Source organism: Hylobates moloch, unplaced genomic scaffold, assembly GCF_009828535.3.
Source record: "Hylobates moloch isolate HMO894 unplaced genomic scaffold, HMol_V3 SCAFFOLD_13, whole genome shotgun sequence".
Classification (NCBI taxonomy): domain Eukaryota; kingdom Metazoa; phylum Chordata; class Mammalia; order Primates; family Hylobatidae; genus Hylobates; species Hylobates moloch.
The window spans coordinates 88,658,087-88,730,175 of record NW_026652288.1 but is presented as its reverse complement, the minus strand read 5'-3'; the positions used below and the strand labels follow the sequence as shown (position 1 = coordinate 88,730,175).

At 39.8% G+C, this 72,089-nt stretch overlaps 1 protein-coding gene across 2 annotated transcripts; it reads left to right on the top strand.

The window, feature by feature from the left end:
• Positions 1–13,162: 13,162 nt before the first annotated feature.
• ZMAT3 (zinc finger matrin-type 3) lies at positions 13,163–60,800 on the top strand. Of its 2 annotated transcripts, none has more exons than XM_032174031.2 (6): positions 13,163–13,431; positions 17,223–17,549; positions 51,285–51,404; positions 54,457–54,623; positions 54,746–54,846; positions 57,032–60,800. In XM_032174031.2, exons 2-6 carry the CDS (start codon positions 17,280–17,282, stop codon positions 57,241–57,243), a joined length of 870 nt encoding a protein of 289 aa, XP_032029922.1. In that variant the 5' UTR covers positions 13,163–13,431; positions 17,223–17,279; the 3' UTR covers positions 57,244–60,800. The 2 variants fall into 2 exon arrangements, with proteins under 2 accessions (XP_032029922.1, XP_032029924.1); XM_032174033.2 differs by having other exon boundaries at positions 13,164–13,431; positions 57,035–60,800.
• The last annotated feature ends 11,289 nt before the right edge of the window (positions 60,801–72,089 follow it).

Below are 72,089 nucleotides of genomic sequence, written 5' to 3'. Positions count from 1 at the left end.
TAATGTGATTCCTCCAGCTTTTATCTTTTTGCTTAGGATTGCTTTGATTGTTTGGGCTCTTTTTTGATTCCACATGAATTTTAGAATAGCTTTTTTCTAATTCTGTAAAAAATGATGTTTGTAGTTTGATAGGAATAGTGTTGAATCTATAGCTTGCTTTGGACAGTATGGCCATTTTAACAATACTGATTCTTTCAATCCATGAATATGGAATGTTTTTCAATTAGTTTGTGTCATCTATGATTTATTTCAGCAGTGTTTCATAGTTCTCCTTGTAGAGATCTTTCACTTCCTTGGTTAGATGTATTCCTATTCCTTTTTTGGTTGCTATTGTAAGTGAAATTGTATTCTTCTTGATTTGACTCTCAGTTTGAACATTACTGTTGTATATAAATGCTATTAATTTTGTATCCTGAAACTTTACTGAAGTTGTTTATCAGTTCCAGGAGCCTTTTGATGAAAGTCTTTAGGGTTTTCTAGGTATAGAATCATATCATCAAAGAAGAGAGCTAATTTGACCACTTTTTTTTTTTATTTGGATGCTTTTTCTTTGTTTCTCTTGCCTATCTGCTCTGGCTAGGACTTCCTGTTTATCTTCTTAATTAGCATGCCAGAACAAAGAGCTTAGGGATTTCTTTGTTTTGTTCTCTGCTGTCTCCCCAGCATCTAGAATAGTACCTGACACATAGCAGGCTTTGACTGAATTTGTTAAATGAATGAATACATGAATGAGGTGATGGATTCCCCTAAAGTAATGGCAACTTTTTTGGACACCAATGAACCTTTCTCTACTCATATGTTTCTAGATGAAACTTCAACTGTAGACATGCCTCTATTACCTGTGGTTGTTGTTTCAAGCCCTTATTTTGTTAAGCAGAGGGAGGGTGGGATTGCCTTGCTTGAAAAGAAAAACTAATTTGACAGTAAAGGCCAGAGTTATAACAAATCATAAATAGTTCTATCAACTTTAAGTGCACTCTTTTTTCAAATGCATCTTGTAAGTCACCTTGACATTAAAGAACATCAGCACTGGTATGGACCTCTAGGACTTTGTCAGGCATGACTGTCATTCTTCAATAGCTTGGAAAATACTAAAGGCCAATGGTGCCATTTTGTAGATTTTTTTTAAGCAGCTTACATTTAAATTTGAAGAAATCCTACATTTCTATCATCTATATATATAGAGAGATAGAGATTCATAAAATGTTATATTTGTCTATGACTGAGATATAATCTAATCCAAATAATTTATTATGCAAATAAAGATGATGCCCAGTGATATTGATTTATCAAAAATCATTTCAGAAATGAGTGGCATAATCAGTACATCTATCTAGGTTCCTGACACCTAGTTCAGGTTTTCCTTCCAGCACTTAAATATCATTCAGTATAATAGTCACCAACTTACCAATTGAAGTAGCTGGTACTTCACAGCAAGACCTGCTTCTCTGAGCTTCTCCTTCTGACCAGAGATGATGGATCCAGGCATGGACATCTGACCTACTCTTATTCAAGCAAATTCTGTTTCAAGGTTGTTAAGTTTGGAATAGAATGATAGACACTGAGATTCGGTCTTCCCTGATGGTGGGAGTCATGAGCTGAAAGCCTTGGGAACTCTGGGCACCCATGTTTCCTTCCTTGTGGGAGAACCAAGGCTGCAGTGAAGCAGAGTGAGCTCCGTTTGCCCTAAGAAAGATACAACTCCTAAAGAGCAAGAGAGACTCCAGACAGCATCTGAGTCCTCACTTCCAGGTTCCCAGCTGCCTTCCCTATAGTAGGGCTACTAGAGAATCTCAACGGTCTTTTCATTCCTTTGGACCAAATCAATTTGAGTGTGTTTCTGTCATTGTCACAAAAAATATACATATTGAATACCTAGATTTATAGCAACATTCTAATCTCCCAAGGAAAGACAAATCAATACTGAGCTTCTACTACATGTCAGGTACTGGAAATACGTTGTTTTTTCAACCTAACAATCCTATGAAGCTGGTCTTGTTTTCTGCATTTTAGATTAGGGAAGTGAAGTTCCATGCTAAGTCAGAAGGCATTAAGTACCTGCATTCGAATTTGAATTCAGATGCTCAAATTCCAAAGTTTGTAATCCTTCCAATGAGTCACATTGCCTTAAATTCATTGTGATCTATGCTTTGCTACTCAAAGTGTGACATCACCTGGAAGCTTGTTAGAAATGCAGAATCACAATCCCAACCTCAGACTACTGAGACATTATCTGCACTTTAAAAAGATTGCCAGGTGATTCGCATGCACGTTCAAGTCTGAGAAGCTCTGATCTAGCAGAAACCAACGTACAGGGAGATGTAAGGTGAATAACTTTGAACTGTAACCTAACATTTCAGAATCATCTCTAAAATGAGTAAAATAATATCTACGTCTCTGGAATTATTGTGACTGAGAAAAGAAAAATATCTCGGAGCAGTCTGAGCTATGCAAGGTGTACAAAATTTATTAGGCCAAGAATAACGTGAATATGGGACTTCAGTCATTCATGCACTAACCCCCTCGTGCCTAGGGCAGTTATTTAAAGGCATTTGTTCCTGACTAGCTGCCTCACTCACTATCTCAATGTTCTGGAATTTGTGTTACAAAGAACAATGTATAGTCAAACAACAGCTTAAAATTTTTTTTTAGAGATGGTGTCTTGCTATGTTGCCCAGGCTGGTTTCAAACTCCTGGCCTCAAGGGATTCTGCCACTTCAGCCTCCCGAGTAGCTGAGATTATAGATGTGAGCCACTTCACTGGGTCTCATGTTTTGTAATGTAAATTCTTGGTAAACAACTTAGGAACTGCCTCTTCTTCTGCTTTATAAACCTACTTGTAACTGCTGCTAACTGGAACGTATATTCAGGGCAATCTCTGCTCCCAGGTTGCAATCCTCAAACTTGCCCCAATTAAACTCTCTACTTATATTAAATTTGCCTCATTTTTTTCTTTAGGTCAACATGAGGATGATATGAGCTAGGGTATAAAAGCCCTAGCTAGGGTACCGAGCTAGGGTACAGTGCCTGGCATAGTAGGCTCTTACTGTAGTATCCTTACATTCCAACATTAAATAAATGTATCATCCTTCTCGTTGTTGGACAGCATTGATAAACACATACACAAAATGATGCAGATAAGAATGTATGGATGCATAATGAACAAACATTTCCTCAAAATAGTATTGTGACTGCAAGCATAAAAGGTCAAAGGGAAATATGGTTTGATTTTCTTTGTCATAATGGGTATGCAAAATTAAGTTCACACTAGTGATGTCAATAGCAAAGCAACAATGAAAGCTAACCAATTTGAATAAGAGACACAGTATTAAAACAAAAGTTAACTCCAGTAATTTTAGAAGTAGCAGAGAAGTTGTGTAGGTTGAGAGAGGGAAAAGAATATTGGATCAGAAAAGGAATACAGTTTTTAGGAAAGTTGCTAATTATTTCTACTGCTTTCAGATCATAAGACCTAAATTGGATAATCATATAACTCACAAGATACAGAAAAGAAATGTGATTGCTATTGTATTAAAAATATTCATTTTCTCTCTTGTATATTGATAGACCTGTCCATAAGGAAGAGTGTAGAATTTTCACAATAGTACCAGTAGACAATAAAGTATTTTAACACTTGAATATAATTCAAGACTTTGGTAATTTTTCTCTATGCCAGAAATATTACATAAAAGAAAATAGATTCCATTCACTAAAGAAAAAAAGCATACTTTCCCCATTTTCATTAAATATTGTACATACAACGAAGAAAATCACAAAATGTTAGTGAAGAGCATGAAAGTCTTCAAATCATTCTACAGTGGTAGGAAAGAGAATAGTGTAAAATTTTAACTTATCCATGAATGTATGTATACATTTGATGAAATTCAATTGAAATCCCAATGGAAGTTGAGGAATTTGACAATGTAATTCTAAAGTTAATCAAGAAGTATAAACAACAAATACTAAGCAAGGAAATTAAAAATAAAACAAAAAACTAGGAATGAGAGATACACATTTTTAACAAAGTAATCTATATACGTAGTTTAAAGAGTCACAAAAAGGTAGGGGGACTTATATTAATCTCTGCATAAAAAATTAACCCAGGCTGGCCGGGCACGGTGACTCACGCCTGTAATCCCAACACTTTGGGAGGCCGAGGTGGGTGGATTGCCTGAGGTCAGGAGTTCAAGACCAGTCTGGCCAACATGGTGAAACCCTGTCTCTAATAAAAATACAAAAAAATTAGCTGGGCGTGGTGGCGGGTGCCTGTAATCCTAGCTACTGGGGAGGCTGAGGCAGAGGTGGAGGTTGCAGTGAGCCAAGATCGCTCCACTGCACTCCAGTCTGGGTGACAGAGCGAGACACCATCTCAAAAAACAAACAACCCCCCACCAAAAAAAACCAAAAAGCCCCCAAATTACCCCAAGCTTAGCAGTTTATAACAACATTCATTACCTCACATGGTCTCTGTGTTTCGGTCTCTGGGACTGGTTTAATTGGATGGTTCTGATTCAGGGTCTCTCATGAGGTTGCAGTCAAGTCAGGAGGCGGCCATCTAGAGGCTTGACTGGAACTTGGACGATCTACTTCTAAGGTCACATGCCATGTGGGCCCCTCCAGAGGGCAGTTTCAGTGAGGCAAGGGTCTCAAAAAGAGCAAGCAGTTCGTCTTCACAAGTAGCTCTTTTAATAGGTTCACATTCTGATCTTTTAGGAAGAAAAATTTCCAGAAGCAAGTAACTAAGTTTTGTTCTGCTTGTTCTAGTTTTGTTAAACATAGGTACAGGAAAGTATGGCTGGTCTCAGAATCATTTAACATAAGACAGGAAGCTATGTTTGGTTTTAACATTGTTTAGCACAGGAGCAGGGTATTATGTTGGCTTATTTCTCAGATCTATGAAGGGAGGTATGGGATACTTGGCATATATGCACCCAGGAGGGACTGGTAAGTGCAACTTTAGGGTTAGAATAGACTTCACAGAAGAGGTGTCATAGAAGCTGCAACCCATAGGATGAGTAAAACTTCCTTTCCTTACCTGTCTCTCTCTTTCTTGTCTTGTCTTGTCTTGCTTTGTCACCCAGGCTAGAGTGCAGTCACCCAATCTCGGTTTACTGCAGCCTCAACCTCCTGGGTGCAAGCAATCCTCCCTCCATAGCCTCCTGAGTATCTAGGTCTACAGGTGCATCCCACCACGCCTGCCTAATTTTGTTCATTTTTTGTAGAGATGAGGTGTCACTATATTGCCCAGGCTGGTTTCAAACTCCTGGGCTCAAGGCCTTCTCCTGCCTCGGCCTCCAAAGTGCTGGGACTACAGGCATAAGCCACCATGCCTGGCCTAAAATTTCTGTAAGTAAAAAAATATTGGCCGGGTGTGGTAGCTCATGCCTGTAATCCCAGCACTTTGGGGGCTGGGACAGGCGGATCATCTGAGGTCAGGAGTTTGAGACCAGCCTGGCCAACATGGTGAAACCCCATCTCTACTAAACATACAAAAAATTAGCTGAGTGTGGTGGTGGGTGCCTGTAATTTCAGCTACTTAGGAGGCTGAGGCAGGAGAATCATTTGAGGGGAGGTGGAGGTTGCAGTGAGCCGAGATAGCACCACTGCACTCCAGCCTGGGTGACAGAGCAAGACTCCATCTCAAAAAAAAAAAAAAAAATATATATATAGAGAGAGAGAGAGAGAGAGAGAGAGCGAGCGAGAGAGAGCAAGTAAACAAAAAACTAAAGAACTACTTTTAACATAAAGAGACAATGGGTTGATATTCTCAAAAGTGTATACTACATAATTAATGAGATTAGTCTCCAAAAGAAAAATAAAGGACAAAATCAAACAATTCTCAACAAATAACTGCAAAGTTTAAATATGTAAAGACATGAAAATGATAACATACCATTTTGTTGCTTAGCAAATTGTAAAGAAGAAAAATTTTGTAATAAGCAACATTGTGTGTGAACAGTGAGAGGATCACACTCAGAAAAGGCCTAGTGGGAATGTTGAGTGGGCCACTGTTTTGGAAAGCCAATTTGGCAAAATGTATTATAAGCCTTAAGTTCATTCCCTTTGATCTAGTAACTTCATATTATAATAATTTAATCTAATAAAAGTAATTATAAATTCAAATCAAGATATATGAACAATGATGAGGTGCTGTTTATTTTAGTGAGAAAGAAACTCAATGCCCTACAATAAGTTAATGTTTAAATTTTTTTTTTTTTTTTGAGATGGAGTTTTGCACTGTTGCCAGGCTGGAGTGCAGTGGGGTGATATCATCTCACTGCAACCTCCGCCTCCCGGGTTCAAGTGATTCTCTTACCTCAGCCTCCCGAGTAGCTGGGACTACAGGTGCGTGTCACCACGCCCAGCTAATTTTTGTATTTTTAGTAGAGACTGGGTTTCACCATGTTGGCCAGGATGGTCTGGATATCTTGACCTCGTGATCCACCCGCCTCGGCCTCCCAAAGTGCTGGGATTACAGGCATGAGCCACCGTGCCTGGCTGAATGTTTAAATTTTACTATGTCTATTGGATGGAATATTATGGAGCCATTAAAAATGCCATGTTCTAGGATTATTTATTGAAAGCACTTATGATATAAGTAATCAAAAAAGGTACATATATAGCATAATCCGATTTCACTAAAAATATGTCTTTATGTGGGTAGAAAAACGCCTGAAAGGAAATGGTGCAAACTTAATAAGAAAAAGCATGGTGTGACTATGAGAAGTCTATTTCTGCTTTATATCTTTCTGCATTTTATACAATGACGAAGTATTATTAGTTTTCTTCTGTTTTTAAAAGTTTCTGGGCCGGGCGCGGTGGCTCACGCTTGTAATCCCAGCACTTTGGGAGGCCGAGGTGGGCGGATCACAAGGTCAGGAGATCGAGACCATGGTGAAACCCCGTCTCCACTAAAAATACAAAAAAATCAGCCGGGCGTGGTGGCGGGCGCCTGTAGTCCCAGCTACTGGGAGAGGCTGAGGCAGGAGAATGGCGTGAACCCGGGAGGCGGAGCTTGCAGTGAGCCGACATCGCGCCACTGCACTCCAGCCTGGGTGACAGAGCGAGACTCCGTCTCAAAAAAAAAAAGTTTCTGTATGGTAAAATATGACAGATATTGAAAAATGCATTAAAAAGTACAGTTTAATGCATTATTAGAAGTTCTATTCCTTGACCACCACCTGTGTGAATGGTGAGGACTACTGTTCCAGTAATAGTAAGGTTTAGTAAGTAGTAAGGATAGTGGTTATTATTTAGTAAGTTAGTAATTTAGTAAGTAGCTTAGTATTTAATAAGTAGTAAACTAGCAAACAGTACGGACACTGGAGTAGCTGGTAAATGGTGAAGGTTCCTCACCATTCGCCAGCTTCTCCAGAAACCTTCCATGTTTCTTCTTCCAATCACACCCCATCTGCCTACCCCCTGGGAAAAAGAACAACTCTTCCGATTTTTATTGTAATCAATTCTTTGCTTTTTGTTATGGCTTAACACCCAAGCATTCATTCTTAAACATTGTAATTTGATTTTGCCTGTATCTTAAAATCTTTTAAGACTTTAAAAAATCTCCACATTCTGCTTTCATTCCCTGCCCCTCCTTTTCTGTGTAATGTACTTGTTGTACAAATCAGGTCATTGTCCTATAGTCTGGATTTTGCTGAGCTCAGGCCCATAGTGTAGTTTAAGGTATTTCTTTGCCTTCTGTATTTCTTGCAAGCTGGCAGTTGAATGAATCACAGATGTGATCAGAAGCTGACGGATGGGTGGTTTAGGACACATTTCTAAATTCAGACTCTAGAGCTCCCTCTGCTCTTGTCCTCCTGTCATTTTCCAAAGGCGGTGACTTACTTTCTGAGATCTCCTGGTTCCTTCCTGTTTTTTGTTTTTTTTTCCCCATATTTCTCTAACCTATACTCTTTGGATTCAAATCCCAGCATTTTCTCTTCCGTTTGGGAAAGGAGTTTGGGATAGTTAGTTCCAAGAGTTTATGGGTACCAAACTGCTTCCATCTATGGGAAAAATAAAAATCAGAATATAAATTTTAAAAGTGGTCCAAGATAGCTACAGGTTGGAGATATGGGTAATAAAAACTAGGTTTATGAACTAAGCTGTATTCACACCCGCAGGGCTGGAGTCTGTCAAATATTTCACTGACTTGTAGTGATTACAACCTTGCCTATCAGATAAGACACAAAGGCAGGATAAAATCAATCATTCCTTTCCAGACCCTGAGGCCTACGTGTTTGTTAACCACATATTTGCTTTATCTTACATATAATGTCACTGAGCACCAATCAAAACTGTAAAACATCCCTTTTGCTTCACTACTCCCCTTCTCTCATTTTCTAGTAGCAGAACCTATAAATACTGTGTCTTGTGTAGTCTACTCAGGAACACACTCTCAGCTAGCTCTGAGGTCTGTGTTTCCAGGGTTATTAGTCCTCAAACTTGGCCCAGAAACTAACTTTAAATTTCTTTAAGCTACAGTGCCTGTTATATAACCATTCCGTCCACATGTCCTGTCAAAACTCACCTCTTACCCATTGCACAAATCCACTCTTAGAAGTGCAAAGCTCCTCTCAGTTTCAGTTACTGTTCTCAAATTGGCTCTCTGAGCTTTCCAGTGAGTCCCATCAGCTACAGCTGTCCCTCAGTATGTGGGGGATTGGTTTCAGGACCCTCCAGACCCAGCATACCCAAATCTGCCGCTGCCTTGATATAAAATGTCATAGTATTTGTATATAACATATGTATATCCTCCAGTAAACTTTAAATCATCTCTAGATTGCTATAATACCTAATACAATGTAAATGCTCTGTATATCATGTTTATATTATTTTTAAATTAAAAAATATTTTTGATCCATAGTTGTGGATGCAGAACCCAGTGGATATGGAGGGCTGAGAGCACCTTGGTTTTCTTCTGTCAGTTGCCCTGTTGTTTCTCTCTACTTTCTCCTGTTGATGCCACACAGGTCTTGTAGCTATTGGTGGTTTGTCCCCACTCCCTCCTATATTTTGTTATAGCTGGCTATAGGCCTTTGGTTTTGCTATCTATTTTGCGCGTCCCCCCCCCTTTTTTTCAGAATACACATTCTTCTCAAGGTCCATTTTTAAAATTAAGGGAATTCAGGGAAAAAAAATTTGTGACTGCTGTTGCCATGTTTCCACTATTTCTTCATATTTTATTTTTAGGTTAAAAAATGTTACAATATTATTAAAATGCACAAGAGGCTATTTTGCTGGATTTGAGATTTTTGTATTGCTTTACTCATTGTAAGGAAGGATTGTGTTGAAAAGCAGAGGTTATTATGAGAGACGATGAATGTTGGAGGCATTCTCTGATGATTTAAAGAAAGATGTCGGTCTGGAAGACATTATGTGATATGAAAGAAAAGGTAGGTGGAGTCTCAAAGGATGACACAAATTCCCATACAAGAGCGGATCTGACCTGACAAATTGTATCAGTCCATGGAGAGGGATGAGTGTTTCTCTCCTTCTGATTGTGAGTACATCATGTAGCTTTCTGGATAGATTCCCAAAAACTCAAGCCATGCCACCAAAAGTTAAGTGTGTTAGGACAATCTGCTTGATAAATAAATACAAATGTAGATTTTCTCAATATAGGATCTAGCATAATGAAAAATAATTATCCTTATTTTAATGTGAGAGTTCCTTTGTGATAAATTCATAGAGTTTCCCACATAATAGTTACATTAAAAAAGGAAACATTGCAGTGAAGTACATTGTCAGGCACTATAATGCCTATTACAGAATGGAGAAAATAAATTCCTCATTCATTCATACATTTATGCAATCAACTATGGTCATCCAAATGTACTGGTTGTACTATATCAGGTCATGAAAGTCAGCATATAAAAACATTTCTTTGAAAAAAATAATTAAAATTAGTCTCGATGTTGAGATCCTGTTCTTTTTAAAGAGAGAAAAAAATTAGTCAATTCTACATGTACTTCTATTACCCACAAATCTCTCCTGTCTCCAAGTCATTTCTGGCTAATACGTAATCACTTCAAAATGATCTGCTTCCCCTTATTTTTCTGAGGATAACCCTAAAATTTGGGGTGGGGTTGGGTGGAGTGGGGAGGCAGGTGGCAAGAGGAAGTAGACATCAGTGCGAACACCCCTTGGCTTTGGCCTCAATAGGCGATGTCTATTTTTTCTCTGCTATCAGATCAGTGATCTGTTCATTCAGTTCTGTCCTTCCTCTTTCCGACCTGTAGGCTCATCAGCCCCCTACAGCTCTCTGTCAGCTCCTCTGAATAGTCTCTAATGCCATAAATGCTAAAAAAAAAAAAAAAAAACGTTTAGGGGCATTCCTCTGGCTCAAACAGTTCAGGCTAACATCCTACTCTCTTTTGACTTATTGAGGGGAAACCCTAGACCTTGATTGCTTTTCTGATCCCCACTGGAAATAGAGCTCAGATGCCCCCAATCTCTAGATCTTCAAACACATGTGGGAACTGTATTATTTCTAGCTCCACAGTTTCTTTCAAAGGAATCCCAAGGACTGGGTGTGTGTGGCTGGTGGGTGGGTGGGGATTTATAGGCCTTTCTTTGGGACATACACCAATATCTCTGGGGAGAGAAAAGTGGTTCCCCCATCTTTGTGGCAGATTGCATTATTGTTTACAATTAACCACACAACCCCCACTCCAAAAAAATTACAATCCATGCCCATTGCCATGTGATTTGCCTATGAAAGAAGTAGACTTCTCCACTTACTTGGGGTTTGGCCATATGAAAGGCTTTGGCCAATGGGATTTGAGTAGACATGTCATGAGACATTGGAGAAGCAGCTTTAAGAGGCTTCACAAGTTTCTGACAGCTTTCTGGCTCTTCCCATCTACCTTGAGAATTGCCAAGTCCCACATAGGGGCAGCTTCTTCAGCTTGGGCACTGGATTGAGGAGACCTATGGAGCAGAACCTTAGCTGACCCAGCATGTAATACAAATAAGAAATAAACCTGTGTGGCCATCAGCCATTGTGATTTTTTTTTTTTTCAACAGCAAAAGTGATGAATATATTGTTTGTGGCTTGTTTTCCTTTCACCTCATGTGCTGAAACTCATGAAGTCCAGCTAATTCTAAACTACAAACTCTGACTTATGAGACTACTGTCACTGCCATGAGCTTCAAATGTCTATTACACAAGCATCAGATTTGCCTTTTCTTTCTCCCCGAGGCAGGGAAGGAAATGCCCTAGCTGTCTGAGAAGAGTATGTGAGCAGAGAACATGGAATTGTTCAGATTTTTATCCTGATGGACAAGAATACATCAAACTATCAACCATAAAACTTGAAAACTCCAAGACATTTATCCTTCCTGGACTCAAGGTATTTATAGGGCAGAGGAAATATCTCTTAAGTAATTATAATGTGGGACAACAAATAGTGTGTCGTCAAGGTGTGCAGAGAAAAGTGCTGTGGGAGCTCATGAAAGAAGAGGCCTGGAAGGATAGGTAGGATTTGACAATTCAAGGGGAGGGGAGAGAAAGCATTTTGCATTCAAGATGCAGACAGAGCTAAATTACAGAGGCAGGAAATTAAGGGGCATGGATGGGGGTGTGAGTGAAATGAGGAGAGGAGACTGGTGGAAGGTCAGATCGGAAAGGCTCCCCAAGGCCTAGCTGTGGTCCTAGATAAGGAGTGTGGACTGTGAAGTTCTAAGACTGGCTAAAGACCGTATAGAAAAGGGGCTGGAGAGTGGATTTTAGCAGCATTTATTATTTTAGAAACAATATAGCCCTTTAAAATAGTGACACATAAAGTAAATGTAAATATACAGCTGGAAAAACAATTCAGGTGATGGATTACTCTCCCCAAATGGCTGGTGTACACTGTGTGTATATGTTTGTTAAACAATCATTTTACTTACGAAGTCTTTTATGGTTTGCTGTTGTTGGTATTGTATTGGTGCATTTTTCAGCCAAAGAAACAGCCTTAATTTCCTGCAGTTGTTTCCCTATTACTAGGGCACATCTTACTATACTTAGATCTCCTTGGCATTTTAATTCGTGTTTTAAAAAATAACCACACAATAATGCGAATGTAGTTAATGCCACTGAACTGTACTCCTTTTTTTTTTTTTTTGAGACGGGGTCTTGCTCTGTCACCCAGGCTGGAGTGCAGTGGCGCGATCTCGGCTCACTGCAAGCTCTACCTCCCGGGTTCACGCCATTCTCCTGCCTCAGCCTCCCGAGTAGCTGGGACTACAGGGGCCCGCCACCACGCCCGGCTAATATTTTTGTATTTTTAGTAGGGACGGGGGTTTCACCGTGTTAGCCAGGATGATCTCGATCTCCTGGCCCCGTGATCCACCTGCCTCGGCCTCCCAAAGTGCTGGGATTACAGGCGTGAGCCACCGCGCCCGGCCTGTACTCTTAAAGTAGTAAATTTGTTATCGTTTGCCACACACAAAAATAATACCCCAGCAGATCTTCATACGGGTTAATTTACGCTAAAAGTCTAGAGCCGGAATTTCCTCAGCTCATCACTCAATGTTAACCCTGAGGATGTCCAGGTTGGTTATGAAGGATGTGACATCCTAGCGTTGGCCACTCTTTTCCTGGTCCTTCCTGTCTTGCAGGTGAGCCTCTGGGGGTCAGGAGAAAGTCTCCTCTATCTCCTGCTCACTTTCGTGTAGGGGAGGGGAAGTGTGTGTGTGGGTGGGTGGGGGCGTTTTGTGTGAGGGAGGCTACTACTGGGCAGGCAGCCACGCTCTTCTTCCTCCATCCTGGGGCGGAAGTGGGGAGAGCAGCAGTTTAAAGGTTCTGTCGCAGCAGTTTAAAGGATCCACTCAGCCGCCTTAACCGCCAACCAGCAGGCTAAGGGAGGAATAGAATGAACAATGTTTGGATCCCAATGACTGGAGATGAAAGTTGCAAAAGCTCTGCCCAGGCTTCTACTAAGGATTAACTTTCCAGCTCATCTGCTGAACAGCTCTTCGGGGCTGTCTGCTGAGATTGGCGGTGGGAGCCTTCCACCTCTCACTCGTGCCTTTGTTCCCCAAGCCGGCCTAACCCCGCGCCTCTGCGCTCGCGGCCACGGCACCTGACCCACGCGCCGCCCGCCGGGGATGCGGGAGCCGCCACTGCTGCCACTGCCACCGCTGCCGGGCCTGCTCCGCCAGGCACATGCGCAGTGGCGACGCCGAGCCGGCGCCCTCAGTCTCCTCCTCCACCGCCTCCCGGTTCCGCAGTCACTTCCTGCAGCTGTTTCCTTGTGGGTCGGGTTGGACTGACTTTTGACAGTCAGCCTTCGGCTGCGGAGGGGGCTCGGCGGCGGCCAGCGAAGAAAGTTGCTCCGAGAAGAGGCTGGGTCGAGCTGGGACTAGCCGGGCGCGCAGGGCTGGCGTCGCGGGCGTCCCGGGCGGACGCGGCGCCGAGACTGCCGGCGCGTCCCGGGTGTTCCGGTAAGTGCGGGCGATTGGGAGCCGCGGGGCTTTCAGGACGAGCCCCCGGAGCGCCGGGGACTAGCGGTTCCTTTCCGATGCTCTTTCCAACTGCCCTCCACGTGATAGGGCTTGCGCTGCTTCTATTTATCAGTTTGCTCGTTTCAGGCATTTCACGTGGACCAGGTGGATCATCTGTGCGTGCAGCTGCCTTGGCCCTCTCAATTGCCCCCGCCCCGTGGGAGTCGGGGGATTCCATCCTTCGTGATGGCATCCTTACCGGGTTGAGGTGCGTGTGTGGGTTCGTGTGTATGCATGCACATCTTAGGAATGTAAGGTGGATGTGGGCGACGCTGAACTGTCTGTAGCTTTGATTCAAATCTGTAAACAGTTCTCTAGGATTAGGAACCGTCACAGCGGACACTGAAAAACATTCGCCAATTCACCAAGGCCTCTTCCCCAGTTTTCTGCGTTCTTTTGAGCCTTCTTTATAGGATATACCTTGCCTCAAGTGATTATTATTATTATTTTTTTTACTTTTCTCCCTCTCATTCCTTCTTGCTGCGTTCTGATGACCTTTGAGTAATGCTTGCTGCCTTTCCCTCATTTCCAGAATTCCCAACTACAGACTTACCTAGTTTGCTGAGGTGCTGCTAACCTGTTCCTTTATTCTATTCTCTTTCCTCTGTAGATTTCTCCAAATGAGACAAGAGATTGTCTTTAACACAGTATGTGAAGAGTAGGCCCCAGTCCAGTCATTAAAACTAAGTATGCTATGATAATTAATTTTCTTTAAACAGGGTACCTTGTGAAGCTTTGATTTTCTTTAATGTCGTCTTAGCTCCTTTCCAAACCAGGACATTAACCAGCATAAATCCTTCATTTATGCCATTGCAAGCATCAAAGTGACTGGTTTTTAAGATTTGAAGAATATTTATGCCAGTCTTCAAATTAGTCCCTTTTAAACCACTGCAACAGTTGAACAGATCTGAGTTGCATATTTTGGGTCTCTGTATTCCATCATTCATGCATTCACTGAAGACTTGGTTTTATTCATTTTAAGATTTATATTTTATGCTAATTTTTGTTTGCAAATATACTAATATTTGATGCAATTGTCATATATAGATTTTTTTGAGGAGTCGACATTGTGTTGTTAAATGTAACAAGAAATAAATTTGGGATATCAAGCTACTTTTTAAAAATTGTAAAGATCAAATGCGATAATGGGTAAATCTGTGTTTGGCAAGAATTTTTTCTTTAAATCAGGTAACTTTATCACCTCTGGTAGGAGGCCTTTTGTACCTCTGTGCTTTGAGAAGGATCTTTATTTTGAGGAAAACCTGTAGATAACACTGGGGGAGACACATGCTAGAATTTCCTCAAGTGAAAGTGAGCTTTCATAAAACAAGTCCAGACATGCCTAGGCAATTGGTAGCATTTTATTTTCTGTTTATATTGCTGATTTCCTTTATCCAGAGGTTTTGACAACCCCCCCCCCCCCCACCTTTTCACTAATGAACTAGCAGAATGTTTGTGGCAATTTGACATCAGTAGCTTTTTAACATTATGAAGTATTATTATTAGGTAGTTAAACTTTTTAAAAAGCTGTTCTTTGTCTACTTAGTTCCGTTTTCTAAAATGACCATATCTGTCTTTGCTTTCTGGATTATCTTTGCTTGATTCAATTAAGAGAAATAATACCATTACAGAGAACCTGACTTTTTAAATGTTAAAACTCTATATTGCTTTTCTTTATGTTCCCAGAGATATGGGCAGTACACTTCTGCTTAAAAATTAAATAATACTATCATTTTTCTGAATTTTGTGATTAATGAGAAGTATTGTTAAATTCTGTGACTAATACTTATGCACTTTGCCCTTAACTACATTATTTTCCCATCACGCTGATTTCCTTTGTTGCCTCGCCACCCCAAATTTCGTATGAAAGTTGTTACTTGATTTTCAGGTGCTGTGTAGTTATCAAATGTGGTAAAATAGACTTTAACTTTTCAAAATTTACTTGATTCATTTTAGTAATTCTATTATTGCCTTAATGTACACATTTCCATTGCAGATGGAAAATTTCAGCAGCTTAAAATAGCCATGTTCTATTGACCAAGAGAAGAGGTTTTAATAATACTGTATTGAGAGAGTGGAGGGAATTGTGGATTTTGAAATAAGCATTCTAATTTGGGTTAATTAGAATCTTGGGAACTCAAAGGGTGTACTGTGGTTCATTTTGAGACACTCAGGGTTAGACGACGCCATCTGGGGGGGGAGGCAGGAGACATTATGGATAAAGATTGAAGAGGGAGAGGAACATTTTGGGTCTTTTCTGAGGGAATTATAATAGAGACTATCAGTTATTTGTTAAGAAGGAGGAGGGAAATAGCCTCAAGACTGAGGAACTGGAATTATACTGTGGCTTATGGTGGTGTGATCCATTACTCCATTGGACATTTCCTTGATACCTTATTTTGTGTAGGTAATTTACCTAGAGAAGGAGGAAAAATTTGCATTTTACAGGGACTGATGAATATAATCTAAGGCTGTATGAGGCAGGGCCGTAAACTCAAGAGCTCACAGAGAACAGGCAAGTAACAAGTACAGGCAGCAGCTGAGTGGGGACTGAGGTGTCCCAGAGAAGGCAGGCCTGGCTAGAGGGCACAGTGCCTCTGAGCACTAACTAGCTAATTGCGTCCCATATAGGAATGTGGGCCAAGTGATGCCAGATCATCCTTTTTCGAGAGAAGCCACGAATCTCTTGAATTTTAAATGCTAACAACTAATTCGACTTAAAAAAATGAAAACGAAACTGTATATTCCAAACAGCACATCTGTGGCTGTATGCGGCCCACAGGCTGTTTGCCACCTCTGCTATAAATTTGCTCAACTACTTAAATATTGCTAGTTGATTAGAAGGAACATATTTTATTTATTTCTGTCATACTTTAGGCTATTCCTAGAGTTCCTTGAAATTTTAGCTATTTCTGTAAGTGCTTTAAGGATTCTGCAAGGTGATATTCTTTTATTCACTCTTTTTGATATTGGTTGGTTGGAAGATATGTTTGCTAAGATTTTTAGCTGGTGGTCTTTTTTTTTTTTTGAGTCACAGTCTTGCTCTGTCACCCAGGCTGGAGTGCAATGGCGCCATCTCAGCTCACTACCACCTCTGCCTCCCCGGTTCAAGCGATTCTCCTGCCTCAGCCTCCTGAGTAGCTGGGATTACAGGCGCTCGCCACCACACCTGGCTAATTTTTGTATTTTTAGTAAAGACAGGGTTTCACTATGTTGCCTTAAACTGGCTGGTCTCAAACTCCTGACCTCAGGTGATCCACCCACCTTGGCCTCCCAAAATGCTGGGATTACAGGCGTAAGCCACCACACCTGGACAGCTCATGGTGTTTTTGTCTGTGCGTGATTATCATTAAGAGTGTTTAAGTGTAAGTGTGCCTGAGGGAAGGGGTCTGGACTAGGTGACCTTTGATGTCCATTTCAGCCATGTGACTTTTAGATTTAGCCATGGATGCAATGCTATTAATGTTCATGGGCCAGAGGGATAGCAGTTGGAACTGTGCCAAGCAAAATGAAGCCAAATCTATAAAGCTATTCTCAGTGGAAGAGCACTGTGTTAACATGAATTAACAGGCAAGGGAAGTCTGCTAAATGAGGCCAAAGGAAAGAAGTCCCAAAGATGGGTTTGGAGAAGTAGAAGAAAGGGTCAGATTATGTTGTCATTTACATGTTATCTTGCTGAAGTCTCATTTTCAAGTGAGTTTTTTGTTTCTGTTTTTTTGCTGTTGATTCAGATTTGAAGACCTTGCTTCTCATCACCCACTGGATTATGCCCAAGGCTTTCCTACCCAATGATCCTCTTGCAACACGCCGTGCTTCCTCCACCTAAGCAGCCCTCACCCTCGCCTCCTATGTCAGTGGCCACCAGGTCTACAGGAACCTTGCAGCTTCCACCACAGAAGCCTTTTGGGCAAGAGGCTTCCTTGCCTCTTGCAAGGGAAGAAGAGTTATCGAAGGGAGGGGAGCAAGACTGTGCCCTGGAGGAGCTATGTAAGCCCCTGTACTGCAAACTCTGCAATGTCACCTTGAACTCTGCACAGCAAGCCCAGGCTCATTATCAGGTAAAGGGAGAAAAGAAAACCAGGCATTTAGTGGGGTGAACATTTCAGGGCTCTGGCTATTTAGCAGTTGTCTCTCCAGATATGACTGTGCCTGGAATATCAAGATGGCTTAGAGAACAACTAAGTATGAATTTGTTTGATTAAAAGCCTTATATTTTTACTTTAAAAATAAGTATCACTTTTTGTAGAATGGATCTCAACCTGTTACACTAAGCTGTGTGGCATGCGATAGCTTACCAGTCTTTGTAGGCAAATGTAAATTATCTATGCTGGCATTTGAACCTGTAGTCTTAAGAAGAACAAGTATTTAAACCACGATTTACCAGCCTGGGTGACAGATCGAGACTTTGTCTCAGACAAACAAAAAAACCCATGATGTACCGAACTCAATTCAGTGTAAAATTGTTTAAAAGCTAATATAATTTGCATCATTTCGAGGTGACCTCTGTGCATGACTCTTATGCTTTCTATTTTTGACTTCTAACTCTTATATATCCTATCACTGGTAAGGAAAACACAGGTATCTTTTTGTGGTGAGAATCAAATGACATTGCAATATTGAGCCCTATCCTTCATTCATAATAAACATACTCTGATTTATTTTAGCCCATTAGTGTAAACTAATACTGGGTTTTAAGATTTAAAGCTTTCCCCTCCATGTTGAATAGCTAGTGGAAAGGACCATTTTAGAGGATAATATTACCTAAGAACAAATGGAAAATTAAACTTTGGTTAGCAAGAGAGGGTACAATATTTCTTTTTATTCTAGACATTTGTATATATAAAGTTAAATAATTTCCTTTTTTGGAGAAAAGAGACCTGGGAAATAATCAAGGACAAAACCCACTGAATGATGTCTTCCTGGGTCATCATTGATTTGATTATTTATTATCTGCATGAAAATCTCTAGTAATAAGAGAGTGTGGTAGAAGACAGGTATTTCTTCTGTTGTGCACTATAACTTTCTCCAACTGAAGGTTTTTGTTTACTGTGGGTGTTAAGTCTTTTCTGTTTTGTTTTGATCCCAAAGACTGATTATCGTGTTGCTTTTTGATTGTATGTCAGAAGTATTTTGATGGTCAATTGTTTTCTCTGGTTTTTAGGGGAAGACATAATATGTTGCCTTCTTTAAGTTCCCATTATGTGGTTTTGTTTTGCCCTCAGGTGCAGAGTTGAGTTAATTATATCTAGCAGCTCTTGACATATGTCATCATTGGTTCCTAAAGGCCTCTTCTGGTTTTATTTTTACATTTTCCCTCTTTCCCCAGTATCTACTGTCATCACCTGGCTGTCCTGTACAGTTGTTTGATACAGGGTCTTCCTTTGCCTGTCTTTACCATTCAAGCAGAGTCTGTTAGGATGATTAATCTCAACTCCAAGACTGTATTAGCTTTCTTCATTTATTCCTATGGAATGTTCAGTTTTATAGCCTAAGACTCACTTTGAAAAAAGAAGCCAGGGTTCTAAAGGTTTAATTATTAACCATATGAAGCCCCTAACAAATCATTAACTTGGGGGCAAACCCACTTGTATGCTATATACATATATAATTATCTTTATTTTTTTCTTTGAGACAGAGTCTCGCTCTGTTGCCCAGGCTGGAGTGCAGTGGCGCGATCTTGGCTCACTGCAGCCCCTGTCTCTGGGTTCAAGCGATTCTCATGCCTCAGCCTCTCGAGTAGCTGGGACTACAGGCACACACCAGCACACCCAGCTAATTTTTGTATTTTTGGTAGAGATGGAGGTTCGCCATGTTGGCTAGATTCAGCCTCCCAAAGTGCTGGGATTACAGGTGTGAGTGACCTACCACACCCAGCCTGTAATTCCCTTTTAAGGAAGAGTTGTTTACTTTTATGAGGGAAAACTCTTGGGCAGTGTGTAATTTTAACATGTGTGTGGATTATACATATACCTTATTTCTTTTTTTCTCCTAATAAAACTTTTTGACTTCATGGACTTTGAAAGGTGCTACTGATGATACTTAGAGAAGATTCAGTTTGATGCAAGGTCTTTGGATTATAAGGCTAAAACTAGATAAGCAGAATCAACATTTGTTTTTTTCTTTTATTTTACATTTTTGCGTGTTTGTTCTAAACTTTTTGGTTGACAAGATCAGTAATTATACTTAATTTCAGTTTCCTCAATGATACAGTGAATAAATAAATTAGAAAATATAAGAAAAGGGAAATACAATTTAGGTAAATTTCTCAAAAATCAGAATTTTTAAGTGGAAAGGTTGAAGGAGAACAGGATGTAATGGGACAATTTAAGCAGCTAAAAACCAGGGTAAAACATGGGAAAGAAACGAGAAAACATGGGAAAGAAAAGTAAAACAGGGTAAAAACATGGGAAAGAAAAGAGGCAAACAAGTAATCAGAAAGTAGAAGCTTACAGAAAATGAAAAGTTTGGGTATAATAAAGTATATTGCTAAGACTTTAGAAGCAAAGATTCGAATGAGACTGATGTTATTGGTAACTCTTAAAGAGAGAAGGTTTTAACAGAGAACTAAGGCAAAGCAGTTCATGTGTAAAAATACAGAGCAATTACTTTAGGGTAACATAGAAGAAAGGTAATCTTACAAGTGTAATCTGGATTTCAATAAGATAGAAATGGTCAGGATGAGAGTGTATAGTGCAAAATGTAGATCAGAATAATAAACAGAGTGTGAACATAACTCTAGAAGTGGGTGAGCTACCAAAGAAGGAAAGCATAGAAATGTTAGCCAAAAAGATGCATCAGAGGGTGTACATGAATAAGCAGTAATAAAAGAAAGATTACTGAAGACAGGGCTAAGACCAGGCCAGGTGTGGTGCCTCACACCTATAATCCCAGCACTTTGGGAGGCTGAGGCGGGAAGATTGCTTGCATTCAGGAGTTCAAGGCCAGCCTGGACAGCATAACAAGACTCTGTCTCTACAAAAATACAAGGAAATTAGCTGGGCATAGTGGCAGACACTTGTAGTCCCAGCTACTCATGAGGCTGAGACAGGAGGCTCACTTGAGCCTGGGAGATTGAGGCAGCAGTAAGCTATGATCATGCCACTGCATTCCAGCAAACAAAGACAACAACAACAAAAAACACACAAAAGAGAGAAGCATAAGACCAATGAGTAAGGTTTACCAAGCGCAGGAATAAGTAGAATGCCAATGATTGTAGACTAATAAAGTCTACATGAGTCTAAATGAGATGATGGATGTAAAATTTTATGTCAAGACTAAAAACTTACTTTCTAATTTTTAATACAGAGCATTACCAAGCTGTACCTTCATTATTTCAGTTATGTGTGAGATAAAATGGGTCATGGGTAGCCTGTTTATGAGCTAGAAACACATTTGTGTGAAGTGATAAATCACTGTGATTACATTACTCAAAACTTTTTAGTCAGTTGATGCCATTGTTGAAATCGTGGAGTTTCAAATTGCCTCGGGTATTGTAAACAATGGTGGTTACACTAGAGCCGGACTGTATCATGTTCCAGTAATCCAGGACACGCAGTGGAAACTGCCCAATAAATACTTCCCTTTAAGCTCACTAGCGTTTTTTCCTGACATCCCAGTGTTCCCAAGCTGGGGCTACCTTAGCAGTGACCCATGTGTATCTGTAGTCATCACAGATTTAGTTTTATTCCAAGGACTTTTTAAAACTGGTCAGTTGGCTTCAAAACATCATCAGCTGTTGTTTTATTTTTAATGAAGCCATCGAATTTTATATTCTTAAAATTAGGGCTTTGGGTATAACTTAATTTAAAATCCAATCTTTGGAGGAGAAACATATTTTCATTTTATTAAAGTCTATCTGCAGGCTTCAGGTTACTTAGGGCAAGACTGGCATGGGGTAACATACCACTGTTTCATCAGCATAAATGCCCAGAGGAAGAATTGCTTTAGCAGGGAAGGTTATTAACAGAAATAAAAAAAAGCAAAAACCATGGGTGAATTTTGCTAAGGCATCCACAGTTTAAAGTCACCAGTTTATTTGCTAATTTGCATGTATATATTTGACAAGATCTACTTACTCAAAGTACATTTATAAAATTTGTCATAAACATGGTTTTCTATTTGTAGTATTTAGTAGCCAAATAACAACCTACCATGTTAATTAGATTGATTAGAGAAAGAGAACACAGGTGAAAGAGTAGTTTTAGAATAGGATGCTGAGTGTAGTGGTCTTAATTCATAATTCATAATGAAGAGAATGCTATTAGATTTTCCCCAAAATTTAAAGCACTGATTTTGGCACTTACATTTTAATATTGATCACCCAGGTTTGGATCAGTGAATTAAATCTCAGCTAATTTTCATGTATTCAAAATTCTCCTATCTGATTTTTTTCCAAACAGACTTGGGGTGGACTGAGAATGGCCAAAACACACTTCAGATTTGGTTTTAATGCATGTGCTTTACACATGGTGTATATGCTTTGGAATCTAACAGCTTTGGGCTAGAATCTTGGCTCAGTTACTTTAGGCAAGACACTGAATCTCTCTTTATTCAATATCTGTAAAGTAGGGGTCATTGTACTTCCTCTGCAGGATTGTGAGACTTGCGTATGTTATCTTAATAAATGCTGGTTGATTGAAATAGGTTGCTATTATTTAGAAGTGTTTGGGTCTCAAATGAGCAGAATGAGATGGTCTTACTGTTGTTACTACCTTGATAGTAACTTGCTGTAGGACCTTGTGTAAATAAGCAAAACTTTGTTTTCCTTGATCGTTCTCCCGAGATAGTCTTTTAGATCCAGATACCAGGTTACCTTAAAAGATTCTCATGAAGAATAATTCAACCAACAAATGAGGCAAAATAAAATGATTTTCAAATGTAAATATGCTTTCAACCGTACTACTCATCTGTCAGCTTAGTCCATTTACCCAATAATCGATCCTTGTTGGTTTTCTTGTTCTGCTCTCTGAAATCACCAGCTCTCTAGGCTTTTCTAGCTCTTGCTTTGATCACTTTAGAGGACAGAAGCTCTCTGTGATCCTGCCAGTTTTTTGCCTCCTCCTCTAGTCTACCCCTAACTCATTTCTTCTTATTTCAAAATGAATAGATACCCTTTCTTTTGTCCAAGTTTGATTCCTCATCCTGTTTTCTGGATTTCATCACCTTTTCACATCAATCAAAAACTATGCTCAAGTCTCTTCTATATAAATAAAAATAGCAGCAGCAACCTTCTGTTTACTTTTAATCCCTTCTGTTAGCAACCTTTCTCCTCTCTTCTCCTGTCCTTAGCATTCTGCAGGTAGAATTGTTCCCTTCAGGTCTTCATTTCCCATTCATTCCTCAGCCCACTGTACTCTGATTTCCATTCCCATAGGCCACTGCAATGGTCCTTTCCAGTGTCACCATGATCTTACAGGCCAACTCTAACTCCTTCTCACTTGACCCCTTTGTAGCATTAGCCAATGGTAACAACTTTCTCCTAAAAAATTTTTAAAATATTTTTATTTAAAATAATGCCCGAGGAACCAAAGGGTTTATAATGAAAAGTAGTAATTACCTATTCTCCACGTTTTTTTCCTCTCTATTCTCTTCTTTCTGACTCCCAACTTGAGCTGGCTATAGTTTTACTTTGACACTGTCAAGATTGATGACATTTTTATCCATTCTGTCATCAAATTAAGTTTTCCACGCTCTATTTGCAGGCTGATGCCAATTGTTGAAAATTAGCATTCAGTTTTTGCATTATTATGAATAGGGAATTTTTATTATTATGAATAGAGAAATATTGTTCACTGCAGAGCTGTTTCCTATATTTCCAGTGTCATGATCCCATGCTACTCACAACAGATGTTCAGGTAGGTAACCCTTTCCTGAATGCCACCAGTTGCTCAAAATTGTGTCTATTTTAGCTTGCTTCATATGTGGATTATAACTTTGAAATAACTTTTTGTTTTTCTTTGAGTTTCTGGTACTTAAAAAAAAAAAACTAGAGAGAAGAATCTTAAGCCTTTCAAAAGAGGTATTAGCATCTCAGTCTTTCTTTATATTGCTTACAACCCATTTCAATTATCTTCATGAAACCTACTGTTTTCTGATTCTGATTTTGACTAGTTGTTCTAATTTGGATTAGTTGTTCCACATTTGAATCACTACTTCATTGTGTAGGTTTTGTATTTCCCAGAGTTTTTAGTTGCTTTTCTTCTCCCCTTTTTCTTGCATTATATTTTTCATATCATCATTCTCCCTGCCATCCCTAAATCTCAATCCCACTATTTATTGTATGGAATTTTCCTTTTATCCTAGATCCCTCTATCTCCTTGCTCCATTTTCAGCTGGTGTCTGCTGGGTTTGCTGCACAGCTTTGTCAACTTTGGACTTAACCGCTCTTTAGGTTGGACCACTATTTTCTAAATATATGTGTTTTCTTTTTTAAATCTTGTTTTGTTGGAGTATATTGTCACATTAAGGAAGAAAGAATGAATATAAATATATAACACATTTTTTCCTTGAAATAAAATGAGGGAGTAATGGGAAATAATTTTTTTTGAGCCCTTGTGTTTCTAAAAAATGTTTGCATTGTGCCTTCATATTTGACAGTTCAGTTCCAGGTTGGAAATTATTTTTCTTTGGAATGTTAACAGCTGCCCTCTATTTTCTGTTTTTATCTAATGTTACTGAAGAGAAATCTTCTGATTCTTATTCTTTTGTTGGTGACCTGTTTTAATTCTGTGTCTTTCTTTTTTTTCCCCTGGAAGCTTTTAGGCTCTCCTTTTTATCCTTGTAGTCTGAGATCTGACAATGATGGTTATGTCTAGTTTTCTCCTGGATACTTTTTCATTTGTCCTGGTCAGCACTAGTAGATCCTTTCAGTTTGTGTACTTCTGTTTCTCTTGCTCTGGAGAATTTAAAAAATATTCCTTTTTTTTCTGAGGCTGAGTCTCACTCTGTTGCCCAGGTTAGAGGGCAGTGGTGCAGTCTCAACTCACTGCAACTTCTGCCTCCTGTGTTTAAGCGATTCTCCTGCCTCAGCCACCCGAGTAGCTGGGATTACAGGCACCTGCCACCACACCCAGCTAATTTTTTTGTATTTTCAGTAGAGACAGAGTTTCACCATGTTGGCCAGGCTGGTGTCGAACTCCTGACCTCAGATAGTCCACCTGCCTTGGCCTCCCAAAGAAAAAAGTATTCTTCTTAGTTACTATTCTCTAGAATTTTTGTTTTTCCTTCTAGGAATCTTGTTAGCCATTATCATGGTTCTGCTGGATTGATTCTCTTATTTTTCTAGCTTTATTGAAGTATAATTGATGGATTGATTCTTTATATTGTTTGTCTCTGCTATCTTTTATCATTCCTTTCTTTTTTTGTTTTAATTTGAGACATGTTCTTGACTTCTAATCTCATATCGAATTTTTTTTTTTGCAGTTGCAAGATTTAATAGAGTGAAATAGAGTGAAAACAGAGCTCCCATACAAAGGGAGGGGACCCAAAGAGGGTAGCTGTTGCTGGCTCAAATGCCTGGGTTTATATCCCGATCATTGGCCCTCCCACTGTGCTCTGAGGCAATAGGTGATTGGCTATTTCTTTACCTCCTATTTTGCGTAATTAGCATTTTAGTGAGCTCTCTTATTGGTCGGGTGTGAGCTAAGTTGCAAGCCCTGTGTTTAAAGGTGGACGTGGTCACCTTCCCAGCTAGGCTTAGGAATTCTTAGTCGGCCTAGGAAATCTGGCTAGTCCTGTCTCTCAGTCCCCCTCTCAACAGGAAAACCCAAGTGCTGTTGGGGAGGTTGGCTGATGACCGCTCTCACTACTTCCTGCTGAATTGGGGCCATAGTAGGGGTTGTGCAGTTGAGATTTCCCCCGGAGGGGTGCCTACGATGTCATTAACATTGGAGAATGGGCTAGCAGGCTGGTCCAGGGGTCCGTGGTAGATTTTAGTCGTGGACTGCATCTGGGGCTCCATTTGAAGAACGATTTGTAGTTTTACAGCTTCGATTCTGGAAGAGACAAACTTAACAAGGAGGTTAAAGATACAGGGATTGAAATGTATGGCCTGCAGTGCAGGGGATTATTTCTTTGGCACACTTCACAGGCCCTGACTATCTGCTTGATAGTTTTGAAAAGGCCTGGTACACTAAGTAATACTTTGGCCATCTGATGGGTGCTATCAATGCCTAAGTGAAAGGTTTGGTGAAGGGTTTTAAGTAATTTCCATTGGTTAGCTGCAGGCAAAAGTATTTTTCCATCTTCGGTGGCTAGCCATCCTGAGGGGAGGAAACTATGTGTTCGTGAGGTTCTCCATTCTATTTCTTCTTCTGAGTACTGGGGCTTGGTTTCCCAGAGGGGATTACCCCATATAGGGGTCCTTCTATAAGCATTTCTAATGGAGGGTCCTGCCTTGCGGCTCTTTTGGCTTCAATATCCGCTTGGCGTTTCCCTTCTATTTCCCTTTCCTTTCCTTTCTGATGACCCTGGCAGTGTAAGACTGCCACCTGTTTAGGTTTCTGTACAGCCAATAATAATCTCCTAATGGCTTCCTGATGTTTGATAGGTGTTCCCTCGGAAGTTAGGAATTCCCTTTCTCTCCATATTGCTGCATGGGCATGGAGGACTAGGTAAGCATACTTAGAGTCTGTATATATAGTTATCCTTTTTACTTCTCCTAATTCTAGTGCCCAAGTGAGGGCTATTAGTTCTGCCAGCTGAGCACTAGTTCCTGGAGTGAGGGGATTACTTTCAAGTATTCCATTATCACTGACCGCTGCATAGCCCACTTTTCGAAGTCCTTTTTCTACAAAGGAACTTCCATCAGTATACAAGTTGAGGTCGGGATCAGTCAAGGGAACCTCTAAAAGGTCCCCTCGAGCGGCGTAGGTTTGAGCAATTACTTGTTGACAGTTATGTTCTATCTTTTCTTCATTGTCTGGAAGAAATGTGGCTGGGTTAAGAGTTGCACAAGTGCTCAGTCACAGCACTGGCCCTTCAAGTAATAGAGCCTGATATTTAAGTAAATGGTTGTCTGACAGCAAGTCTCCTTTAGCAGTGAGTATGCCGTTCACATCATGTCCACACAGTAATATCTCTTCCCTGTATTATTTTGACTGCTTTAGATAGTAAGACTGCTACTGCCACCACTACCCGTAAACAGTGAGGCCAACCCTTTGCCACTACATCAGTTTCTTTACTCAGGTGTACCACAGGTTGCAAGCCCATCTTTTGGACCTGTGTAAGGACTCCTAGAGCTATTCCTGTTTTTTTCTGTGACATATAAAGAAAAATCTCATCCTGTTGGCAAGCTTAACACTGGGGCTTGGGTTAGGGCCTTCTTTAGGGCCTGGAAAGCTACTTCTGCTTCAGGTGTCCATCTTACTAAATGGGTATTGGCTTTCTGAGTTTCCTTAATTAGTGTATAGAATGGTCTGGGTATTTCACTGTACCTAGGAATCCATATTTGGCAGAAACCTGTTATACCAAGGAACCTTCTTAGTTGCTTTAGGGTTTTGGGATGAGGATAAGCCAGTATAGGCTGGATACGTTCCTCACTGAGGGCCCTGGTGCCTTTGGATAATTTTAGCCCTAAATATTCAACCTGCTGTGAGCAGAGCTGAGCCTTTGGTTTGGAAACCTTGTAGCCACAGGTAGCGAGGAAATTTAAGAGCGCTTGGGTGGCTTGATGGCACAAGGTTTCTGAACGGGCGGCTAAAAGTAAATCATCCATGTACCGAAGGACAGGAATGTCCAGGTATTATGAGAATTGGCTCAAGTCTTGGGCTAATGTCTGGCCAAATAGATGGGGGCTATCCCTGAACCCTTAGGGTAAAACAGTCCAGTGAATTGAGATGTAAGATTTGAAGGATCTTCAAAGGCAAACAAGAATTGAGAGTCAGGATGTACAGGGATGCAGAAAAAGGCATCCTTAAGGTCCAGGACTGTAAATCACTCTGCTTCCTCTGGTATTTGGGAAAGCAGAGTCTAAGGGTTAGATACAGCTGGGTGTAGAGGGACAGCGGCCTCATTGATAATCCTGAGATCTTGCACTAACCTCCACTGCCTGTTGGGTTTCTGTACTCCTAAAATTGGAGTATTGCAGGGGCTATCGCATGGTTTTACTAGGCCTCGGGCTTTTAGGTCCTTAACAATCTTTTGGAGTCCTTGTTGAGCCTTGGATCTAAGGGGGTACTGCTTTTGGTAGGGAAAGGAGGCGGAATCCTTTAGTTTAACTTGAACTGGACGGGTATTCTTTGCTCATCCATATTGTCCTTTTGTTGCCCAGACTTCAGGATTAATTTCTTCCTCAAGCAGGGGATAGCAAACGGGTGTTCCTTCTCCTATGTTCAGGTGTATAATGGCCCCTGCTTTTGCTAGAATGTCTCTCCCTAACAAGAGAGTGGGGCTTTCAGGCATAATTAGAAAAGCATGTGAAAAGAGTAAAGTTCCCCAGTCACAACTTAGTGGCTGGGAGAAGTATCTAGTGACTGCTGTCCTAGGACCCCTTGGATAGTGACAGATCTGGAGGACAGTTTTCCAGGACAGGAGAGTAAGACTGAGAAAACCGCACCAGTGTCCAGGCCCTCAATGGTCAAGCATACCCAGGGCTCTGTGAGGGTGATGGCAGGGCTGGCGCTTGCCCCGGACACCCTCAGTCCTGCTGCTGGATCATCTGGTTAGTGGCTTCTGACTCAGAGGACCAACCTTCATCCCCTGGGGCAGTGGGCCTTCCAATGATTCCCTTGACATAATGGGCATGGACAAGGGGGCGGCTTATTTCTACGTGGACAATCATTTTTAAAGTGTCTTTGTAGACCGCACTGGAAGCAAGACCTATTAGGCATTCAATTTGCCCAGCTTTTCCCTTTTCCAGAGCCTCCAAAGTCCCCTTGCCTGAGGGCCATGACTAAAGCGGTGGCCTCTTTTTTATCCCATTTGTCCCATTTCACCTGCGCCTCCTGATCTCTATTATAAAAAACTAAGGTTGCCAAGTTCAATAGGGTTTCTAAGTTCTGCTCCAGGCCTAAGGTGGACTTTTGAAGTTTTTTTCTAATGTCTGCAGCTGACTGAGTGATAAACTTATCCTTTAAGATTAGTTGGCCTTCAATAGAGTCAGGTGACAGGGAGGTATGCTTCCTCAGTGCCTACCTTAGTCTCTCCAGAAAGGCAGTAGGATTTTCATTCTTTCCCTGTGTTATAGTGGGCATCATTGAATAATTCATAGGCTTCTTCCTAGTTTTCCTTAGTCCTTCTAGCACGCAGGTTAGCAAATGTCTGCGGCACCAATCTCCGTGTTCTGATTCTGTGTCCCAGTGAGGGTCTACACTGGGAACTGTCTGGTGGCCTGTGGGGAATTGTTCTTTCCTCTGTTGTCATCCTATTGTTGACCTGACTGAGATACCAAAGATCGCCAAACTCTCAGGCTGCAGTTACAGCGGCACTTCTCTCATTTGGGGTTAGTGTCTGATTTAGTAGTAACATTATATCTCTCCATGTCAGATCAAAGGATTGTCCTAACCCTTGTAAAACATCAATATAGCTGTCAAGGTTATCTGAGAATTTACCTAGGTCTATTTTAATTTGCTTTAAGTCTGAGAGAGAAAAAGGTACAGGCACTCTGGCTGGGCTGAATTCTCCTCCTCCCACTGCTTGGAGGGGCATACTCGGGGAATATTGGCACTCTTTGGTTCATTGTTTACCCCTTTGTCTATCTCCTTTTGGACCGTTTGGGTTAAAGGGGTGTCCTTATTAGTTGGGGAAGGAGTCAGGGGGACGCTGGGGTAGGGAGGTAGACTCTGAGGGCTTCCCGTAGGGCATAAACCACACTTTTTACATAATTGTGAGTTGTCTCTTAATGAAAAGAAAGGTTGCACATATGGCACTTCGCTCCATTTGCCCTCCTTTCTACAGAAGAGGTCTGGCTGTAAGATGATGTTATAATTTATACTTCCCTCAGGAGGCCAGGTTTCTCCCCCTTGAAGAGGACATTGTGGCCAGGTGGTACTGCAGAAGACTATAAGTCATTTCTTTCTTAGCATCTGAGGGTCAAATTGGTCCCAATTCTCTAGAATACATCTTAGGGGCGTTTTTGCCTTGGGAATGTTTCCCATCGCTTTGGAGGTCCCTTCGTGGTTGCCAAAATGTTACTGGGGGGTCCTTGCTCCCAGAGCTCCCAAGATGGTGGCAGGCCACTTCAAAGATGGCAGCAGGCCACTTCCAAGATGGTGGCAAGCCTTGTGTTCTCTGACCTGGGGTTCTTGGCCTCACGGATTCCAAGGAATGGAATCCAAGGAATGGAATCTTGGGCCATGTGGTGAGTGTTATAGCTCTATTAGAAGCCGTGGGTCACAGAAGAGAACCATGGAACCCAGTGACCAGTGTTCAGCTCGATTAGGATGAACCCGGGCACTTAGCCGTGCAGGAACAATGGCAAGCCTTTAGCCCTATCGGGAGCGGCAATGGGCGCCTCGCTGGATCAGGAGCACAGCAGACACCCTGCCGGATCTGGAGGGATGGAAGTCAGCGGCGGGTCTGCGATGGAGGCAAGCAGCCAAGTGTTGGATGGCGAGCGAAAGCTGCTCCAGCGGTAACAAACACGGACCAGAAGAGTGCAGTTGCAAGATTTAATAGAATGAAATAGAGTGAAAACAGAGCTCCCATACAAAGGGAGGGGACGCAAAGAGGGTAGCCTCATATTGAATTTTTTAATTTGACAGTCATATTTTTAATTTTTAAATTTAAATGTTACATTCCAAACATTAACATTTTACATAATTACAGTACAATTGTCAAAATCAGGAAATTAACACTGATTTAAATAAATAAGACTTCTGGATTTCTTATTCTCAATTCATAGATATTCCATATCTATATTCTATATCTATACCTGTATTCTAATTTTATTTATTTTGATTTATTTTATTTTTTTGAGATAGAGTCTCGCTCTGTCACCCAGGCTGGAGTGCAGTGGTGCAATCTCTGCTCGCTGCAACCTCCGCCTCCTGGGCTCAAGCAATTCTCCTGCCTTAGCCTCCTGAGTAGCTGGGATTACAGGTGCCTGCCACTGTGCCTGGCTAATTTTTGTATTTTTAGTAGAGACGGGGTTTCACCATGTTGGCCAGGCTGATCTTGAACTCCTGCCCTCATGTGATCCACCCGCCTCGGCCTTTCAAAGTGCTGGGATTACAGGTGTGAGCCACCGCGCCCGGCCCAGGTTGCTGCAAATGCCATTATTTCGTTCCTTTCTATGGCTGAGTAGTATTCCATAGTATATATTAATATATGCCACATTTTCTTTATCCACTCGTTGATTGACGGGCATATTTTTTCAGTTGCAAATTGTGCTGGTATAAACGTGTGCACAAGTATCTTTTTCATATAATGACTTCTTTTCCTGTGGGTAGATACCCTGGAGAATGATTGCTGGATCAAATGGTAGATCTACTTTTAGTTCTTTAAGGAAGGAATCTCCACACTGTTTTCCATAGTGGTTGTACTATTTTATATTCCTAACAATAGTGTAAAAGTGTTCCCTTTTGACCACATCCATGCCAACATCTATTATTTTTTGAGTTTTTGATCATGGCCATTCTTGCAGGAGTAAGTGGTATCACGTTGTGGTTTTGATTTGCATTTCTCTGATAATTAGTGATGTTGAGCATTTTTTTCATATGTTTGTTGGCCATTTGTACATCTTCTTTTGAGAATTGTCTGTTCATGTCCTTAGACCACCTTTTGATGGTGTTGTTTGTTTTTTGTTGCTGATTTGTTTGAATTCCTTGTAGACTGGATCTTTGTTCTTTGTTGGATGTATAGATTGAAAAGATTTTCTCCTACTATGGGTTGTCTGTTTACTCTGCTGATTATTTCTTTTGCTGTGCAGAAGCTTTTTAGTTTAATTAAATCCCATCTATTTATCTTTGTTTTTGTTGCGTTTGCTTTTGGGTTCTTGGTCATGAAGTCTTTGCTTAAGTCAATGTCTAGAAGAGTTTTTCCAATGTTCTAGAATTTTTATGGTTTCAGGTTTTAGATTTAAGTCTTTGATCCATCTCTAGTTGATTTTTATATAAGGTGAGAGGTGAGGATCCAGTTTCATTATTCTACATGTGGCTTGCCAATTATCCCAGCACCAGTTGTTCAATAGGGTGTCCTTTCCCCACTTTGTATTTTGGTTTGTTTTGTTGAAGATCAGTTGACCGTATTTGGCTTTATTTCTGGGTTCTCTATTCTGTTTTATTTGTCTAAATGCCTGTTTTTATACCAGTACCATGCTGTTTTGGTGACTATAGCCATATACTATAGTTTGAAGTCAGGTAATGTAAGGCCTCTAGATTTGTTCTTTTTGCTTAGTCTTGCTTTGGCTATGAGGGCTCTTATTTGGTTCCATATGATTTTTTTTCTAGTTCTGTGAAGAATGATGATGGTATTTTGATGGGAATTGCATTGAATTTGATGATGGTATTTTGATGAGAATTGCACTGAATTTGTAGATTGCTTTTCACAGTGTGGTCATTTTCACATTGATTCTACCCATCATGAGCATGGTTTGTGTTTCCGTTTGTTTGTGTCATCTATGATTTCTTTCACGAGTGTTTTGTACTTTTCTTTGTAGAGGTCTTTCAGCTCTTTGGTTAAGTATATTCCTATGTATTTTATTTTTTTTTGTAGGTATTGTAAAAGGGGTTGAGTTCTTGATTTGATTCTCTGCTTGGTAGCTGTTGGTGTATAGTGGCGTATAGCAGAGCTACTGATTTGAGTATATTAATTTTGCATCCTAAAACTTTGCTGAATTCATTTACCAGTACCAAAAGCTTTTGGATAAGTCTTTAGGATTTTCTAGATACACAATCATTTTCATTAGCAAACAGTGACAGTTTGACTTCCTCTTTACTGATTTGAATGCCCTTTATTTCTTTCTCTTGTCTGATTGCTCTGGCTAGGACTTCCAGTACTAGGGTGAATAGAAGTGGTGAAAGTGGGCATCCTTGTCTTGTTCCAGTTCTCAGGGGGAATGCTTTCAACTTTTCTGCATTCAGTATAATGATGGCTGTGGGTTTGTCATAGATGGCTTTTATTACCTTAAGGTGTGTTCCTTCTATGCTGATTTTGCTGAGGGTTTTAACCATAAAGGGATGCTGGATTTTGTCAAATGCTTTTTCTGTGTCTATTGAGGTGATCATACGATTTTTGTTTTTAATTCTGTTTATGTAGTGTATCACATTTATTGACTTGAGGATGTTAAACCATCCCTAGATGTAAAACCATCCCCAAATCCCTGGTGTGAAACCCACTTGATCATGGCATATTATCTTTTTGATATGCTGTTGGATTTGGTTAGCTAGTATTTTGTTGAGGATTTTTGCATCTATGTTCATCAGGGATATTGGTCTGTAAGTTTCTTTTTTTTTGTAATATCCTTTCCTGGTATTAGGGTGATATGGACTTCATAGAATGATTTAGGGAGGATTCCCTCTTTCTTTGTCTTTTGGAGTAGTGTCAGTAGGATTGGTATCAGTTCTTCTTTGAATGTCTGATAGAATTCAGCTGTGCATCTTTCTGGTCTTGGACTTTTTTTTTATTGGTAACTTTTTAATTACCATTGCAATCTCGCTGCTTGTTATTGGTCTGTTCAGTTTCTATGTATTCTTGGTTTAATCTAGGAGGGTTGTATATTTCTATCCATCTCCTTTAGGTTTTCTAGTTTATGCACATAAAGGTGTTCACAGTAGCCTTGAATGATTTTTTGTATTTCTGTGGTATTTGTTGTAATAGCTCCCATTTCATTTCTAATTGAGCTTATTTGGATTTTCTCTCTTATTTTCTTGGCTAACCTCAATAATGGTTTGTCAATTTTATTTATCTTGTCAAAAAACCAACTTTTTGTTTCACTTAATCTTTTGTATTTTTTTTTGTTTCAATTTCACTTAGTTCTGTTCTGATCTTGACTATTTATTTTCTTCTGCTGGGTTTGGGTTTGGATTGTTTTGTTTCTCCAGTTCTGTGAGGTGTGACCTTACATTGTCTATTTGTGTTCTTTCAGACTTTTTTTGGGGGATGGAGTCTCACTCTAGACTAGATTAGAGTGCAGTGGCATGATCTTGGCTCACTGCCAGCTCTGCCTCCCAGGTTCATGCCATTCTCCTGCCTCAGCCTCCCGAGTAGCTGAGACTACAGTCGCCCACCACCACGCCTGGCTAATTTTTTGTATTTTTAGTAGAGACGGGGTTTCACCGTGTTAGCCAGGATGATCTCAATCTCCTGACCTCGTGATCTGCCTGCCTCGGCCTCCCAAAGTGCTGGGATTACAGGCATGAGCAACCATGCCTGACCTCTTTCAAACTTTTTGATGTAGGCAGTTAATGCCATGAACTTTCCTCTTAGCACTGCCTTTGCTGTATCCCAGAGGTTTTCATAGGTTGTGTCACTATTATCGTTCAGTTCAAATAATTTTTTAATTTCCATCTTGATTTTATTGTTGACCCAACAATCATTCAGGAGCAGGTTATTTAATTTCCATGTATTTGCATGGTTTTGAGGGTTTCTTCTGGAGTTGATTTCCAATTTTATTCCACTGTGGTCTGAGAAAGTACTTGCTATAAGTTCGATTTTCTTAAATTTGTTGAGACTTGTTTTGTGGCTATTATATGGTCTAGAAGAATGTTTGATGTGCTGATGAATAGAATGTATATTCTGCAGTTGTTGAGTAGGATCTTCTGTAAATATCTGTGAAGTGCATTTGTTGTAATGTATAGTTTATTGTTTCATTGTTGCCTTTCTGTCTTAAAGACCTGTCTAGTGCTGTCAGTGGACTATTGAAGTCCCCCACAATTATTGTATTGCTATCTCATTTGTTAGGTCTAGTAGGAATTGTTTTATAAGTTTGGAAGCTCCAGTATTAGGTGCATATATATTTAGGATTGTGATATTTTCCTTTTGGACTAGGCCTTTTATTATTGTATAATGTCCCTCTTTGTCTTTTTTAACTGCTGTTGCTTTAAAGTTTGTTTTGTCTCAAATAAGAATAGCTATTCCTGCTCACTTTTGTTGTCCATTTGCATGGAATATCTTTTTTTACCCCTTTACCTTAAGTTTATGTGAGTCCTTATGTATCACATGAGTCTCTTGAAGATAGCAGATACTTGGTTGGTGAATTCTTATCCATTCTGCCATTTGGAATCTTTTAAGTGGAGAATTTAGGCAATTCGCATTCAGTGTTAATACTGAGATGTGAAGTACTATTTTGTTCATTGTGCTGTTGTTTTTTTTTTTTTGCCTGAATACCTTGGGTTTTTTTCCATTGTGTTATTTTATAGGTCCTGTGAGATTTATGCTTCAAGTGTATTTATGCTTTTTGTGTATTTTGAGGATTTGTTTCAAGATTTAGAACTCCTTTTAGTAGTTCTTGTAGTGCTGGCTTGGTAGTGGCAAATTCTCTCAGAAGTTTTTCGTCTGACAAAGACAGTATCTTTCCTTCATTTATACAGCTTAATTTCACTGGATACAAAGTTCTTGGCTGATAATTGTTTTGTTTAAGAAGGCTAAAGATAGGACCCCAGTCCCTTCTAGCTTGTAGGGTTTCGGCTGAGAAATCTGCTGTTAATCTGAGAGGTTTTCCTTTATAGGTTACCTGATGCTTTTACCTCACAGCTCTTAAGATTCTTTCTTTCATCTTGACTTTAGGTAACCTGATGACTGTATGCCTAGGTGATGATCTTTTTGCAACGAATTTCCTAGGTGTTCTTTGAGCTTCTTATATTTGGATGTCTAGATCTCTAGCAAGGCTGGGGAAGTTTTCCTCAACTATTCCCTCAAATATGTTTTGCAAACTTTTATATTTCTCTTCTTCCTCAGGAACAGCAATTATTCTTAGGTTTGGTCATTTATCATAATCTCAAACTTCTTGGAGGCTTTGTTCATTTTTTAAGAATTCTTTTTTCTTCGTCTTTATCGATTTGGGTTAATTAGAAAGCCTTATCTTTGAGCTCTGAAGTTCTTTCTCCTACTTGTTCGATTCTATTGCTGAGACTTTTCAGTGCATTTTGCATTTCTCTGAGCATGTCTTTTATTTCCAGAAGTTGTGATTGTTTTTTATTTATGCTATCTATTTCACTGAAAATTTTCCATTCATACCTGTATTATTTGTTGATTTATTTAAGTTGGACTTCACCTTTCTCTGGTGCCTCCTTTTTTTTCTGAGACTGAGTCTCACTCTGTCGCCCAGGCTGGAGTGCAGTCACATGATCTCAGCTCACTGCAACCTCTGCCTCCCAGACTGAAGTGATTCTCCTGCTTCAGCCTCCTGAGTAGCTGAGACTATAGGCGAGCACCACCACATCTGGCTTTTTTTTTTTTTTTTTGTATTTTTTGTAGAGATTGGGTTTCACTATGTTGGCCAGGCTGGTCTTGAACTCCTGACCTCAGGTGATCTGCCTGCCTCAGCCTCCTAAAGTGCTGGGATTACAAGCGTGAGCCACCGTGCTTGGCCTGGTGCCTCCTTGATTGGATTAGTAGTTGACCTTCTGAATTCTTTTTCTGGCAATTCAGAGATTTCACCTTGGTGTGGATCCACTGCTGGCAAGCTAGGGTGATCTTTTGGGGGTGTTAAAGAACCTTGTTTTGTCATGTCACAAAAATTATTTTTGTGGTTCTTCCTCATTTGGGTAGACTATGTCAGAGGGAAGATCTGGGACTCAAGGGCTGCTCTTCAGATTCTTTTGTCCCACGGGGTGGTCCCCTGATGTGGTGCTCTCACCTTTCCCCTAGGGATGGGGCTTACTGAGAGCTGAACTGCAATAATTGTTATTTTTTTCTGGATCTAGCCACCTAGTGGAGCTACCGTGCTCTGGGTTGGTACTGGGGAGTGTCCGCAGGGAGTCCTGTGATATGATTCATTTTCATGTCTGTCAGCTGTGGATACCAGCACCTGCTCTGGTGGAGGTAGCCAGGGAGTGAAGTGGACTCAGTGAGGGTCCTTGGTTGTTATTTTTGTGAAGTGTGCTGGTTTTGTGTTGGTTGGTCTCCAGCCAGGAGGTGACGCTTTAAGAGTGCATCAGCTATGGTAGTATAGAGATGATCACGTGGTGGGTGGGGCCCCAGAGCTCCCAAGAGGTTATGTCCTTTGTCTTCGACTACCAGGGTGGGTAGAGAAGACCATCAGGTGGGGGCAGGGTTAGGCGTGTCTGAGCTCAGTCTCTCCTTGGGTGGGGCTTGCTGCAGCTGCTATGGGGAATAGGGGTGTGAATGGGCCAATGGAGTTATGTTCCCAGGGGGATTATGGCTGCCTCTGCTGTGTCACACAGGTCACCAGGGAATTGGGGGAAAGCTGGCTGTTACAGGCCTCACCCAGCTCCCATGCATCCCACAGCCCGAAAGGCTGGTCTACCTCCCACTGTGCCTCATCTGCAGCACTGAGTTCATTTCCAGGCAGCTGGTGGGCAGGGCTGAGAACTTGCCCCAGACCACAAGCCTCCCAGCTGAGAAAGCAGGCAGACTCAGTTCCTCAGCTGTCCCACGGAGCCTGCAGTGGCAATCCGCCTCCTTCAAGGGGTCTGTGGATACCCTCAGCTCTCCTGGTATGTTCCTGCTGTAGTTCTTGGAGCAAAAGTTCATGATGTGGGTCTCCACACACTGCTCCTGTCTGCTATTTTCCCTGCAAATTTGCATACTTTTCTTAGTTGCCATTATTATCATTATGTTGTGGATGCCATATCTGCTTGAATACTACTGGGGATGCTTCTTTGGAAATAAAATACCTGATACTATCTAACCTTGACCCCTCCACTATTACTGGGTACCTCTTCTGCCTTTTCGTGGACTGTGTTCCTGTAGTCATGCTCTTCAGCTCCTATATCAGCTGTTCTGCTTTTAGTGACTTCTTCCTGTTGTCATACAGACAAGCCTGTAAAACCCATCTTTCAAAGAGTTTTCCATTGATCCCATTTCTCTGTCTAGCTGCATGCTGGATTTCTCTGCTCCCTGTCATAGAGCTCTTCTGCATAATTGCCTGTACTGGGTGTTTTCCTAGTTAAACCACTTCACATGACCTTTATCTCTCACTGTTCTACTGAAGTGATTCTTAGCTAGGCCAGTTGTGACCTCTGTCTTTGCAAATCCAAGTATCACTTCTCTATCCTGACTTTATTCACAGTAGCTTTTGACCTGATGAACCACTCCCTTTTTCGGTTATTGTTCTGTTGAATGATTATGAAATCCTTCAGATATAAGGTACCAAAAATATAATAAACATTTGTATTTGCCATCTAGCTTATAGAGTAAAAATTATTAATTCAGCTGAAGTCCCCATATATCTCTTCCCAATTGTATCCCTATCCTATGCCCCTAGATGTAGCCACTATACTGGATTGATATTTATTGTTACCACACATTGTTTCTGTGTATTTGCTACATATGTGTTCCCCTATATAAGTATATAGTGTTGTTTTTTATATTTTTAGACCCTATATTAAAAATTATTCTTACATATCTTCTTTTGCAGTTTGCTCTTTTTATTTAGTATTTTGTTATGAGACCCATTCATGTTTCCATGCATGGCCCTAGAGTGTTTACTTTCACTGCTGTGTAGTGTTCCTCTGTATGAATAATCTACAATTTATCTATTATCCTGTAGGTGGTCACTTACATTGTTTCCACCTTTTTTGCTGTTACAAACAATACTTCTAGGAGCATCCTTATGGATATCTCCTAGGTATGTTTCTGTTTGGTAATACCTAGAACTATAGTTCCTGGGTCATAATGTATTTAACTAGACTCTTCTTTTGAGCCACTTTGTTCCAGACTTCTATGACACTACACTTGTCTGGTTTTTATCTTATTTCATGGGCATTCTCAGTCTTATTTTTGGATTCTTTGCCACACTCGATATTGTAGTGTCTTAGAGGTTTGTCCTTTGCTGTCTATCACCGAGTTGTCTAGTAACTTACCTAGTTTCATGGTTTTATTTAATTTTATTTATTATTATTATTATTTTTTATACTTTAAGTTCTGGGGTACATGTGCACAACATGCAGGTTTGATACATAGGTGTACATGTGCCGTATTGGTTTGCTGCACCCATCAACTTGTCATTGACATTAGGTATATCTCCTAATGCTATCCCTCCCTTAGTCCCCCACCCCGTGACAGGCCCTAGTGTGTGATGTTCCCCGCCCTGTGTCCAAGTGATATCCTTGTTCAATTCCCACCTATGAGTGAGAACATAAGGTATTTGGTTTTCCGTCCTTGTGATAGTTGGCTGAGAATGATGGCTTCCAGCTTCATCCATGTCCCTTCAAAGGACATGAACTTGACCTTTTTTATGGCTGCATAGTATTCCATGGTGTATATGTGTCACATTTTCTTTTCTTTTCTTTTCTTTTTTTTTTTTTTGAGACAGAGTCTTGCTCTGTGGTCCAGGCTGGAGTGCAGTGGTGTGATCTCGGCTCACTGCAAGCTCCGCCTCCCAGGTTCATGCCATTCTCCTGCCTCAGCCTCCCGAGTAGCTGGGACTACAGGCGCCCGCCACCACACCCGGCTAATTTTTTGTAGTTTTAGTAGAGACAGGGTTTCACTGTGCTGGCTGGGATGATCTCAATCTCCTGACCTCGTGATCCTCCCACCTCGGCCTCCCAAAGTGTTGGGATTACAGGCGTGAGCCACCGTGCCCAGCCACCACATTTTGTTAATCCAGTCTACCATTGACGGACATTTGGGTTGGTTCCAAATCCTTGCTATTGTGAATAGTGCTGCAATAAACATACGTGTGCATGTGTCTTTATAGTAGCATGATTTACGATCCTTTGGGTATATACCTAGTAATGGGATTGCTGGGTCAAATGGTATTTCTAGTTTTACATCCTTAAGGGATTGCCACTCTGTCTTCCACAATGGTTGAACTAATTTATACTCCCAGCAACAGTGTAAAGTGTTCCTATTTCTCCACATCCTCTCCAGCATCTGTTGTTTCCTGACTTTTTAATGATTGCCAATCTAAGTGGTGTGAGATGGTATCTCATTGTGGTTTTGATTTCCATTTCTCTGATGACAAATGATGATGAGCATTTTTCCATGTATCTGTTGGCTGCATAGATGTCTTCTTTTGAGAAGTGTCTGTTCATATCCTTTGCCCACTTTTTGATGGGGTTCTTTGTTTTTTTCTTGTAAATTTGTTTGAGTTCTTTGTAGATTCTGGATATTAGCCCTTTGTCAGATGGGTAGATTGCAAAAATTTTCTCCCATTCTGTAGGTTGCCTGTTCACTCTGATGGTAGTTTCTTTTGCCGTGCAGAAGCTCTTTAGTTTAATTAGATCCCATTTGTCTATTTTGGCTTTTGTTGCCATTGCTTTTGGTGCTTAGTCATGAAGTCTGTGCCCATGCCTGTGTCCTGAATGGTATTGCCTAGGTTTTCTTCTAGGATTTTTATGGTTTTAGGTCTAACGTTTAAGTCTTTAATCCATCTTGAATTAATTTTTGTATAAGGTGTAAGGAAGGGATCCAGTTTCAGCTTTCTACATATGGCTAGCCAGTTTTCCCAGCACTATTTATTAAATAGGGAATCCTTTCCCCATTGCTTGTTTTTGTCAGGTTTGTCAAAGATCAGATGGTTGTAGATGTGTGGTGTTATTTCTGAGGGCTCTGTTCTGTTCCATTGGTCTATATGTCTGTTTTGGTACCAGTACCATGCTGTTTTGGTTACTGTAGCCTTGTAGTATAGTTTGAAGTCAGGTAGCATGATGCCTCCAGATTTGTTCTTTTGGCTTAGGATTGTCTTGGCAATGGGGGCTCTTTTTTTGGTTCCATATGAACTTTAAAGTAGTTTTTTCCAATTCCGTGAAGAAAGTCATTGGTAGCTTCATGAGGATGGCATTGAATCTATAAATTACCTTGGGCAGTATGGCTATTTTCACGATATTGATTCTTCCTATTCATGAGCATGGAATGTTTTTCCATTTGTTTGTGTCCTCTTTTATTTCCTTGAGCAGTGGTTTGTAGCTCTCTTTGAAGAGGTCCGTCACATCCCTCGTAAGTTGGATTCCTAGGTATTTTATTGTCTTTGTAGCAATTGTGAATGGGAGTTCACTCATGATTTGGCTCTCTGATTGTCTGTTATTGATGTATAGGAGTGCTTGTGATTTTTGCACATTGATTTTGTATCTTGAGACTTTGCTGATGTTGCTTATCAGCTTAAGGAGATTTTGGGCTGAGATGATGGGGTTTTCTAAATATACAATCATGTCATCTGCAAGCAGGGACAATTTGACTTCCTCTTTTCCTAATTGAATACCCTTTATTTCTTTCTCTTGCCTGATTGCCCTGGCCAGAACTTCCAACACTATGTTGAATGGGAGTGGTGAGAGAGGGCATCCTTGTCTTGTGCCGGTTTTCAAAGAGAATGCTTCCAGTTTTTGCCCATTCAGTGTGATATTGGCTGTGCGTTTGTCATAAATAGCTCTTATTATTTTGAGATACATTCCATCAATACCTAATTTATTGAGAGTTTTTGGCATGAAGGCTGTTGAATTTTGCCAAAGGCTTTTTCTGCATCTATTGAGATAATCATGTGGTTTTTGTCATTGGTTCTGTTTATGTGATGGATTATGTTTTTTGATTTGTGTATGTTGAACCAGCCTTGCATCCCAGGGATGAAGCTGACTTGATCATGGTGGATAACCTTTTTGATATGCTGCTGGATTCGGTTTCCCAGTATTTTATTGAGGATTTTCGCATCTATGTTTATCAGGGATATTGGTCTAAAGTTCTCTTTTTTTTGTTGTGTCTCTGCCAGGTTTTGATGTCAGGGTGAAGTTGGCCTCATAAAATGAGTTAGGGAGGATTCCTTCTTTTTATTGATTGAAATAGTTTCAGAAGGAATGGTACCAGCTCCTCTTTGTACCTCTGGTAGAATTCGGTTGTGAATCTGTCTGGCCCTGAACTTTTTTTGATTGGTAGGCTATTAATTATTGCCTCAATTTCAGAGCCTGTTATTGGTCTATTCAGAGATTCAACTTCTTCCTGGTTTAGTCTTTGGAGGGTGTATGTGCCCAGGAGTTTATCCATTTCTTCTAGACTTTCTAGTTTATTTATGTAGAGGTGTTAATAGTATTCTCTGATGGTAGTTTGTATTTCTGTGGGATCGGAGGTGACATCCCCTTTATCATTTTTTATTGCGTCTATTTGATTCTTCTCTCTTTTCTTCTTTACTAGTCTTGCTAGCAGTCTCTCAATTTTGTTGATCTTTTAAAAAACCAGCTCCTGGATTCATTGATCTTTTTGAAGGGATTTTTGTGTCTCTATCTCTTTCAGTTCTGCTCTGATCTTGGTTATTTCTTGTCTTCTGCTAGCCTTTGAATTTGTTTGCTCTTGCTTCTCTAGTTCTTTTAATTGTGATGTTAGGGTGTCAATTTTAGATCTTTCCTGCTTTCTCTTGTGGGCATTTAGTGCTATAAATTTCCCTCTACATACTGCTTTGAATGTGTCCCAGAGACTCTGGTACATTGTGTTTTTGTTCTCATTTGTTTCAAAGAACATCTTTATTTCTGCCTTCATTTCGTTATTTACCCAGTAGTCATTCAGGAGCAAGTCGTTCAGTTTCCATGTAGTTGTGCAGTTTTGAGTGAGTTTCTTAATCCTGAGTTCTAATTTGATTGCACTGTGGTCTGTCTGAGAGACAGTTTGTTGTGATTTCTGTTCTTTTGCATTTTCTGAGGAAGACTTTACTTCCAATTATGTGGTCAATTTTAGAATAAGTGTGATGTGGTGCTGAGAAGAATGTATATTCTGTTGATTTGGGGTGGAGAGTTCTGTAGATGTCTATTAGGTCTGCTTGGTGCAGAGCTGAGTTCAAGTCCTGGATATCCTTGTTAACCTTCTGTCTTGTTAATCTGTCTGATATTGACAGTGGGATGTTAAAGTCTCCTATTATTATTGTGTGGGAGTCTAAGTCTCTTTGTAGGACTCTAAGGACTTGCTTTCTGCATCTGGATGCTCGCATATTGGGTGCATATATATTTAGGATAGTTAGCTCTTCTCATTGAATTGATCCCATTACCATTATGTAATGGCCTTCTTTGTCTCATTTGATCTTTGTTGATTTAAAGTATGTTTTATCAGAGAGTAGGATTGCAACCCCTGCTTTTTTTTTTTTGCTTTCCATTTGCTTGGTAGATCTTCCTCCATCCCTTTATTTTGAGCCTCTGTGCGTCTTTGCACATGAGATGGGTCTCCTGAATACAGCACACTGATGGGTCTTGACTCTATCTAATTTGCCAGTCTGTGTCTTTTAATTGGAGCATTTAGCCCATTTGCATTTAAGGGTAATATTGTTATGTGTGAATTTGATCCTGTCATTATGATGTTCGCTTGTTGTTTTGCCCATTAATTGATGCAGTTTCTTGATAGCATTGATGGTCTTTATAATTTGGCATTGTTTTGCAGTGGTTGGTACCAGTTGTTTCTTTCTATGTTTAGTGCTTCCTTCAAGAACTCTTGTAAGGCAGGCCTGGTGGTGACAAAATCTCTCAGCATTTGCTTGTCTGTAAAGGATTTCATTTGTCCTTAACTTATGAAGCTTAGTTTGGCTGGATATGAAATTCAGGGTTGAAAATGTTCTTTAAGAAAGTTGAATATTGGCCCCCACTCTTTTCTGGCTTGTAGGGTTTCTGCCGAAAGAACCACTGTTAGTCTGATGGGCTTCCCTTTGTGGGTAACTCTACCTTTCTCTGGCTGCCCTTAACATTTTTTCCTTCATTTCAGCCGTGGTGAATCTGACAATTACATGTCTTGGGGTTGCTCTTCTCAAGGAGTATCTTTGTGGCATTCCCTGTATTTCCTGAATTTGAATGTTGGCCTGCCTTGCTAGGTTGGGGAAGTTCTCCTGGATAATATCCTGAAGAGTGTTTTTCAACTTGGTTCCATTCTCCCTATCACTTTCAGGTACACCAATCAAACATAGATTTGGTCTTTTCACATAGTCCCATATTTCTTGGAGGCTTTGTTCATTTCTTTTTACTCTTTTTTCTCTAACCATGTCTTCTTGCTTTATTTCATTAATTAATTTGGTCTTCAATCACTGATACCCTTTCTTCCACTTGATCGAATCGGCTATTGAAGTTTATGCATGTGTCACGAAGTTCCCATGCCATGGTTTTCAGCTCCAGCAGGTCATTTAAGGTCTTCTCTACACTGTTTATTCTAGTTAGCCATTCATCTAACCTTTTTTCAAGGTTTTTAGCTTCCTTGTGATGGGTTCGAACATGCTCCTTTAGCTTGGAGAAGTTTGTTATTACCGACCTTCTGAAGTCTACTTCTGTCAGCTCGTTAAAGTCATTCTTCATCCAGCTTTGTTCAGTTGCTGGTGACGAGCTGCGATCCTTTGGAGAAGAGGCACTCTGATTTTTAGAATTTTCAGCTTTTCTGCTCTGGTTTCTCCCCATCTTTTTGGTTTTATCTACCTTTGGTCTTTGATGTTGGTGACCTACAGATGGGGTTTGGTGTAGACGTCCTTTTTGTTGATGTTGATGCTATTCCTTTCTGTTTGTTAGTTTTCCTTCTAATAGGTCCCTCAGCTGTAGGTCTGTTGGAGTTTGCTGGAGGTCCACTCCAGACCCTATTTGCCTGGGTATCACCAGCGGAGGCTGCAGAACAGCAAATATTGCAGAACAGCAAGTATTGCTGCCTGATCCTTCCTCCGCAAGCTTCCCCAGAGGGGCACCCACCTATACGAGGTGTCCGTTGGCCCTTAATGGGAGGTGTCTCCCAGTTAGGCTACACGGAGGTCAGGGAGCCACTTGAAGAGGCAGTCTGTCCATTCTCAGAGCTCAAACGCCGTGTTGGGAGAACCACTGCACTCTTCATAGCTGTCAGACGGGACTTTGAACTCTGCAGAAGTTGTCTGCTGCCTTTTGTTCAGCTAAGCCCTGCCCACTGAGGCAGAGTCTGGAGGCAGTAGGCCTTGCTGAGCTGCGGTGGGCTCTGCCCAGTTCGAGCTTCCCAGCCACTTTGTTTACCTACTCAAGCCTCAGCAATGGCTGACGCCCCTGCCCCAGCCAGGCTGCCACCTTGCAGTTTGATCTCAGACTGCTGCGTTAGCAGTGAACAAGGCTCCATGGGCGTGGGACCTGCCAAGCCAGGCACGGGAGAGTATCTCCTTGTTTGTTGGTTGCTAAGACCTTGGGAAAAGCACAGTATTTGGGCGAAAGTGTCCCATTTTTCCAGGTACAGTCTGTCACAGCTTCTTTTGGCTAGGAAATGGAAATCCCCTGACCCCTTGGCTTCCTGGTTGAGGTGAAACCCCACCCTGCTTCAGCTCACCCTCCGTGGGCTGCACCCACTGTCCAACCAGTCCCAGTGAGATGAACCATGTATACCTCAGTTTGAAATGCGGATATCACCCGTCTTCTGCGACCATCACGCTGGGAGCTGCAGACCAGAGCTGTTCCTATTTGGCCATCCTGTATTTTATTTTATTTTATTTTATTTTTTGAGACAGGGTCTCGCTCTGTCACCCAGCTGGAGTGTAGTGTTGCAGTCATGGCTCACTGCAACCTCAACCTTCTGGGTTTAACCGATCCTTCCACCTCAGTGCTCCCGGTAGCTGGGACCATAGGTTTGCACCACCATGCCTGGCTCATTTTTTTTTTTTTTTTTTTAGAGATGGGGTTTTGTCATTTTGCCCAGTTTGGTCTCAAAGTCTTGGACTCAAGTGATCCTTCTGCCTCAGCCTCCCAAAGTGCTGGGATTATAGGCATGAGCCACTGTGCCTGGCCCTAGTTCCATGGTTTTAAATTCCACCTACATACTGATAACTCAGATTCTATCTCTAACCTGACCTCGTTCATAAACTCCAGGTTGGTCTCTCTTTGGACATCTAAAAGGGATCTCAGACTTAACACAGCCAAGTGGGTCTCTTGATGTCCAGCTCTTCCCTCTTTCTCTACATTGCACGACTGGAGCCATCTCATGCTTCAGCTTTTAGCTGACATGTATCTCCCCAGAGAAGCCTTGTCTGCCCACCCCACCCTATCCCTGTCCATTATCTGTTACATCATCCTATTTTATTTTTTGCAGAGCAGTTGTCAGTCATTCTGTTTTCTTTGGTTGTGTGTGTGTACATATATATATGTACATGTATGTATTCTGTTTATGTCCCCTAGAAAAGTTTCTTGAGGGCAGAGACTTTGCCTTTGTTCACTGTTTTATCTCCTTTTCTTAGAATGGTGGCCAGAACATAGAGGTTAGTCAGTAACTATTTAACTCTGTTATCTTCTGCCAGAGTTGTAGATTCAAATTCTCACCTGTTTTTAGAAGATTTCTAAACCTTCTTAGCCTTGACTTCCTTAGTGCTAATGTTGCAGCTTTTGTAGTTCAGCAAGCGGGAGGAAATGGCACAATGTCTTTTTCTCCCCCGTTGCTCAGTGAGCGAGAGGGAGGGTTGCAGTGTAAGGATTCTTTTGGTGCTGCTTCACCAGCCAGAAATCTCTGTGGCTGCTGTGTCCTCTGCCTGGGGCCTCATTCCACCAAGCTCACTCCGCCCACTCAGCCTGGCAGGCTGTGCTTGGCTTGTGCCTTGGCCTGGATCCTGTGCCCACTGAGGGATCTGCACTCAGCCCGTGGCTCCACTGGGTGTGTTGCCAGCAGCTTCTGCATTGGGTGTTGTCATCTAGATGAGGGGAATGTGGGTGGTGCCCAAAAACTCAGAGATGTCAGCAATGGCAGAGTCCCAAGGTGTGTTACAACTTTCACCCGGGGAGTCCCAAGATCTGACCTCCCAAGAAATGTTGCAGCTTTCTCTTGTTCCTGCCACCTGTAGCTTGGCGAACAGGGGCATGTTACAGCTCATTCGGTCCCACCACCCGCAGCTCAGTGAATGGGTGTTTGTTACAGGTTGGCCTATTCTGGGTTCTTGTCCCGTGACCAAGAGGAGTAAGAGGAATAAGGTACATGGACACTGGAGAGTGAGTAGGGTAGAGAAGAATTTCATTGAGGGACAGAAGGAAAGCTATCAGTGGAGAGCGGGCCCAAGAGTGATTAGCCCTCTGTGTGAGAGGGGACCCAAAAGAGGTTTGCCATCTGTGGGGTTGAGTCTGGGATTTTTATGGTCTCAGAATGGGGGAGTGCGTGCTGATTGGTTCACGGGTGGGCTTGGAAAAAGCACCATTTGATTGCCTAAAAGGCGTCGAGGAAGTTCTCACTCTGGTTGTGGACTCCACCTAGAACTGGCAGCTTAGTTTTCAGGCTTTAAACTGCCTTTGGCATGAAGGTTGGGTTTCACAGGGACCCATCCCTGTCTGCCTAGGAATTTGTCTGTCTCCAGTTGCTGTCACTAAGCCACACATTGCACTCTCTTGGATTTGTTAAAAGGTCTTTCGGTTGTCTCAATCTCATATTGAGATTGAGATTGTTGACTCTATCTTCTTCCCCAAAGCCTTTTTTCCTCCCCACACCTTTAAAAATTTTTCATAAATATTTCTATTTACCCTGTGGTTCACCTCCTTTCTACCCTCTTTTCCAATATGCTATTACTTGTTCTTACCTTCTTCATAGTTCCTGTGTCTTTCTCCTTTATCCAGCCATTATCTTGCTTCAGGCCCATTTTGCAAGCTCTTATCTGTCTCCACTCTGTCTAGGTGATGGTTTTTGGCTCCATAGCTTTAAATACCATCCACATTCAGATCATTCCTGAGAGTCTGTCTTCATCCTGACCACACTCTTGAACTCCAGTTTGGTTGTGGGCTTCTACGATAACATACTGTCTGATTTTTATCTTACTTTTTGGCTAGACATTCTCAATCTCATTTTCTGGATCTTCATTCTCTACTAGACTCTATATTGCAGTGTCTAGGATTTTGTCCTTGACTCTCCTCTGTGTATCTTCCCAGCTTCCAGCTTTGGTCTGCTACCCTGATGCTCATCTTTGTCAAATACAATCAAGTCATGCACTGCTTTGCTTAAAGTTCCTCAGAGGCTCCCTGCTACCTCTGAAGTCCAAGTTCTTTATCGTGGGCAAAGGCATTAAGAATGAGCCCCCTGTGTGTTTCCATTTCTGCCTCTCCTCTAAAGGATCTAGAAGACCGTTATCTCTCCTTGTGGCCCCTCAACACTGAAGGCTGGGCTTTTGCTCTTGCTATTTTGTCGGTGCACAGTTTTCTTTTCCCTTCCTTCTTACCTCCCCTGTAAACATTTGCTAATTTAAAAAGATGAGTCAGTGGCGCCCTTTTCAGGGAAGTCTTCCATGATACATTCAGGCAAGAGTAAGAAATTCCTTCTCTGTGTTCTTCTAGCAGTTTATTATCTTCATTATAATACTTGGTTCATTTATCCAACAGTTATTTATTGCTTGCTTGCTATATTCTGGAAACCATTCTAGGTGTTGGGATTAGAACAGTAAACAAGACAGATAAGGTCCTCATTTTCAAGGAGTCTACATCAGAGAGCGGAGGAAAGAGAAAAAAACAAGTAAACAGGCCAGGCGCAGTGGCTCACGCTTGTAATCCCAGCACTTTGGGAGGCCGAGGTGGGCGGATCACGAGGTCAGCAGATCGAGACCACGGTGAAACCCCGTCTCTACTAAAAATACAAAAAATTAGCCGGGCATGGTGGTGGGCGCCTGTAGTCCCAGCTACTCGGAGAGGCTGAGGCAGGAGAATGGCATGAACCCGGGAGGCGGAGCTTGCAGTGAGCCGAGATTGCGCCACTGCACTCCAGCCTGGGCGACAGAGCGAGACTCCGTCTCAAAAAACAAACAAACAAAAAAAACCAAGTAAACAAACTATATTATTTTAGATAGTGATTAATGGTACTAAGATAAAATAAAACCAGACAGTGTGGTAATATGATGGAGTGTGTGTGGTGTGGGGAGGGGGAGTGGTTGTGACACTTGAGAGTGAGTGAGGTCCAGTTTGAGTTGAGACTTGAAAGATTAGAAGGAGCCAGCCATACAGAGATCTGTGAGAGGTACATTCTAGGCAAAAGGAACAGTTAAGTGCAAAGGCCTTGGAGCTGGTGTGAGCTTGGCATGTTTAAGGAGCACATGCAGCCTAGTGAGCCAGGAGCATAATGAGCAGGGGAAGGAAGCAGTGCTGTCTGACATAAGACCCGAGAGGTAGACGGGGCCAGATCGTGTAGGGCCTTATAGGTAAGATTTGTCAATTTTAAGTACAGCAGGAAGCCATTGGAAGAGTTTTATGTGAGGGAGTGACATGGAACTGATTCATGTCAAGAATTATTACTTTGGTTTATAATGAGGAGAATTCTAGGACAAGATTAACAGCAGAGACCAATTAGGAGTTGTTACTTACTGCAAATGACCACCGTTACCTACTGCAAACGAAAAATATTGGTACCTTGGATTACTGTGGTATTTGTAGTATCCATGGAGAGAAGTGGAGTGATGTGGGATGTATTTTGAATGAGAAGACTTGCTGATGGGTTGAATGTGTTGGGCTTAGGAAAAGATGGAATCAGGAAAAGGACCCCTTGGTTTTTCTTGGGTAACTTTGTGGATGGTGGTGCCATTTACCTACTGTGGATGACTAGTGGTGGTGGTGATGGTGATGATGAGGAAGTTCTATGGAGGAGGAATCAAAAGTTATTTTAAGTTGGATATGCTTCTTAAGACGTGAAAGTATGGATGACCAGGAGGAAGTTGGATATATGGTTAATGGTACTAAGATAAAATAAAACCAGACAGTGTGGTAATATGATGAAGTGTGTGTGGTGTGGGGAGGGGGAATGGTTGTGACACTTGAGAGTGAGTGAGGTCCAGTTTGAGTTGAGACTTGAAAGATTAGAAGGAGCTAGCCATACAGAGATCTGTAAGAGGTACGTTCTAGGCAAAAGGAACAGTTAAGTGAAGGTCAAGGATGGAGATTGATGATTTGGGGAGTCACCAACTTACTCATGGTATTTGAAAGCTATAGGTCTGGATAAAATAACCTAGAGTGAGAGAATAGAAGAGGGCCAAGGGTGGGTCCTTGGACATTGTAGAGTTTAGAGGTCTGATAGAGGAGGAGAGGTGGGGAGGGAAGAAGGAGTATAGATGATAGAAAGAGGAATGTTTCAAGAAGGAAATGAACTGTGTCATGCTACTTTGAGTTCCAGTAAGATGGAGGCACATATGTGACCACTGGATTTGACTCCGGAGTTCACTGTGACCGTGGTAAAAGCACCTTTAGGGTATTGAAGTGAGGAGAAGATGGATCTTAGTTCATTACTCTATTTAGCTGCTTATGTATCTGTCTCCTCTTCTATGTGCTAGTCCTTAGTTTATTTCTAGGGCTTAGCATATAAATAGATGGTGAATAAATGTTTGCCTGCAGGTTTGAGTTTTACAATGCAGTTTAAAGAATAACATACTGTTTTACCCTTATTTAGAATGCTTTTGTACTATTGACCCTTGCCACTAGTTTGTGTCAGTTCAAGGAATATAATCATGTGACTAATAAAACGTGATGAGAAAGGCAAGTTCATGTTAGTAGAGGTTCTTAGTGCATCTCGAAGCCATCATGCTGTAGTGGGAAGGGCCGTTCTTTGATTTGGAAGGCCTGTCTCAGGCTTTGGCTGTGCTATTTAGCCCTTGAGAAGGGAGCTGGGGGCAAGTTCCTTACAGTCTCTGGATCGCAGTTCCTTGGCTGTCATAAATGGACAATAGTAACAAATTCCTCTTACAAGATTTTTGTGAGCAGCAAATGAATAAATGCAATGAACATCCTTTGTAAGTAAAAAGATACTCTGTAAGTGCAATTTTTAAAGAATAATTGGTTTATCCATTTCATTACTAACTTATAAAGTACATTAGATCAGAGTGTCATGAAATTCATATTTAACTGTGGCATATAAATGGCAAGAAGTTCGGTGAGGACATAAGTCACTGGAAAATGTGATACTTCTTTTTTTTTTTTTTTTTTTTTTTGAGACAGAGTCTAACTTTGTCACCCAGGCTGGAGTGCAGTGGCGTGATTTCAGCTCACTGCAACCTTCACCTCCCGGGTTCAAGTGGTTGTCCTGCCTCAGCCTCCCGAGTAGCTGGCATTACAGGTGTGCACCACCACACTTAGCTAATTTTTGTATTTTTAGTAGAGATGGGGTTTCACCATGTTGGTCAGGTCTTGAAGTCCTGACCTCAGGTGATCCACCCTCCTTGGCCTCCCAAAGTGCTGAGATTACAGGCGTGAGCCACCACACCCAACCAATGTGATACTTTTTAAGAAACATATAGGAAATTAATTTCCTTTGGCTGTGTTCTCTTGTCTTTCCCAGATAAATTTAATTGTTCTGTTAGAGCCAAAGAGTAGGCTCTTTTACTTCAAGATCTAGCAATCAAATCTAGCACTATAGTAGTCTGTTTACCCCCAGGGTTGTGTATGTATGAAGAAATAAAATGTAGTTAGTATTACTTGTGTATTTTTCTTTTTTTTTTAAAAGTGATTAAGTAAATACATTGATTAACTCAGTTTGACACACTTTCTCATGGTGATTAGTTTTCTTTTTTTTTTTTAATCCATAGGAGATATCAAGATCCCTAGTAGATGCCTAAAACCGTGATATTTCTGAACCCTTCTATATGCGTTTTTTTTTCCTGTACATACATAACCTATGATAAAGTTTAATTTATAAATTGGGCCAGTAAGAGAATAATAACAATAATTAATTAGAAAAAAGAACAATTATAAAAATATACTGTCATGGAAATTATGTGAATGTGGTCTCTCTCTCAAAATATCTTAATATTTTTGGACCACAGTTGACCATGGCTAACTGAAATTGCTGAAACTGCAGATAAGGGGGGACTGCTGTACTCATTTTGTTTTTATTTCTAGGGTAAAAATCATGGTAAGAAACTCCGAAATTACTATGCAGCAAATAGCTGTCCTCCTCCTGCTAGAATGAGCAATGTGGTCGAGCCTGCAGCTACTCCAGTTGTTCCAGTCCCTCCGCAGGTGAGACATGTGTGTCAGGGTGAAGCAGCATTAGGGTGGAAAGCTGTAGTATGCACAAATGGTTATGGATGACATTTGTCGTCCATGTGTCCATTAGGGTACAGTTGGGAAAATAATCCTGAAAGATGCTGCTTGGTACTTTTAACTCCTTGAACTACAGTGCTGGATTTAATGCAGGCTATTGTTATATGAGTCTTTATACATTTCTTAAAATTCTGGGCTAAATGGGCTGGGTGAGGTCGCTCACGCCTGTAATCCCAGCACTTTGGGAGGCTGAGACGGGCGAATCATGAGGTCAAGAGATTGAGACCATCCTGGCTAACACGGTGAAACCCTGTCCCAATTAAAAATACAGAAAATTAGCCAGGTGTGGTGGCAGGCACCTGTAGTCCCAGCTACTCGGGAGGCTGAGGCAGGAGAATGGCGTGAACCCAGGAGGCGGAGCTTGCAGTGAGACGAAATTGCACCACCGCACTCCAGTCTGGGCAACAGTGTGAGACTCTGTCTCAAAAAAAAAAAAAAAAAAAATTCTGGGCTAAATGATCCTGAATGTCTAAGCTAACCCCAAAATGAAAAGAGAGATTTTCAAACATGTGTTCCTTTATTACAGTTCATCCCATTTATTTCAGATTTTGTCTTCCAGTTGCAAAATTAGGTGTTTGAGATTGTTTATTACTTACCTCTATTCAGAGAGCCTGTGTAAACATGTTTTGGACCTTGCTATTATGAAACAGACTTGAAAACCAAGTTCTTTTGCACTTTGGGAGATAGAACAGGTGATTTAGGCAAGATATTCCCGTACCTTAGTAGCCTCTGAAACATGGAGTCTACTCTTAATCTGTCTTTGAAGTGTTAGATGTCCATAAAACAATACAGTGGTCATAAATAATAATAGTTATAATTGAGTACATATCGTGCCAGGCACTGTGTTGAGCATGTTTCATACGTTGTTTCGGTCAGGGCTGGGACTACGATGAGGTGATGGATGCACTAAACTTGGGCATCAAATTTAAGAAGGAGCCAAAAAACTCAGTAATAAAGATAGATATTTAATACAATATTTTAGAAATGTAAAATTGATGTAAAATAGTGGTGAACAAAACATTAAAAACTTAAAATAAGTATTACTGATTTTCCTTTTGCCCCAGGCTGCAATATGACTTGGCATGGCACTGTTGTTACTGATTCTGAATGTAAAATTTTGGCATTTTATTCATCCTTAATTTTTTGCATTAAATTTAATTTTTTAAGCTGGGTGTGGTGGCGTGTGCCTGTAGTCTCAGCTACTTGGGAGGCTGAGGCCCAAGAATTACTTGAACCCGGGAGGTGGAGGTTGCAGTGAGCCAAGATTGTGCCACTGCATTCCAGTCTGGGTGACAGAGTGAGACTATCTCAAAAAAAAAAAAAAGAAAATTTAATTAAAAAAATTCCATTAAAGTATTATTAATCTTGATTACTGAGTTTTTTTTAATGCTCCATTAAATTCTGAGCCCAAGGCAAGTGTCTCACTTGCTTCATTTTAGTCCCAGGCCCTGACCTCATTTAATGCTTGCAACAACTTAGAGGTATTGACCATATTACTCAAATTGGTTTCCATAGGTCAGCAGTTTCAGCCTCACTGGAAGTTTATTAGAAGCTTAGATGAGCTAAGTAACTTTCTATGGTGTTACATGTTTTGTAAAGTGGTGGAGCAAGAATTTCTTTTTTTTTTTTCTTTTTTTTCTTTTTTTGAGATGGAGTTTTGCTCTTGTTGCCCAGGCTGGAGTGCAGTGGTGCGATCTCGGCTCACTGCAACCTCCGCCTCCTGGATTCAAGCAATTCTCTTGCCTCAGCCTCCTGAGTAGCTGGGATTACAGGTGCCTGCCACCACACCCCGCAAATTTTTGTTATTTTAATAGAGACGGTTTTGTCATGTTGGCCAGGCTGGTCTCAAACTCCTGACTTCAGGTGATTCACCTACCTCGGCCTCCCAAAGTGCTGGGACTACAGGCATGAGCCACCGTGCCCGGCCCAAGAATTTCTTTTGATCTTAGTCCTTTGCTTCTAACCAGCTTGTATCATTTTACTTTTCTGAGTGTTAGTTTTTAGTATTTAAAAGTGTGGGTAGCAATTCTGACTGTTCTTCCTTCTCATGGATTTGTGGGGAAAATGAGATATATAAAAAACCAAATCAGAGAAGAAGAAGATACCCAGAGAGATCTTCAAGCTGCATAGTTTTCCTGTCACTGGTTTCTGAAGGCTGCTCTAGAATAGCTGCCCCCAGTGGGGCTCCTCCCTCCTGGGCAGGCAGCCTAAGCCTTTCTTCAGAGCATACCCCAGAAAAAACTTCCCTTCCAAGTGAAATGATGCTATTTTCTGCAACTGTTACTGATATATATGGTTTCCAGAATCTTTATCATGTACTATATTATTCTCTTCTGGCCAAAACCTAGTGTGTCATTTTTTTTGTTAACCTAATATTTACTGAGTGCCTACTATGTTCTGGGCACTGTTAGGCTCTCTTTAACATGTTATTCCACAAACTGAATACAATTATCTGGATTTGCTACTCATTTTTAATTTTTTCCTGATTATATCTGTAGCTAGTTTGTAGATTCTTTGTGGACAGGGGCTCTTTTTAAAAAAAATATATGATTATCCCTTCTGGACTAGACAGCAACCCTAATAAAGAGTTAACAGTCACTAAATGCTTGTTGATGGATTCTGCAGACTTTACTCATTCCTGTAATGTGATTTTAGGCCTTACCTATTTTACCCATGACTTACTGTCCTAAGTCTAAGGTTTTTAAACTCTTTTAAAAAATGTCTTAAGTGGCGACAGCAACTAGCCATTTACTAATTTGGTACCTAAGTGATTATAATGCAAAACCATGATTAAGTATCTCCCAGCCTTTTTGTTTTCCTGGAATGAATTATTTTCTTGATGAAGCTTAATGCTTGTGGTCATGCCATATCCTTTGGTTGTTTTTCAGCTCTTAGAAAGACCTTTGAGGAGAAGGAGGAAGCTCCGTATTTTTTTTAACCTTGTTTCTTCTTGTGTCTTTGGTGTCAGATGGGCTCCTTTAAGCCAGGAGGCCGAGTGATCCTGGCCACAGAGAATGATTACTGTAAGCTCTGTGATGCCTCCTTCAGTTCCCCAGCTGTGGCTCAGGCTCACTATCAAGGGAAGAATCATGCCAAGAGGCTGCGGCTGGCGGAAGCTCAGAGTAACTCATTCTCGTAGGTATTGCCATTTTCTCTGAGGCCAAAGTGTTATGTGAGATTGACTGTCTTTAAAGAAAAAGAGTAGAAAGGGATTCTTGTTTAGAAGACTCACTCTTTTTTAAACTTCTTTTCTCCAGGGAATCCTCAGAGCTGGGTCAACGGCGGGCCAGGAAAGAAGGGAATGAGTTTAAGATGATGCCTAACAGGAGAAATATGTATACAGTACAGAATAATTCAGGTATCTTGTCTGTTTCCACATACCTTGGGTACATTCTGTACATGGTCTCCTTTGTTTTTATTTCTTTTAGTGATAATAGATAGCCCTGAGAATTTGGAGTTAGTCAGTGTTTTATTGAATTAGTCTAGTGGTGGCGTTTCAGGCTGGTGTGTATTTCAGGTCTCATTTATTTACTTTATTATTGTAAATAATAAATATTTATTTTGGTTTTACACTATAGTCTGTGTTTTAGGATCTCTTATCATTGTCCCTTTATGTTTGTTTATATTTGCCAGCTGAGAAATGTAAAAGACATGATAAAAATGTGCTACTTGGTTTAAAGTTGTACCATGTTAAAAAAAAAAAAGATTCTAAAGCAGTGTTTTTTAACCAGGCTAGTGAAACAGAATCACCCAAGGAGTCTTTACAAAATACCTGAACCATGACTTAGAGATTTTCAATGAGTAAATTTGGAGCAGGACCCAGACATATGCGCGTTTTGAAAATGCTTGCTTGATGCTTCTGATATACATATTTAGTTCACAAACTCTGATTTATAGGAATAAATTCTGCATTTTCTGCTTGTCTTCAGTAGGGAGAGTGGGCTGAGTAGTCCCTCACCCTCCCCTCTACTTCAGCCTCTGATTCATGCACATGCCAGCAGAAGTCATTTACTTGAACAGTGAAACAAATAGAAAACAGAGCTAACTGAAAAGCCAGAGAAGCCGACTAAGAAAAGGACATATAGAAAGCACAATTCAGGCCAGGTGCCCGTGGCTCGTGCCTGTAATCCCAGCACTTTGGGAGGCTGAGGTAGGTGGATCACCTGAGGTCAGGAGTTCGAGACCAGCCTGGCCAACATGATGAAACTCCGTGTCTACTGAAAATACAAAATTAGCTGGGCATGGTGGCATGCACCTGTAATCCCAGCTACTTGGGAGGCTGAGGCAGGAGAATCGCTTGAACCTGGGAGGTGGAGGCTACAATGAGCTGAGATTACACCACTGCACTCCAGTCTGGGTGACAGAGTAAGACTCTGTCTCAAAATAGAAAGGCACAATTCATTATGATTAATAAAAATCTAAACATATATTAGTAATTATAATAAATGTAAAATTACGAAAGTCCAAAAAATGTTAAATTGGATGAAAGAAATCCATCTGAAATGAAAGAAGCTGGGATAGCTGTATTAATATCAGAAAAATAAATTTTAGGATAGATTATGTTCTCTGACCAGAGTACAATGAAATGAGATGTCAACAACAAAAATAGAAAAGCAAACAAATTTTCCATTTGTTTGGGAATTTAAAAACACTTCTAAATAACTGATGGTTCAAAGAAACAATTATACTGGAAATTAAAAATTCTTACAACAAAAAAGTAATGAAAATATATTAACACTTGCAGGATGCAGTGAAAGCAGTATTTTGAGAAAAGTATTACATATATATTATTATAGTGGAAGTGAAAAGCAGAAAGTTAACGAACTAAGGGTCCAGCTTATGAGGTCAGTAATGTAAAAAGAAGAAAATGAAATGATCAGTAATGTCACCAACAGTTTTGCAGATTTCATTCTAGTCTCTTCATATATATGACTTCTTTAAAATAGAAATGGGATCCTAGTTTGGGATATTCATAGTTTACTTAATAGCATAAGAGTTTTCTATAGCATTATTATATTTAGCAACTGCATAGTTTTCCATTGCCTTCATTACCATATTTTCTTTAATCCTATTTTTGAATCTCTCCTTCCCCCTAAATTTTTGCTTTTATAATCACTGCTGAGATAAACATATTGCTATTAAATCTCAGTGTGAAAATTCTTAATATTTTCTTAGGATAATTCTTACAAGTAGAATTTTTGGATTAAAGGGTTAGCATAAGCATAAGACTTCTGATATAATGCTTGGAAATTAAAGTATTTTTAAAAGTGTATTCACTTTTTTAGAGACACAGCCATTTGGAATTTGGGTTTGGCTCTACAGCAATTTTTCTGACAATAGTTGGAGGAATCATTTTATCTTTTTTAGATCGAACCTGTGTAAAATTGTAATTTTAAAAATCCATTAACTTCACATTCACTTAAAGCTAAGAATCTGTGAATTTTATAATTTGAACTTAGAATTACAAATTACAGTGATGATTGGTTAGGTTGTCATTCACTTAATGAATATTTTGAATATGTTATTTTTATCTCTTGCTTTAGCAGGTCCTTACTTCAATCCCCGCTCTCGGCAGAGAATTCCACGTGATCTGGCTATGTGTGTTACTCCAAGTGGCCAGTTTTACTGCTCAATGTGTAATGTTGGAGCTGGCGAAGAGATGGAATTCCGGCAGCATTTAGAGAGCAAGCAACATAAGAGCAAGGTGTCTGAACAGCGGTACAGGAATGAGATGGAGAATCTGGGATATGTATAGTGATTATCATATTACGATAGAGCAGCTTGTCCTGCCTGTTGTTTGCCTTTTGTCAACTTGCCCTGCTTTGTGGTCCTTTTGATATGAGTACATTCCTCTCCTTAATGTTAATACATGTAACCCACAGTGGTACCATGAGATGTCAAAACCTGGGGGCCCCGGGGGCGGGGCGGGGGGAGGCGGGTGTGAAGAACGTGCTTCTTAGGTCATAACGCTTTTGCAGGGTCAATTGTGTTGAGCTGCTCATAGCATGTGACCTACCTACCCCATCAGAAATAACTTTTTATCTTGCTCAAGTTCTGGTCAACTAGTAGCCTGACTGCTTAGAACTTTGACTATTTAAAAGTTTCATTTTCTTTTGCAATTTTAGTTTTATGTACTGTTAAAGAATTGTGTTGAATTCGTTTTAGATCACAGTAAAAATAGGTTGGCAGAGATTTCAGTTTCCCAGGGCTTAACCAGAATGACCACCTCAATGCATTGTCAGTAGAATACATTATTAGAAACTGTTAAGGTCTTTCCTGGGACATTTTTTTTCTGCCATTTTCTTTTGCAATTGTAGTTTTATGTACTGGTAAAGAATTGTATTGAATTCTTTTTAGATCAAAGTAAAAATAGGTCAGCAGGGATTTCAGTTTCCCAGGGCTTAACCAGAACCTCCACCTCAATGCATTGTCAGTAGGATACATTATTAGAAACTGTTAGGGTCTTTCCCAGGACACTTTTTTTTTCTGTATCATGTCTCCCCATCATTGAAATGCAAGTTTTTTTGAATTCAAATACTCCCAATGAGCTTGTATACTTCCAAACAACTAAACTTGATTTCCAGTTGTGGATTTCACACATGTAATTGCTGCCTTCCTCTTCTTTTTTCCCCCCTGGTTGAATCAGCTTGTCTAACAAGCCCATTTTTGTGCCCCAGCTGTGCTGTGGGTTTTCCAGCCTCATATTTGAATATTCAATGAGTTTAAGATGGATATGATTTTAAAAAATATATTTTCCAGCAGATTTTAGGAAACAAAGGTGTGTTTGATTTTCCAATTTAGAGTTACTTCTTCATTGATAGTAACATGCGCTTATATCATGATCTAAACCATAAGTTCAGATTGCTTGATATTTTGTTTTGCCAGACTTTTTTGATAATCTGATTCTTACACTTTACTTACATTTTCCTCTGTCTTGCCAGCCTGGTGGCCATCCTGAAAAATATCACCACCTGCTGTTTTATACACAGAGAGGAATTTTTTAAAAAGCAAATAAAGTTTCACTATCTTTGTTTCCAGTAGAAATATACACGAACTATGGTTTTATTCTTTGTAATTTGGCTTTCTTGAAGATACTAACAAGTATATGATAGATCACTTTGGCATCTGCTAATTATATCAGTATTATTATTTTTGTTTTTTTGCATTTAAAATAAGAAGCTGTATGAACCTAGGAGGTGGAAGTTGCAGTGAGCCAAGATCATGCCACTGCACTCCAGCCTGGGCGACAGAGCAAGACTCCATCTCAAAAAAAAAAAAAAAAAAAAAAAAGCTGTAATGTATATCCAGATTAACTAATGAAGTGCTCTGTGAATATTCATTAACTACATTTTATCTATTTACTATATTTTATATGGGTAAGACCAGTGGTCATCCATATTTCTTTTGAAAGGCCACTTGATCAGGAAATTTGTATTTTAAGCAGTATATTTGCACAATGGTCAGTTCACATTTGATTGCTTGTATTACTAATTAGAGATAAAACTTCTATTTTTTCTTGGGAATTCTTGTAGGCAAATAGATGGGGGAAGGCAAATTACAATCATTCTTTTTCTGTAATACTTTGGGACAATTTTTAAACATCTCAGACCCATGTTTAAAAACGAGTTTTGTGTGATTAACCCTTGTGTGGTATCCAGTTACTGTCTTCTGTTGAAGTGGTGGTTCTTTGAGAAGTAGAATTATTTTGTAACTTTTTTTCTCCCAGAAACAGAAGAATCAAATACTAGTCTGTTAGAATTCTGTCTAGACCTGTGATTCTTAGTATAATAACCCTTTTATTTTATTTTATTTTTTTTGCAGTAATCTATAAAGTAGAGTTGCTTAGTTTTGAGCAATTTAGGGCTTTTCTTATTGGCCAGTAGGTTATTCATTTTGCTGCTAAGTATAATTTTTTGGTTAATTTTAACATTATAGTGCTGGCCACTTGGTTCTATGATTACCTAAAAATCTAGTTTTTTTCCTCTGTAGGTAGATGTGTGTGTATGCACACCCACACACACACACATGCACATATATGTTGCCATAGAGAGGTATTTCAACCCTTATTTCAAATAACAGTAGAAGAAACGAACATGAATTTATATTTTTTAAAAATGGCATTCATCCACTTTGTTTTCCATTGGAAATAGTTTTAAAAGAATGGTTCCCCTTGCTCTCTCCACTTAAGAATTTCATTATATACATAGAAAAAGCAGCAGACTTAAGGGCTTGATGTTTTTTCAGGCCTTGTGTATTCAGGTTTCCAGTTTCCCAGTGCCCTTAATGGATGTTATGAATGCATAAACGCATTTTCTTTTTAAGAAAGAAGTTAGATTTATAGTGTTATTTCTTACTTGCTATATTTCTTTGCACTAAAAAAGAGCTATGTGTTTGTTTTATATGACACTTTAGTACCGTATTGCCTACAATAACTCAATTTGCTCCTTAATTTCCAAACTCTGGGAAGTTGATAAATAACTTCCATGATCACTTGTAAAAGTTACATGCACATCTGAAAAAAAAATCACAAATCTCTAAGACAGTAGGTTGTGTTTTGAGCTTGTTACCTTGCAGTATTCTTCTCTGTTCCATAGGTGAAAACAAAGGGTGACAGAGGTTATCAGGCAGGAAATGCCTAAAGAGATACATCTCTGCATGGTACAATTTCTCATATTCATGTATTCCATAGACAGTGTTTTTTCTCTGTTTAAGCAGACTGTTGTTTCTTCTGAGTCAGTGATTTGTGATCTTCGCTGGTTTCATTTTGTGAAGCTCAGTCTGTCTCTGTAACACACTTTAGGATTTGCACCTTGTGCTCCGCAGGAATTACGTTAGTATCTTTTTCTATGCTGTCTTCAAGGATGGACAGAGGCCTCAACAACAACAACAAAAATTAGAAAAAAAACATACTTAGATTTCAGTAATCATCCATAGGAACTCATAGCATCAGTCTCTTTTCTCTGTGAATAATATCTTTGTGTAAGTTGTCATAAAAAATCAATGTTAGAAGATGACAATTAGAATTCTTAGGTATTGAGGGTAAGAAGTTGTAAAGAAAGAAAATTCATGTTTCAATTAAAAGATTGGATTGCATATACCTTTGAAGTGGTTTTGTAAAAAAAAGTTCAGTTACCAAACTGAGTGTGCCCTGTAATCCTTTTGAGTACACTGAAGATGCTTTGAAAATACTTTGTTGGTCTTGACTTTGTACATCACGTCCTGCAACTTGTAAATATGTGCATGTTGTTTATGTTTGTCTGCCTGTCTCTTATTGTACTAAATTCTGCAAGGTGAGTAATTTTTTTTTTTTTTTTTTTTTTTTTGAGACGGAGTCTCGCTCTGTCGCCCAGGCTGGAGTGCAGTGGCGCAATTTCGGCTCACTGCAAGCTCCACCTCCCGGGTTCACGCCATTCTCCTGCCTCAGCCTCTCTGAGTAGCTGGGACTACAGGCGCCCGCCACCACGCCCGGCTAATTTTTTGTATTTTTAGTAGAGACGGGGTTTCACCGTGGTCTCGATCTCCTGACCTCGTGATCCGCCCGCCTCGGCCTCCCAATTTTTTTATACTATTTATTTGGGAAAAGTTCCTCCTCCAACTCTTCCTCACTATTCACCTTTTAATTAGTTGGTAAACTTAGAAAACCAGTTAGGATTTTTGAAGCCCTGAGTTTAAAAGAAGAATCATGGCTATTTGACATCATCCTTACATTCCCCTGACTTAAAAAGCTAACAAGAAGCATGAGATCTTCCACCTCGTTTTAGAAAGCTTTCCTACAGAACTATATGCTTGCTTATAGCTGCCTATCTACGGTTTGAACAGGGAGAAGGGGAGGTATGTATGTCTGGTTACATCTTCCTTCACTCCTGAATTGGCTGGGACAGCAAGCAACAAGAGTTTGAGGTCCAGTGACCTATGTAAAATGAGTGTCGTTTGTGTCAGGGGACACATGTAACTGTGCGACATGGTATTTTCTACAGAGAGGGCTAGGAAGGGTGGTTTTGGAACCTAACCTACTTTGCGTCTTCGTTGTCAGAACTTAGGTTGGAAATGCCCTCTAAAGAACTTGGTGAGGCATATACCAGGACAATAGAGCTGCTTTAGAAGGAAATTGAGACATGTTTTGTCAGGACAGATAAAAGTTTAGTGCAGGTTTTTGAACAGATGTTTTAAACAAAAATTCGACCTTACCAACTATTTTTTTCTTCTAGCCAAATCATTGTACAGGAGTTTCTTATAAGATAAAAAGTGTTTTGTTATTGTTTTTGCTTTCTTGGCAGGGGAGAACCCCTACCATTGTGAGCTGTTACTGTCACTCTGGCTGAATGGACAAATAGCTGTGTAAATAGCTTCTCATAAAACATTTCTACTGATAGCTGTTTGACTTTTTCTTCCCATTATGAATGGGAGGAACATTTGTAAACTTCCTTTCTGGGTAGCTACCAAAAAACGTACTGGCTTATGGTCCCATGTGACCTTGTCTCCGTTAAGCCCAGAATCTGAGTGCCTTTAGCAAGTGTTAGCATTTCACAGAGAGAAGAGATGACAGAATTATTGCTATTAATCACCATTCATAAATAGGAGCTTGGAATAACAAAGGTCTGTGTGAATTCTGTTCTATATCTTTTTTCCCTTTCTTAATGAAATCTCTATTTGATGTCAAGTAAAACTATTGTCATTATTGACCAGAAACCATACATTCTGAAAATGAATCCAGTTGTCCCAAGCTGGCAGCAGTCAGAGATCATTTTTTACCTTGATCTGTGTTGCATTTGCACTTAGTGAATGGCAGTGTGGTCGATTGGAAGAGCTTGACCCTGATGTTTGGAAAAATTCTTTATTCTAGTGGTCATTTTCAAACTTGTCTTCTGTAGAGAGGGGAAATATTATGTATTTGCAACTAAAGCGAAGAGACTGGCACAGTAATTATTAATTGTGTTAATTCATTTCTATATTAAATGAAGCATCTTCACAAATCAGGTTTGAGGCCATTCAAAGCAAAATTTTCCCTAGTTTAATTAATTTAAAATATTGCCTGACTACTTAGAATCTTAGAAACACACTGCTAGACTAATTTTATTATAGAAACGTTAACATGTTCCTCAACATTTTCTCAAGAAGATTTTCAGACATATATCAAAGTTGAAAAAACTTTGCAGTATAACCACTGCTAGATTCTGCCATCAACATTTGACTATACTTGTATTGCCACATATCTGTTCATATCTCCGTCCCTCTTTTCATCCATCAATCCATCAGATTTTTTTTTTTAAAGAACATTCCAAAGTAAGTTTTAGGCAATACACTGCCCTAAATTCTTAGCATGGGTGTCATTAATTAAGGTTTAGTATTCGTTTAAATATCTATTTTGAAAGTGGTGTATGAAGTTGATAATCTGAGCCAATTAACATACTTTTTTTTTTTTTTCCTCCTGTGGACTTTTGTCTTCCAGTTTCTCTTCTTGTGTGTGCTTAGGGTGAGGGAGGACAATTCCTTTCAAACACACGTTTATTTTAGAATTGGTCATTTTTAAGTGCTTGTCATAAATTTTAAAGTTTCCATATAATTTTTCATTTCCCCACTTCTGATGATGTATTTTTGGCAAACTATGCAGCTTCTTCAAAAAACTGTAAATTACTGATTGGGGTTTATGAAATCAGCGAATACCTCATTTCAATCTGTTGCTGCTTTTCTCCCTCTTGTCACTTCTCCTTTCACTACTTTCAGCTGCTCTACCAGAAGGTAGAGGGGAGTAAAGGGTCAAACCCCTATATAATTAGCTGTTTTAAACAACTCTAGGAGAACAGATTAAGTAGCTTAGTAAGTTGAAACTATTAATTTTTCTAAAGAATTTGATTTGAATTCCTTGAGAATCATAATTATCCACACTTCCTCCAGCTATAATTAGCAGAATTAAAAATGATTGTACTGTACAATGAGTTGTTGAAATTGTAAGCCTTAGTAACCATCTTTAGCTTTACTGTAGTCGTGTTTAGAAAAATTTTTTTTTACATATGCCTTTATTTTTATGCCCACCTTTTGTGGATAAAATTCTTTAGATAAAATCTAAAGAATTTAAGTGACTTTCTCCAGGTCATGAAGATTCAATGGGTAGAATTGAATCAGAATTGAAATGTTCCAGATTCATATTCTTGTGTGTGTTTGATAAAATTCATGGCTTCCAAAGTAACTGAACACTTCCTTTGGGCCCTTAAAGGGAAAATACATATTTTTACTAATTACACTTTTGTTTTTGGACATTTGGCAGTTCTTTGAACTTAAAGATATTCTCATGGCTATAGTTCCAAATTAAGCCCAATGCAGTTGCTAAAAATCTTGCTGCACTGTTGAATACTAATAATGCAACATTTATCGGATTTTTTTGCATTTTGATGACCTTCATGATTCATTTATAAGTCTTTGTAAGTGCTTAAGTGACCCCCTCACTAGTGAAAATAATAAATGTTCTATATCATTTATTATTATTTGTGTATTCTCTACATGATATATTTTTTTAAGGAAAAGTAACTCCACATGTCAGAATGAGTGATATCCTAGGGCAAAGCGCATGTAGAGCAGTTTATTTCTACTCTGCAAATATGGCATGTACAGTAACAAAACTCTTTTGGAGTGGCTGGTCATTGTTTTGCCCTCTTTTGGTACCTGAGTACCTTTCTGGGGTTTTGTAAATCGTGTTTCATTTGTAAGAATTTCACGTTAACTCTGCGTTACTTGGTGTTCACCTGTGGTATCCTTGACTGACCATAATGAGTTAGTTTGGGTGTGATGTGTCTGCTTGGAAATGCCTTACTGGAGTATGTCAGATCCTGCTTTAAAGCATTCCATATATCTGCTGGGACAATAAGTTGCTTCTCCTTGGATATATGCTCTAGATTCAGAAGCAAAACTGATTTTGCTTTCACCGTTAAGGTTGCATTTTAATGCAGTTATTGTTTTAAATTAGAGAATAAAATGTAAAACCAAGGGAGGCTTTAGAACCCTTCATTGAATGGCATGGCAAACTTTTAAAACTGCTTTTGCTATTTCACTAGAACTATCTTTGGTAAAGGATATAGCTAAAAAACGTCAGCCCAAACTGTGTGTAATTAGGGTTTTTTATTAACGTTTTCTCTAAATGTCATACAGGGGCTTAAGATCTGTGTATGCTGTTGGGTCAGAGTGCCAGTCACTGCTTTGGAAGTCTGTGTTCTGGGGCTACAGAATGACAAACGTGTCATGGGATTAAAACCAATCAACTGTGAATTGTGAAATTGAAACTACTCTTTCGGTTTTATTTTCTTTAGCATATTGAGTATAGAAGTCTGAAACTTATTTAAAATTTATACTGCTTTTGTTGATGGCTCATTTTGGCTGTGTATCCTCACTTATGTACTGATTTCTGATAAAGGCTTGACATTATTATAACAGGCATTTTGTGTTCCAGTTTAATAAAACGGTTTCTGAGTCTTGTCTGAAAATTGTTTGGTTATGAGTTGAAGATCAAGGGAAGAAGGTAAATTGTCATCACTGAGATGTTATTTTGATGCCGATTCTCGATGACTGTGGGTTCCCCATTCATCAGTCTGCCGTGGTCTTCTGGAAATCATGCAAAGTACTGTAAGCTTTTAGGTTGGCAGTAGAATCAACCTAGCTGCTCACACTGCCCATTCTCCCCATCACTGGAGTTAGCCTGGGACTGGAGTGAGTTCTCAATTTTGTTGATAGATTTTAATATTTATTTTCCCTTCAAATTTTAAGAAAGTTGGCCTTAGTACCATAAACACTGCTGAAAATAAACACATTATTAAAAAGCATGTACCCATGAATCTTTTGGGGGTGTTTTACATGTAAAATACTCTTACAAATATAATCAATTTATATATGCAATATAATTGAGATGTGTTGCTTTAAACAGCCTGGTTTTCTGTATACAGTGTACTTTTGAATTTAAATGCTCACTTAAAAGAGTAGATTATAGGCTGTAAGATGCTGTTATGCTTTGATTAATCAGGATGCAAGACACATACCCTTACTGTTGTGGGAAAAATTCTTCGGTCTGCACACACAAAAAATGTTTCTGAATGAAGTGAATAGATCACATTGAATTTGTGTGTTGTAAAGTACTCAAGGCATCAGCACATTTTATTAAATCATCTCCAGGAGATTCTTAGCTTAAAAAAAGCCATGATAATATGCACCAAAAAAGTCTTAAATGATTTCAGATTTTCAGACTTTTTAAAGGCATTTCTGAGGCTTATTCATTGGCTGAAAATCTATTCAAGATCAAATGCTGGGTGTTATCCTTTATAATTTCTTAAAAGGCTACTGATAAAGTTTCCCAGTCTATGATAAATTGATATAGGATTATAAAGATCAGAAATAGATCTTTTTATGATGAGTTTTAAGATTTTTATCATCTGAGTTGAGGCTTAAACCACCAAGTTTTATTCTTAATTGTGGGATCTTCATAACTTGAAAATTAAGAATTACAAAAAGATGAAGACAGTTAACTATTGTGTAATATGAATATTATTTTAAAGGGATCTGATTATGAGTTCTTACCAAAAAAAAAAAATTCCCTAAAAATACATTTCATGGTTTTTATCTTCAAGTCTGTGTGTGTATGTGTGTGTATATATTTAGGGGGAATGTATACTAGGAGGGAGTCTATGGAAACATGTTTAAGATGATCAAATGCTAGTAATGAAGTGTGTCCAAAAGAACAGATGTAAATTTGCCACTGGAAGAAATACACTCCACCATAGGCAGTCTATAACGTATGCTTGGCATTTTGGATAAATCTTTATGTAATTAGAGCTTCAAATGTGTTTTGGCTGGAAGTTGTCCCTCTAGACAGGAGCAAGATGTCTTTCATATTAACTTCAATTTTTCATCTTTGCTGATGCCAGAGGCACCTCTCTAACCCTGTTTTCTAGAAATCCTTGCTAGGTTATGGACTTTGACCAACGGTATCTAGTGCCACCTTGTGGACTCTGTAGATTTTACAGTTAGTTTGTGGTTGGTGAACTAAGTTTAAAGCAGGATGTTTGGTTGAAAACCACCTTGTGGAGGATGAGTTTTTATCTGTAGTTAAAACAAAGAAGTCATGTCTTTAAGAGATACTGAGGACTGTTTTTACAGCTTAAGCTGCTAAAGGCTGACAGAGTGGGAAAGTGTTGAATTGGAAATCAGGATCCATATATATGTATGTATAGATATATATGCACAGGCATGTGTGAATGTCTCGTTTTTTGTGATTATTTAAAAACGTCTATTTTGTTTAAAAAAAATCTGTTCTCTACATATTCGGTTATGTGAACAACAACAAACATGGAAATTAAAATAATGGCCAATGAAAGCCCCAACCAGGAAGTAAAGGACTAGAAAAATCTTTCATCAAAGAAGACTTGAAAATTTAAAAACTCAATTACATACAGGGGCAAATGTTACCAAACATGGAAATCTTGCTGACATAAAAATTAAACTATAAAATAAAAACGTTTTCCCAAACATAGTTTATTTCTGGGGAAAGCATAATACTTTCTGCTTTAATAAGAGCAATGAAGAAAGAGACTTTTTTTAAAAAGTATTTTTATTAAATATTTCAAACATTCAGAAAAAGTACATATTGGGTAACTGGTCTCAGTTCTGTCACCAGTGTGTTCCTTGGCTAGTCACTTGACCTTTTGAAATTCAGATCCCCATAATTGGGGCATTAGGGGTGGATCTAGTTATTCTTTATTCCTCTCTTTCAGTACTATGGATAATTTAGAAGATTGCTGTTTTCAAAAAGAATTTTTTTTTTTTTTTTTTGGAATACGTAAGTCCTGAACTCCATGCTGCCATGTCCCCCTGCCAAGCAGCAATTGATCGCGGTTAGCAGTTTCTTGAGTCTTTTCCAGATAGTCTATGTAACGTGAATGGAGGCATTCCATCTCTGCTGTTCATCACCTTGGGGTGTGTGTGTGTGTGTGTGTGTGTGTGACCTTGGCAAGCACTCCATACCAGCACATGTGGATCTATTTCATTGTTTTTCATTCTGTGGTGTTTCCTTGTATGATTTCTAAAATTTCTGTTATTGATCCTCTATTGATGGACATTTATGTAATAAGTAAAAAACCCTTAAAAATTGTAAAATATATAAAATTTACCATTTTAACCATTTTTTAGTGTACAGTTTGGTGGCATTAAGTCCATTCACTTTGTTGTACAATCATAATCACTCTCCATCTCCAGAAATTTTTTGTCTTCCCGAACTGAAATTTCACCCATTAAACAATAACTCCACATTCTCTCTTCCCCAGTCCCTGGCAACCACCATTCTACTTTCTGTCTCTATGATTTTGACTACTTGAGGTGCCTCATATAAGTGGAATCATACGACAATTGTCCTTTTGTGCCCGGCTTATTTCACTTGGCATAATGTCCTCAAGGCTCATCCGTGTTGTAGTATGTATCAGAATTTCCTTCATTTTTAAAAAATTATTTTAAATTATGGATACATAATATTGTACATATTTATGGGGTACATGTGATATTTTGATACAAGCATTCAATGTGTAATGATCAAATCAGGGTAACTGGGGTGTCTTATCACCTCAGGCATTTATCAACTTTCCTTCCTTTTTAAGGCTGAATAATATCCCATTGCATGTATCGATGACATTTTGTTTATTCATCACTGATGGACACTTATGTTGCTTCTACCTTTTAGCTATTGTAAATAATGCTACTGTGACCATAGGTGTACATAGCTGAAGACTTGGAAAATTATAAATTATTTTATATATGCGAAGTGTATAAAAGTTTAATTTTTTTTCACTGAAGCTTTGATAATTTGAGTCTGTAAAACAAACTGACCATAGATTAACAGGAAAAAAGGCATACAGATGTATTAATGTACATATGGGCATGGGAGTCATACAAAATATGAAAAACTCAAAGAAATGTCCAGACAGCTGATGCTGTAAACCAAAAAGTATCTGAGACAGGTCTCAATCAATTGAGAGTTATTTTGCCAATGTTGATGATACACCCAGGAAAAAAAGACAGTAGCCACAATAGAATCTGTGGCCCACACTTTTTTCCAAAGAGGATTTGGAGTGCTTCCATATTTAAAGGGGAAAACGTGGGCAGGAGAGAAAAGAAGTGTAGATGAAAGAGGCAAGGAGTTGCAATCTTTTGAAGGTTTCATCAGCGTTCAGTGGATCCACATTTTACATGTGAAAGGAGAGGGTAGAGGCCTTTGGCTCATGCTCAGTGAATCTACATTTTTTCATAAGTAAACAATAGAGGAAGCAGTCAAATATGCATTAGTCTCAGGTGAGCAGAGGTGTGACTTCTGGTTCTATCCCTTGTCCCGTTCCTCTGAAGATAAATATTGTTAGTTATTATCAGGGTGAAATTCAACATAATTGTTTTAGGGTAAGGATCTTGGGGGCCCACAAAAAATTTCCTTGTGAGCAAATTGTGAGGGAAGTAGGTAGTGTTTCATCTTTGTAGCTGTTGAGGAACAAAATGGGAGGCAGTTTTGTGTGACTCAGTTCTCAAGCTTGACTTTTTCCCTTAGGTATGGTGAATATGGGGTCCCAAAATTTTATTTTCCATTCACAACTCTTTAATACTATCTTGAGGTTACAGAAAGAATAGGGGCTTGAAGCTTGTCAAGACAGGTTATGGTGGCATGAGAGGTTATGGGAAGGAGAGAAGAGGCAAGGTGTGCTGCAAAGGTGGTCTTGTTATGCAGATGATCTCACAGGTAGCAGCCCTCAGAAAGGAGAGATGGGAGGCTGCGTGCGGTGGCTCATGCCTGTAATCCCAGCACTTTGGGAGACCAAGGCAAGTGGATCACCTGGGGTCAGGAGTTCGAGACCATCCTGGACAACATGGTGAAACCCTGTCTCTACTAAAAATACAAAATTAGCTGGGTGTAGTAGCAGGCGCCTATAGTCCCAGCTACTTGAGAGGCTGAGGCAGGAGAATAGCTTGAACCTGGGAGGTGGAGGTTGCAGTGAGCTGAGATCACGCCACTGCACTCTAGCCTGGGTGACAGAGCAAGACTCCATCTCAAAAAAAAAAAAAAAAAAAAAAAAAAAAAAAAAAAAAGATGGGAGCCTGCGGTAGATGTTTCTATAAAACCTTTAAAGGTGTCAGGCTCTCAGTTAATCTTTCCTTGTTCTGGACAAGGTGGGGCTTCAGAAAAAGCCTGTTTGCATCTGTTGTTTACTTCACTTTATTTCCTCTACAGATGCAAATCCCCATAAAAGGCTCAGCTTTGCAGGCTGATTCTTGTTTTGCAGGCCCTCTGAATAGTCATCTCAAAATATGTCAAAGAAGTATATTTTGGAGTGAAACATTTCTTAGTTTCCTTTAGTGCCTCACTTGAAACTTTAGAAAGTTTTGCTTATTAATGTTTGGGCGCAGTGGCTCATGCCTGTAATCCCAACACTTTAGGAGGCTGAGGTGGGTGGATCGCTTGAGCCCAGGAGTTTGAGATCAGCCTGGGAAATATGGCAAAAGCCCATCTCTACAGAAAAAATAATAATAATAATTAGCTAGGCATGGTGGCACGTGCCTGTAGTCCCAGCTATTCAGGAGGCTGAGGTGGGAGGATTACTTGAGCCTTGAGGGGGAGGTTGCAGTGACCTGAGGTTGTGCCACTCTGTCCTGAGTGACAGAGAGAGACCCTGTCTCAAAAAAAACCCACAGAAGTGTCACTTATTAAAGTAGGATTGGTAGCTATGGAGAGATTTGCGTTAGAAGTTTTGAGATAAGAGGGAGCAAAACAAATTGGGATAAGCCGAAAAGAACAAATATAAGTATGTCATGCCATATCTTCTTGAATCCGTCTCTTAGTTGTGATACTACATCAGTTAAACTGTTGTTTCCCATTGCAACAGGTGGCATTGCAGATGGGCTCTCAAAGTTAGGCCAAACATCTTTGATAAGAGACATTTCTATGAAAACAGAGAAAAATAACGTTAACATTTGGAACAGCCTATAAATTAGTTTCTTTAGAGTCTGGAGGGCAGTCAGTTGAGAAGATGCCCAAATTTGGGTTAGAAACACCTTCAGTTGAAACAGACAGGCAGTGGCAATCTGGCAGATTTTCCTGGGTTGTAGTTGTTTTTTTTTTTTGTTTGTTTGTTTTTTTTTTTTAGTTTTTGTGCGTACATGGGTGTATACATGGGGTTCATGAGATATTTTGGTACAGGCATGCAATGCATAATAATCACATCATGGAAAACTGGGTATCCATCCCCTCAAGCATTCATCCTTTGTATTACAAACAATCCAATTATACTCTTTCAGTTATTTTAAAACGTACAGGTTAATTATTATTAACTATAGTCAACCTGTTATGGTATCAAATACTAGGTCTTATTCACTCTTTCTAACTACTTTTTTGTACCCATTAACCATCCCTACTTCCTTCCCTCCCCTCACTACCCTTCCCAGCCTCTAGTAACCATCAGTCTATGCTCTATCTCCATGAGTTCAATTGTTTTGATTTTTAGATCTCACAAATAAGTGAGAACATGCAATGTTTATCTTTCTGTGCCTGGCTTATTTCACTTAACATATTGACCTCCAATTCCATCCTTCTTGTTGCAAATAATAGAATCTCATTCTTTTTTTGTGGCTGCAGAGTATTCCATTATGTATAGGTATCACATTTTCTTTATGCATTCATCTATTGATGGACACTTAGGTTGCTTCCAAATTTTGGCTATGGTAAACAGTGCTACAACAAATATGGGAGTACAGAGATCTCCTTGATATACTGATTTCCTTTCTTTTGGGTATATACCCAGCAATGGGATTGCTGGATTGCATCGTAGCTTAATTTTTAGTTTTTTGAGGAATCTCAAAACTTCTCCAAAGTGGTTTTACTAATTTACATTCCCACCAACAGGGTATGAGCGTTTCCTTTTCTCCAAATCCTCACCGGCATGTGTTATTGCCTGTCTTTTCTATATAAGCCATTTTAACTGGTGTAAGATGATATCTCACTGTAGTTTTGATTTGCATTTCTCTGATAATCAGTGATATTGAACACCTTTTCATATGCCTGTTTGTCATTTGTGTTTCTTCTTTTGAGAAATGTTTGTTCAAATCTCTTGCTTATTTTTAATCAGATTATTAGATTTTTTTCCTGTAGAGTTGTTTGAGCTCCTTATATATTCTGGTTATTAATCTTTTGTCACGTGGGTAGTTTGTAAATATTTGCTCTCATTCTGTGGGTTGTCTCTTCACTTTATTGCTTGTTTCCTTTTCTGTACAGAAGCTTTTAAACTTGATGTGATCCTCTTTATCCATTTTTGCTTTGATTGCCTATGCTTGTGAGGTATTACTCAAAATTTTGCCCAGAACAATGTCCTAGAGAATTTCCCCAGTGTTTTATTGTAGTACATTCATAGTTTGAGGTCTTAGATTTAAGTCTTTAATCTGGTTTGATTTGATTTTTATATAACACAAGAGATATAGATAAAATTTAGTCTTCTGCATATGGTTATCCAGTTTTCCCAGCACAATTTATTGAAGAGACTGTCTTTTCTGTAATGTATGCTTTTGGCACCTTTGTTGAAAATGTATTCACTGTAG

Coding starts and splice junctions, on each gene's coding strand:
- ZMAT3 (XM_032174031.2), top strand. CDS start 17,280: ATGATCCTCTTGCAACACGCCGTGCTTCCTCCACCTAAGCAGCCCTCA. Junction 17,550..51,284: donor AAGCCCAGGCTCATTATCAG/GTAAAGGGAGAA, acceptor TTTTATTTCTAG/GGTAAAAATCATGGTAAGAA. Junction 54,624..54,745: donor GCTCAGAGTAACTCATTCTC/GTAGGTATTGCC, acceptor TCTTTTCTCCAG/GGAATCCTCAGAGCTGGGTC.